The sequence below is a fragment of the Triturus cristatus genome, chromosome 5_2, assembly GCF_964204655.1.
Source record: "Triturus cristatus chromosome 5_2, aTriCri1.1, whole genome shotgun sequence".
NCBI classification, from domain to species: domain Eukaryota; kingdom Metazoa; phylum Chordata; class Amphibia; order Caudata; family Salamandridae; genus Triturus; species Triturus cristatus.
Window position 1 is genome coordinate 1,117,746,055 of NC_140588.1, and position 72,089 is coordinate 1,117,818,143.

The 72,089-nt window shown below is 46.8% G+C and overlaps 1 protein-coding gene across 1 annotated transcript; it reads right to left on the reverse strand.

Moving 5' to 3' along the window:
- Positions 1–21,073: 21,073 nt before the first annotated feature.
- Positions 21,074–37,576, reverse strand: LOC146829848 (indolethylamine N-methyltransferase-like). Its single transcript, XM_085608518.1, has 3 exons — positions 37,408–37,576; positions 31,547–31,754; positions 21,074–21,764 (listed from the first exon to the last, which is right to left on the reverse strand). Exons 1-3 carry the CDS (start codon positions 37,553–37,555, stop codon positions 21,338–21,340), a joined length of 783 nt encoding a protein of 260 aa, XP_085464644.1. The 5' UTR covers positions 37,556–37,576; the 3' UTR covers positions 21,074–21,337.
- Between the last annotated feature and the right edge of the window lie 34,513 nt (positions 37,577–72,089).

A 72,089-nucleotide genomic window follows, 5' to 3' on the forward strand; every position in this document is an offset into this window, starting at 1 on the left:
GTCACTTGCCAGTGACCAGGGGCACGATAGACGAATGCCCACCAATGTTGGGTGTTTCAGGTGAAAGAGGTGAAACTTGACTCTTCGAGGACCAGGAGGTGTTGAGGACAACCAGGAGCTGGATTCTTGCTGTTCCACAAAGGATGTCGAGTGCTGAAGTGTCAGTGCCCGGATTGGACACAACAAGCCTTGGCAACAACAACCCACGCAGAAAGAAGAAAGATACTTTGGTATGGACCACAAAGGGCCTGGGGACTCCCCAAGCAATGGAGAGTCAGGGCACATGTGGAGCAACCAGGGAAGCCCAATAAAAGTAAAGTTTCCCTTCTCAGGGACCCACAAGTTGACAGACAAGGGATCGTGAAGGGACCTCAAGTGGAATCACAAAATGGTGGCCCACGGGTCACTTGGAGTGGGCAGGGCAGCAATCTTCAGTGGATTTACTGCTCAGGGTCTGGGCTATAAGTAACCCAATGCACAACCTCAAGGGACGTTGAGAAGCTATTGCACTAGCAAATGTGAACGGTGTCCAGCGGTTACTTTTCCAACATACCCACGAGGGCTACGATTCTCAGCCTTGCTGGGGACTCAGCTCGGCCTCTGGAAAGTCTGGAAATCCATCTCTGGTATTGCAAAGTCTTCGGCGTCTGGCGGGAGCTTCAGAGATGCAGACCGGACAGATGTGTCTTTGGTGTCTGCCAAGCAGTGGAGTAACTCCTTTACCCCAAGGGAGATTCTTCAGTCATCTGGCATTGAACAGACCATCGAAGATCCAGGATTCAGTTTCAGAGTTCCGTCCAGGAATATCTAAAGTTCTGGTTACTGAGGTTCCTTCTTTAATACCAAGGAAGGGGTTTGACTAACTCAGGTGACCTACCTATGGGAGGGTTGGAAAGAGGGGTGGCTATACCCATTTCCTTTGTCTAGTTTCACACCAGAGCAGTGGCTGGTAGCCCCTGCAACCGGTTTGAGCTGGACTATGCACAGGGACTCCAAATGTGCCCTCAGTGCAGGACTTCAAAGCACTCCTGGACTGCTCCCACCCAGCCCTAATCCACTAAGGCCTGTCTGGAAGGTGGTAACATCTCCCTGTAACAGGAAACCTATTGTCCAGGCCTCCCCAGCTGGAGTTTCGGTTAGCAGCAGGAGGCCAGACCAGTGTCTGTGGCTGCAGCATCCATTTTGTGATGCCAGGGCTCTTTTAAGCTGGTACAGGGTATACCGGTGCTGTCATGTCTTTCCGTCTAGAAGTGTGGGATCATACTCCCACACCAGTTACTGGTGTGGGGGTATGTTTCCAAGGTGTTTGACACCAAACACAACATGTTTCCATGCAGCCAGTCCAAAATTAGCATTTACCGTTTCATTATAATGCACTTAAGAGTATATGGTCAGGCTGCATCACAGACAACCCCGGAAAAGAGATTTGAAAGGCTGCAAAGGGGCTCTGCTCATGCAAGGGCCCCCGCTCACAAAAAACCAAGCACCCTGCCTTCAGGATTGGTAAGGCCTGCAATAGGGGTGACTAATAGGTTTATATATGCAGTGATATGGAGAGATACAGTGAACCTATATCTCAGTAAGGGGTGCATGCACCACCTTACCCAGGCTGCTGTAGTAGTCCTGTGGTGTCATTTTGGAAGGCTTCCCAGGGGTGGCATGATACATGCTGCAGCCCCTGGAAGGCCTCAGGGGTACCTATGCCCGGGGTACATAGTGTACCATATACTAGGGCCTTATAAGGGCACCTCAGAATCCAATCTGTTGTGTACCTAAGGTACTAGGAATCAATTTAGAGAGGAAGCAGCTAGGCTCATGTCCTGAATAGCAGGGCCCCAGCCAGACCAAAGTTAAAAAACAGGGAAACATCAGCAAAAAGTGGGGGTAACCATAAGAAGCAGATCCTACTCTCCTAGACAACCCCCCTTAAATGCAGGGACATTAAACTAACCTTGACCAGTTGAGTCTTCATGTTCTAAGTGGAAATATCTGGAGAGATCATCTGCATTGGCATAGTTACTCCCAGGTATATGTTCCACTCTATAGTTCATCCCCTGTAGGGAAATGGACCACCTTAAACATTTGGGGTTTTCACCCTTCATCTGTTTTAGCCACAAGAGGGGTGTATTGTCTGTATGAACAATGAATTGAGTCTAAACTGGGGTGGCATGGTGAGCAAAAAAACGATGGATTTAGGCCCAGATCTCTATACTGGGGTGAATGTATGACATTGTTCTGCATTCTGTCCATCAACTGTTGTTTTTGTCTTTGGCTTTGCATCATCAGCTAGTCTGATCTGCCAGTAGCCAGCTGTCAAGTCAAATGTGCTTAGAAACTTGGCTGAGGCCAAAGTATCTATCAGCTCATCTGCCCTTGGGATGGGATGGGCATCAGTCCTAGTGACTGCATTGAGACCCCTGTAATCCACACAAAACCTCATCTCTCTCTTGCCATCTTTGGTGTGAGGTTTAGGCACAAGTACTACTGGACTAGCCCAAGGGCTATCTGAGGGTTCAATGACTCCCAAATCGAACATCTTTTGGACTTCTGTCCTGATACAGTCCCTGACATGATCAGGTTGCCTTTAAATCTTGTTTTTAACAGGCAGACTGTCCCCAGTGTCCACTTCATGAGTGCACCATGTAGTTTGACTCGGAGTCAGTGAAAACATATGTCTGAACTGGCTGAGAATTTTTCTGCAGTCAGTTTGCTGCTGGACATTGAGGCTGCCTGCCAAGGCTACACCATCTACTGATCCATCATCAGGGTTCTGAGAAAGAAGGTCAGGGAGTGGGTCACTCTCTTCCTCCTGTCCCTGATCAGTAGCTTGGAGCAAGCCCATGTCTGCCATGTCAACATATGGTTTTAGTCTGTTGACATGGAGTACCCTATGGGGACTCCTGGGGGTTCCAAGGTCTGCCAAGTAAGTAACCTCCCCTTTCTGTTCAACAATTGTATGGGGGCCACTCCACTTATCCTGGAGGGCTGCTGGGGCCACAGGCTCCAACACCCACACTTTCTTCCCTGGCTGGTAAACAGTCAGCATAGCCTTTTGGTCATGCCATGCCTTTTGCAATTCCTGGCTATCCTCAAGGTTTATAGGGGCAGATTTACAAGCCCCATATGCCACTTTTGTGCCGCCGTTGCGTTACTTCTGTGACGCAGCGGCGGCATAAAGGCAGCGCCATGCTGCAGGGTATTTACAACGTGACGCATCTTGGGAGATGCGTCACGTTGCAATGCCCTGCGCCACATTAAACCTGGCGCAGGTTTCATGTGGGCATTTTGGCACAGGGGGGGGGCGTTCCGGCACAGTAACACCTCGCAAAAGTGACTGAGTGAAATCTACAAGATTTCACTCAGTCACTTTTCCGACCCCCCTGAGTCGAAATCTTGCGCCTGCTTGAAGCAGGCATAAGGCTTGATGCACCATGTTAGACATAGGCAGGGTTGGTACAGTGCTGGAGTTGCGTCGCGCCCGCGACACAACTCCAGCACTGCGCCAACCTCACGGCAGAAGATGCAACACACATCTGCATTTCCTTGTGCCATGATGCGCCACATTGTAAATGCAGCTCATCCGTGGTGGCGCATGGATTGAGATGTGTGTCGCAAGTTTCCTGGCGCATCCATGCTGATTTGCAGGGATGCGCCAGGAAACATAAATCTGCCCCTTAGTTGCCTTTTTCATGTACTCTGCCATCCTGGAGCGGAGTCCAATTACATAGTCCACTATGTCCTGTTTAGGGGGTTTGAGAGGTAACTGCCATCCCTCCTTCACCAGACACAAAAGACCTCTAACAGGATGGCCAAACAAAAGTTCAAAAGGGCTGTAACCAACCCCCTTTTGAGGCACCTCCCTGTAGGCAAACAAAAGGCAGGGCAAAATGATGTCCCATCTGCGCCTACGCTTATCTGGGAGTCCTTAAGGTTTTGTTGAATCTTTCAACTAAACCATTGTATTGTGGGTGATAGGGTGTGGTGAATTTGTAATTCACTCCACACCCCTTTCACATTGCAGTCAGGTAACTAGACATGAAGTTTGCATCCCTGTCAGATACTGCCTCCTTAGGAAAACCCACTCTTGAGAATATACCCAAGAGGGCCCTTGTCACCACAGGTGCTGTAGTGGTCCTAAGTGGAAAGTCTTCTGGGTACCTAGTGGCATGGTCAACCACCAGCAGGATACATCTGAGCCCAGATGCTGTTTGAGGATCCATGGGACCAACTATATCAATCCCAACCCTCTCAAAGGGAACCCCCACCACAGGTAATGGTATCAGGGGGGCTTTGTCATTCCACCTGCCTTGCCACTGGCTTGCCAGGTGACACAGGAGCGACAAAACTCCTTGGTGTCCTCAGACATGTGGGGCCAATGAAAATGAGGAACAATTCTGACCCAAGTCTTTTTTTGGCCCAGGTGTCCTGCTAGGGCAATATCATGGGCTAGTGTCAGTAGGAAGCCCTTACACTTCAAAGGTAGTACCATCCTCCTGGAAGCACCAGACTTGGGGTCTCTACTCTCTGAATATAGGAGTCCATCATCCCAATATATTTTATGGGTGCAATTAGCATTCCAAGCAGCCTCATCAGCTGCTTGCTTTCTGAGTGGCTCAAGAGAGGGACAGTTATGCTGCTCTGGCTCAGATATGCCCAGGAAGGGCCCCCTGTCCCCAAGAACTCAACCTGGTCAGGTTCAAGCTCCTCTGGGACAGTTCCTTCTCCAGGTCCAAGATCCTCTCCCTCAGGAGGCTGATCTGTATTCTGAGTCAGGGGGGAAGGCACTGCCTTAATCTTACTGCTCCTCCTCTTGAGAGGCACCTGGTCCATTCTTCCAGAATCCAGGGCATGTTCACTTTTAGAAATGTTGGCCTTTGACCTGGTCACAGCAAATACATGTGCAGGGATCTCTAGCATTTCTGCATGTGTCCTGAGCTCTACTACAGCCCAAGCTGAAGATTCTAGATCATTGCCAAGCAAGCATTCAACAGGGAGGTCTGCACTTACCACAACCATTTTGAGGCCAGTTACCCCTCCCCATGAGAAATTAACAACTGTAAAGGAATGGTCTGTCCTAACTTTGCTAGCATTGGTCACATGGTACAGTTCACCAAGTATAATCTGCCCACGATCCACAAGATCTTTTGTCACCATTGTGACATGTGCTCCTGTGTCCCTGAATGCCAACACCCCTTTTCCATTAATCAAAGGCTGCTGTCTGTATTTGCCCAAGTTACTGGGACTCACAAAGGAGGACATGTCCATGCCTCCAACACAGATCAAGACAGCCTGAGTTGGAACTCTGACTAGACCAGAGTCCATTTCAGAACCCAGGGTTAACCCTACTACACCTTTATTCTGAGTATTACCACCACCAATTGTAGCTGTACTAGGAGGGCCAGTTGCCTTAGGGGCAATGGTGGCTGGAGTTGAGTGTTTGGACTTGGTGCAATCACTAGTCCAATGTGTCTTCTGCTTACATATCTTGCGCCATGGTTTCCTTTGGCATTTTCCTTTGTTAGATTGGGACTCCCCCCCAGATGCAGATTTTTGGAGACCTTGTGGAGACTTCTGGTCTTTACCCTTCTCCCCACCCCTGTCAGAGTTCTTAGAATCTTGCTTCTTTGGGTCACCACCTTGGTTCTAAACCTTCTGCTTCACCCTGGTTCTGACCCATTTGTCTGCCTTCTTTCCCAATTCTTGGGGAGAGGTCAGATCAGAGTCCACCAGGTGCTGATGCAACAGCTGATTTTGACAATTATTAAGGAGCTGCTCCCTCACAATTAAGTTGCACAATCCTTTGAAATCACACTCCTTGCTGCCAAGCATCCAGCCCTCCAGAGCCTTAGTAGCACACTCTACAAAGTCCACCCAGTCTTGATTCTGTGCCTTTTGGGTATCGCTGAACTTTAACCTGTATTTTTCAGCGGTTAGGCCAAACCCATCAATCAGTGCACTCTTCAAGCTTTGGTAATCATCAGCATCCTCTTCTCTTACAGTGAGGAGCTTATCTCTACCTTTGTCTGCAAAGGAGAGCCACAAGATTGCTGCCACTGCTCCCGGGGGACCCTCTGTACTTTACAGGCCCTTTCCAGAGCAGCAATCCATTTGTGGATGTCATCCCCACTCTGGTAGGAAGGGACAATCTTGTATAGGTTTCTATGGTCATGAGACCTCTCCCTAACAATTGGGAAGTTGCTGCCACCATGGGACTCTAGTCCCATCATTTTTCTAGCTTTATGGAGCTCTAGGGACTCCTTTTCTAGGGCTATCTGCTCTCTTCTGATTCTAAGCTGAGCTTCCTCATATTGGAGCAGTCTCCCCCTCCTCTCCTGAGAGGGTTCCCTCCTATGAGAGGAAACAGAGGTCCCTATGGAGGTGTCAGAATGGTTAGACTCCTGAGAAGGAGATCTGGACCTTCTAGGCACACTCCCAACTCTTTCTGGTGCAGTAAAGAGAGGGCCATCATGGCCAACTTCCTCATCTTCAGAAGGAGTTGAATTATCCAGGTCAAGATCATTTTCAACTTCCTGGCCAGCTCCAGAGGGGATAATGGACGGAGCGTTTCAACAAATCAAACACTCACCCCCAGTCAACTGATCTGGGTTTAATCCATCATCATTCTTTAGCTCACTCCACCACCACAGTTCAGACATGGCCATATGCAAATCAGTCTGACCCTGTGCCTCATGGGAACAGTCCAGCCCAAACTGCCAAACCGGGTCTTCCCTGGACCGGAAACAAGAATCCTGGGACTGGTTTCAGGTTCATAACCCTCATCAGCTAGGCTATCTTGAATCCAGTGGCAAAGTGAGCAACGGACCCACGTCTGGGCATACCCTGCCAACTTAGGGCGAACAAAGCGATACCAAAGGGGATAATGAACGGAGCGTTTGAGCAAATAAAACACTCACCCCCAGTCACCTGATCTGGGTTTAATCCATCATCATTCTTTAGCTCACTCCACCACCCCAGTTCAGACATGGCCATATGCAAATCAGTCTGACCCTGTGCCTCATGGGAACAGTCCAGCCCAAACTGCCAAACCGGGTCTTCCCGGGACAGAAAACAAGCATCCTGGGACCGGTTTCGGGTTCATAACCCTCATCAGCCAGGCTATCTTGAATCCAGTGGCAAAGTGAGCAAGGGACCCACGTCTGGGCATACCCTGCCAACTTAGGGCGAACAAAGTGATACCAAAGGGGATAATGGACGGAGCGTTTGAGCAAATCAAACACTCACCCCCAAAATAACGATGGATTAAACCCAGACCTGTGACTGGGGGTGAATGTGTTGCCAATGTGCAACTTTCCATCCATCATCTTGTGTGTTTTGCTGTTCGCCCTATGTGGGAAGGGTATGCCCAGACGTGGGTCCCGTGCTCACTACGCCACAGGAGTCAAGCTATCATGGCTGAAGAGGGTTGAAACCCCGAAACCCGTCCTAGGATGCTTGATTCCGGTCCATGAAAGACATGGCTTGGCAGTTCGGGCTGGACTGTTCTTATGAGGCACAGGGTCAAGACTGATTTACATATGGCCATGTCTGAACTGGGGTGGCGTGGTGAGCAAAATAACAATGGATTAAACCCAGATCTGTGACATATACGCATTGTATACCAGAATTAATCACTCAAATGCAGTACAATTCTTTCAAAAGAACAGAGATATAGGACAGTACCAACATGGGAAAATTATTTTGGATATGATATCTTTCTGTTTACATAACAACTATTTTATGTTTAATAAAGATATATACCAAAAGATTATAGGAATTGAAATGGGAGCCTGCTTCTCCGCCAGGTATGCATGCTTACACGTAGATTGGTGGGAGGAGCAAGTTCTCAAAGTGAAGTTCAGGGACATTTAAATGAACGTATCATTTGTTGGATGTGTTTCATCGATGATATCTTTTTTGTTTGGAATGGTACTAAGGAAACGGCTAACATATTCATTGAGTCCCTGAATACCAAGAATCTGAAGCCCCCTGTTGAGGTCCAGGTAGCTAGCAATGTATGGCCAGAGTTGTGCTTTGCCCCAGTGAGATTGGCATTGGAAGATATTGAGGCTCTAAGGCCTGAGGTCTGGGCTGGTCAGCACCAGGTCCAGGGAGCGGAAGATCGGGGAGCAGTCCGAAAGCATGCCCTTGCGGATCCAGACATTCTGGGAGAGCGCAACAATTGGCTGAGAGACCAAAAGTATTATAAGCTGGAACACATGCCATGAAGGTTTCTCCAAGTCCGTAGGCAGAGACAGGTGAGAAAGGTGCCAGATATCCATGAGACCATGGTCCACTGTGATCTCCTCCATGACAGTCCAGTCCACACATGTCATATGGGATGATCTTGGGCCAGGTTGCAGTCCCCTCCCACAATCCAATGGGTAGCGTCAATTTTGTGCAGAGACAGAGTATCTGGAAGAAAAACTGCAATTTGGGCCCGGTTGGAACATAGACAGATCGTACGGAAAGTGATGAGGGGCGATGATGAGGGGCGATGATGAGGGGCGGTGATGAGGGGCGGTGCTGAGGGGCGGTGATGAGGGGCGGTGGGAGTTTCTTCCACCATCGAGGGAGCCACAGGTCTTTCTTTAAGGTCACAAGAACAGCTGCCCCGCGTGTCGCGATATTTCTTCTAAATCTGCTGAGAACTTCACCTGGGATTGTTTTTAATAATAATAATAATAATAATAATCCACATTTGTAAAGCGCAAACAATCACCCCTAAGGGTCTCTAGGCGCTGGGGGCCGTCGGGAAGATTAAGCGAGTTATTGCCCAGAGTCACTTGGTGCTGGGCTAATCTGCCGCCAGGGATCGAACCGTGATCCCCAGATTCCGGAGTCAGTCGCCCTGGCCGCGGCGCCACACCTCTTACCCAGACTTGGCAGCGCAGCCTGAGGCGTGTCACAGATGTAGGTCATGAAGACTGTGTGCGGGGCTCACACTAATGTAACCCCAGTTCCCAATGCTTTTCTTCCAAAGTCACATCTCCGAGATCATCTCTGAAAAATCTGTGTATCTAGTTAGAGACACCATTAAATGCTTGAATAAACCTATCGCACAGTAGGAGCGCGCTTTGTGTGCTCACTAGTCCGTCCTTCTCCTGGCGCCATGTATTTATTTGAGCTCTTCTGCTGGTACACCTCAGGGGATAGAAAACAATTTTAAATGTATACACGTCTGCACCAGGCCAAGCAGGAGCTGATATCCAGCCACAGTGAGATCCTGGGCTGATCCAAGGACTTATGAAAGCCACTTGTGCACTGCTGTACATGGGATATGACCGGGTTCTGGAGGTCCCAGAGGAATAAGGGCTTGTGTTTATTTATTTTTTATTGCAGATTTCTATAGCACGAACTCGACCAGAAGGTATCGGAGCGCTTTACATGAGCACCGGTGACATTACACATTCAGGTGCTGGGAGATCAAGTGATTTGCCCAGGATCACAGGGTGTGGACGGGACCCGGAGTAATATTTCCTTACCATGGACTCTTTCTGATGAAGTACTCATGTTTCCGCATGTTTGAAGATATTCTAATGCATAAACATTTGATGAGGACATGTGGTGATCATCTTTCCCATGGGTTTCATTTGTCAGTAGTGCTTTGGAAAGTGTCATGTAGAATGAGCTGATGTGGAGTAGAGAATATAGTGATGCAGTAGGAGAGGAACTTGGAGCTGATCACCTGGGCCCTTCAGATCTATTACTTGAAGTCTCTGCTTCCTTCAATAAAATCATGTATTTTGGGAACTAAATCAATGGCTGGATTATATGTCTCTACAAATATGGCAGCAAGCATGACTTTGTGCTGGCAAACTGTTTTTGGCGGGATTTATACTTTTGAATGAAATTGTACTGTGCTTTGTTGAGGTTTTCTTTTCATGTTATTACCGGGCCTAGGGAGGGGAACAACCTTTACAACGCAACTTTTACAACGCACTACCATTACAACGCATTTTTTACAACGCATAATCCATTACAACGCATGACATTACAACGCATGACACTACAACGCATTTTTAAAAACTACCTTTACAACGCATTCCATTACAACGCATACTACCATTACAACGCATACCATTACAACGCATAATATTACACTATACTATCCAACACTTACCCTACTGATGCACCCCCTGGAGTTAGAATAGTAATTTTTACCCCTACACTATCCAACACTTACCCTACTGTTGCACCCCCTGGAGTTAGAATAGTAATTTTTACCCCTACACTATCCAACACTTACCCTACTGTTGCACCCCCTGGAGTTAGAATAGTAATTTTTACCCCTACACTATCCAACACTTACCCTACTGTTGCACCCCCTGGAGTTAGAATAGTAATTTTTACCCCTACACTATCCAACACTTACCCTACTGTTGCACCCCCTGGAGTTAGAATAGTAATTTTTACCCCTATACTATCCAACACTTACCCTACTGATGCACCCCCTGGAGTTAGAATAGTAATTTTTACCCCTATACTATCCAACACTTACCCTACTGATGCACCCCCTGGAGTTAGAATAGTAATTTTTACCCCTATACTATCCAACACTTACCCTACTGATGCACCCCCTGGAGTTAGAATAGTAATTTTTACCCCTATACTATCCAACACTTACCCTACTGATGCACCCCCTGGAGTTAGAATAGTAATTTTTACCCCTATACTATCCAACACTTACCCTACTGATGCACCCCCTGGAGTTAGAATAGTAATTTTTACCCCTATACTATCCAACACTTACCCTACTGATGCACCCCCTGGAGTTAGAATAGTAATTTTTACCCCTACACTATCCAACACTTACCCTACTGTTGCACCCCCTGGAGTTAGAATAGTAATTTGTACCCCTACACTATCCAACACTTACCCTACTGTTGCACCCCCTGGAGTTAGAATAGTAATTTTTACCCCTACACTATCCAACACTTACCCTACTGTTGCACCCCCTGGAGTTAGAATAGTAATTTTTACCCCTATACTATCTAATACTTACCTTAAATGTAATTTAATATTATGCGTTGTAATGGTATGCGTTGTAAAGGTAGTATGCGTTGTAATGGTAATGCGTTGTAAAGGTATTTTTTAAAAATGCGTTGTAGTGTCCTGCGTTGTAATGTCATGCGTTGTAATGGATTATGCGTTGTAAAAAATGCGTTGTAAGTGCATGCGTTGTAAAAGTGTGCGTTGTAACGTCATACATCCGCCTAGGGATTGTGCATAAAGAGAGAGGCTGTCTGGCTGTGTTTTGCATTTATTTTTTCTTGCTCGGCATGTGGTGTTAAGGGATTAACCACTTTCTGGCCCATGCATCAAGCAAAATTGTCCTCGCTAAATTACCGAATCGGTAAAATAGGCCTTTAGCGAACGCCAAACAACATATTCCAATGCATCAACCCCAATAGCGAAAAAACGACATAATCGCAAAAATAACTCCTGGCAAATTACCGAATCGCAAATAAGATAATCGGAAATAGCGAAAACCACAATTGCGCTTGCCAATAGTGATTAGCAAATAAAGAATCGCAAAGGAATGCATCAAAAGTCGCAAATACCGAAAATCATAAAAATCGCTATTTAGCATGAGCAGAATAACGGGAATCTCAACCAGGAGGTAAAGTTCACGAAACACAAAAAATAATTAAATGAATAATTTCCTCACAGATGTAAACAATCTGAAACCCTTCAAAAATGGCACGGGAGACCCCGTAATTTTTTTTTAAATGGCAGCCCTCTACGTGCTTGCTAGGAGGAAGAGAATAAATGCAGCAGCACAGCGCAGGAGGAGGATCCAGGAGAGGGTATTCAGAGTGCGCATTACATTGCTGGGCCAAAATGAGGATGAAGTATATGACAAGTACCGTCTGAATCGTGCCATGATAATGCGCCTGATTGCTGACCTAGAACCACTACTGCAGCACCAGACCCGTAGGACCAATGCCATTCCTGCGCATGTCCAGGTCCTATGCAGCCTGCACCAACTGGCGTCTGGAAGTTTTCAGGGTGTTGTAGCGGTAGCAGGAGGCGTCTCACAAAGCGCACTTTCACGCTTCTTCCGTAAATTCATAGATGCCATGCTGACAATGATACATACCCACATCACCTTTCCCACAACCCCACAGCAGTTGAACCAGACCAAACAGGACTTTTACCAGGTGGCCCAATTCCCCCATGTCATAGGATGCATTGACTGCACGCATGTCCCCATCTGTCCCCCCTCAGCCAATGAGTATATCTTCCGTAACAGGAAGTCCTATCACTCGATCAACGTGCAGGTCATGTGCAATGCCAAGCACATAATTACGGACATAGTGCACAATTTCCAGGGAGCTCACACGACTCATATATATTCCGACAGTGGCATCCACAGGCGTCTGCTCAACGGTGAATTTGGAGAGGGACACCTACTTGGTACATACATATACCAATTCATTACATCGTTAGCACATACGTAATTGCATTACTGCCGCTAAGCCTTTGCTTTCCACCGTGTAGGTGACAGCGCATACGCCTTGCGGGAATATATCCTTACACCCTACCTCAACCCAGCAACACCACAGGAGCAGTGCTACAACGCAACACATATTAGCACCAGAAATGTGGTTGAGAGAACATTCGGGATCCTGAAGAGTTGCTTCAGGATCTTACATAAGACTGGTGGTGCTTTGCAATATAACCCCGAGACCTGCTGAAGGATTGTAGCAGTATGTGCCATGGTGCACAACATTGCAACCAGAAGGGGGATACCAATTGTGATGGACAGAAATGACAAAGATCAGGATGAACAACCACCCGCACAACATCGACAGTCACACGTGCCAAACACAGCTGAGGGTCAGAGCAGGCGGACATACATCACACAACATCACTTCAGAGCCAGGTAAGAATGAGCCATCACAAAATATTGTTGAGTGCAAAAGTTTAATTCACATGAGCACATGTCAAAGTGAATATTCACATTTAGGAAACATGACGGGGATTGAATACTGTGTAAGAACAAATATAACCGTTAACAGCACGGGATTGCAATAAAAATATTCAAGTGGACCATGCTTACACCACCATGGATAAATAGGCGGAACTGCATGTCTAGCACCTCTTGCCACGTACCCCCAGCCTCCTCCGCATAGCTCCTCTACATCACCACGATGTGTGCCTGTGGCTGTTGAGCTGCGCGAACTTCGCATACTGCTACTGGTCTCCGGCACTGACATGCTACTCATGCTCGGTTCCTCCTCACTACCCTTCTCCCCTTCCAAGTTGCTGACACTCAATGTCCCAGACTGTAGATGTTCCGCAGCAGTGGTCACTTGGCCTAAGGACTTTGCAACATCCCAACAGAAATGTCCTAGGTCTATCTGCAGTGACACGGAGCGGTGTGACAAGACAGCAGTGGTGTTGCAGAGCTTGGTGATGGTCCTAGTCTTCGCAGAAGAATGAAGCAAGCTCTGACGATGCCTCCTGTGCTCACTATGTTGTCCTGCTAGGATGGCACGGGTGAGCTCCTGTAGGCACTTCTTACTTTCCAGACTCCCCTCTGCTACAACTGTGGTTAGGTCACGCACACAGTCTGTCATCGTGCTCATGTTTTTGGCCAGTTTTGAGATCTGAAGGTTCTTTGTGCCCATATGTCTCCCCTGCAGGCGCTGAACACGCAGCATCTAGGACTCTACCCTACCATAGACATTTGGAGCCTGTCCTGATCCCACCACAATACTGCTCATGGACCTGTGCCGCTGTCTGACTTGGCCACATGCTGGTGTTTTAGCTGGCAGAGGAACACGTTTCTGGCTGGGAACTCTTGTGGGTGCTGGGCTCGGCTCTGTTTCCATGACCTGCAGTGCGGGTACATGTGCCATGCATTTTGGTGGTGGTGGTGTTGGTGGTGCTGGTGGTGTTGGTGGTGTGGATTGAGGGTCCAGCGGAGTCTCTCCATCTGTCTCTGCCGGTGTCTCCGAAATGATGAGGCGCTTGCTGTCACCTGAGTCCACCGGAGATGCATCTGTGTGTGAAACAGTGCATTGTTATTTTATTTTGTTACTCTAGCTGTTCCTCATTTTGCCTACTTTTCACATAAAAATAACATATTGAAACACACTGTTGGACATGTACTGCTGGTGTCATATCTTGCGCATTGGTGAATATCCATGCACACTTGGCTGATATGACTGCAACTCCCATGATGCAATTCGTATGTGAGGGTATATGTGTAATGAACTCCTTCCTGCACACTGTGATTAGCCTGGGGGGATGTGCATGGGTTTACAATTTGCAGCGTATTAGCGCATGCATGCATTTTACCTTGTTGTGTGGTTGCTGCGCCGGAGGTGTCCATTTGGGTGACTCCCACGACTGCCTCAGGCTCAATAGTCCCCTCAACGAGGTCCTCCAGGGCTGTGTTTGCGGATACTTTGGATGCCCGCCCTCCTGTGCCAGCTGCTTCCTTCACCCTTTCTGCAATGTGCTCCTTTGCACGTTTCCTGAGGTCGTACCACCTCTTCTTCAGCTCGTCAGTGCTGCGGTGCGTGACTCCCACAGCATTTACCTTCTCCTTGATGCGCAGATATATTTTGCATTTCTCAGCTTCTGGCATCAAGGACTGACTCTTAGAGTGCCAGAGCACAAGAGTGAGCCTATATATCTCTTCCGCTCAGCAAACGCCAGCAACACCAGCAACGCCAGCACTGGTTCGGCAATGCAGAGTAGCCCAAAAGCTCGGGCTGACCCCACAGACCCCAGGAGCAAGTAAGGACAACAAAGGACAATAATAAATAAAATAAAAATTACTACTAAGCGCAAGGGATAAAGACCAAGCATGGTCAAAAAGAAAGGCCAGGGCAAAAGAGTCCCCAAATAAAAGACAAATAGATTACATCTGTGAATGATCTGGATGCAGCTGTAAGGCTGACAGATGGGGGGCAGGACAGTCCACAACCAGAATTTTTAGACAATAGCCATGCCCAGCTACAATGCCATCCCATAATGGAACAGACAACATAAAGTATCAGAGCCCACCGAATACTTCATATTTACCCTCATGCTCCCTCCCACAGGGGAAAATCCATAGCTACTTCCAAACAATCATACCCCGATGACCCCTAACCCTAGCACCAATCCCAAACCTACTGAACCCGGAACCCATGTGAAGGGCAAAGTTTTAATGTCCAGGCGCCCCCAATCTTTAAGTGGGTCAGTTTCTCTGAGCCCAAAGCAGTTCCAACTCAAGGAGGGAGCCCTTAGGTGATCAAAATTACACCAAACTCTCAATCGAAACCATGACCTACACAGATCTTTGGGTGAAACTAACTGCATTATAACAACAGCGCAAATCTACACAAACCACCAAGTACAGGGTGCTGATAGTCAAGTAAGCCAGGCAGAGTCCCCCGGGGCACATTCCCCAAAAGAGGAGCAACATTTTTGGAACACACTAGATCTTGCCCAGCGGCCCCTATCACAGGGACGCTTAAGCATCCTAGGAGCCCAAATAGACACACAAATGAAAGCGTCCCTAGCTCAAATGCCATTGTCAGCGAGCACACGCGCCGCAAATAGCAAGCTTCACCAGATACCCTAACTGCATGACGACAGCTACGTACAAGCCACTTCGTCTAGTCAGGGGGTTCTCTCCTCCTTTCATAAAAAAGACATAATAGCCAAAGCCCTATTGAGGCAGTCACAAAAAACGGAGCTCCAGATTGACCTCATACAATCAATAGCAACAAGCTTAGTGGTTTTAGGGAACAGGCTAACCTCAATAGAACTCAAACTTGACCTGAAAGAAGCAGGCCAATATTTCTTGTGCACCCATTTAATGGACAAACTGACCCACTACCTGGAGGTCCCAAAAACTATTGGCAAAAAAACAGGGCAGAAAATAACTAGGCTGGCCTAATATTTATCCCTCACTACCCTTCCAGTGGCACCTGGACATTCTGAGCAGAGGGATCCTGCTAAAACTACTTCATAACATCCTGTCACACCCAAACACAGCAGAACTACACTCGTTGAAATTTGTCGCCGTCACTTGTACAAGGGCCCTCAAATCTACCATCACACAATGGGACTCAACAGCAACAACCGATGCCATACTGATAGAAGCCTCAACATTTGATGAATTGGCCATAGAACAAGCACCCACCCACCCACGGAAATATCCACATGTCTTAATTGAGGACCATAGATCTCTCCAGATGATGCACACTGAAGGGAGCTTGGGGCACAGCCCACGACTGGTTACTAATCCCATCGCTGACTACAAACCTCTTAACAGTCCTCTGTGGTGAAAAGGAGTGGATCATCAGATGGCAAGCAGTAGCCGAGTACCATGGGCACCCCCAGCCAGGCTGATCACCTTACCCACCCAGACCGGGAATTTGGCTTTGAAAGATCGTCTCTCCATCCTATTCTGGAACATAGCCGGTCTGGCCTCAACACTTCACTCCAATCAGGGGCGTGAATTTTTAAACAGGTATGACATTATTTGCTTGCAGGAGACATGGGCACTAACCCAAACGGTAATCTAAGGGTTCCAACCGGCAACGCAAACAAGTCTATTTGGGCGGCTCACGGGCCGGTTTCCTTCCGAAACAAACAGTTAAAGCAACGATCTCTTTACCCACATAGGTTCAGAAGAACGTACACACATAATCCATTGAAGGCCTCAAAAGCAGCCAGAAGTTCTTCTCCTTGATTCTTCTAAACTGCTATTTAAATCCACGTAAAATATCAAAAGCACACCATATGGGGGCCCTGTCAATTATTGAAACCTATCCCACACACGAAATTGTGCTGGTAGGGCACTTCAACACCAAACACTTGGGCCTTTGTCACAACCCCGCCCAAAGGAATAATGAACAAATGCAATTCAACAACTTACTTACCACAACTGATCCAAAATCAGCAGACCGTGCAGAAATACAAGTGCGTGGGGGTCTGGTTCACAGAAACTGCACGTCCCATCGGCCACAAAAAATATCTGACCAAAAAATCAGCGTCTATCACGTATGGTTTAATAAAACTGAAGAACAAGCTCAAAAGTCCCTCAGCAGAGAGCATCAGGAAAGTTACACATGCTGCGATTCTTCCATCACTTGCGTATGGGCATCAAGCATTTCGAGGCACCTGCTCCGGAACCCTGGAGTGGCCCAATGCATGGCCTACAAAAAAAATCTTCCAACTGCCACAACACCTCTCAAGGGCAAGACACAGGTTGGAGCTTGGGCTAGTCAAACCTTTACTTACCCTTGAGGCCAAAGAGCCACCTCAGAGATACACTCGAAAAAATTCGGCTCACCATGAAACACTCAACTTAGGAAAGCCCTTGCTTCCATAGATATATATGAACCAGCACTCATATCTCATACACCGAATCCGAATAAACAAATAAGTCCACTTAGTCTCATTCCAGCAAGACTGAGCAACACTAAAAGCTCCAGCTTTCCTTATACCACTGAATGACTCTTACAAGGTAAACAAATCACAGTCTTACCTTACCACCACTCTGAACCACAAAGTCGGAAGAGAGATCATGTACATGCGGCTGCTGGCATTGCCAATCATGGTCTTTAGCCAAGCTTGGGCATAGCAAAGCACAGGAGGGGCATGCCGGCTGTGCAACCACAAATGAGAGTCTTGGCTACACCCATTGCTGCCCAGCCCTAAAAACCGAAAGGAGGATCCTAAGTGAAAAAAAACAGCTGATGGACAGAATGCCGAACAATGTCATACATTCACCCCAGTATGGAGGTCTGTGCCTAAATCCATCATTTTTTTTTGCTCACCATGCCATTCCAGTTTGGACCCAGCCATATGCAAAGCAGTCTGACCCTGTGCCTTATGGGAACAGTCCAGCCCGAAGTGCCAGGCCAGGTCCTCCCTGGACTGGAAACAAGCATCCTAGGACCGGTTTCGGGGTTTCACCCCTCTTCAGCCAGGATAGCTTGATTCCAGTGTCATGTAGAGCACGGGACTCATGTCTGAACATACCCGTCCCACTCGGGGTGACAAATGCAAAAAGAACTATTGATGGGCAGAATGCAGAACAACGTCATACATTCACCCCAGTGCAGAGATCTGGGCCTAAATCCATAGTTTTTTTGCTAACCATGCCATTCCAGTTTAAGTAGAAAAGCAAACACCTTCCCCGAAGCCTCTGCTATATGCATCACACAAAGAGAACCCAACATTTTGGCCCGCTGTGGAAGATTTGCACAAACAATCAGGCAAGCCATATACCCCTGCCTTACAACTGCACCTTGCCCTAGAATAGTCCAAACGCTGATCCCAGATTACTTTAAACAAAGCTCCTCGAAAGGGAACAGACCAAGCCTTGGAAGCAGAAATCGAGTCTAAAACTCCCTCTCACCTCACTGGTCGCAGCCACCGGAGCTGTGTCCCTAGATGGCTCAGAAGAAGTACGTGATCATACACAAATCTGGGTTACAAGGTCATGAATCAGCCATGTAATAGAACCTTACAATAAGAAATATCTCAAAATGAGAGATGCGGCAATAAAAGCAGCCCTGGAGCCCCAAACATTCTGGGGTGCGATAATCTCCCATTGGAAGGGGCCACAGTGCTAGGATCCAACCCAAACTTGAAAACAAGACCTGAGACAATTGCTGGCACTTAAGAACCGTATTTTATCAACTTATTTTACTCTACAAGAAAATGTTTTTCTTTTTTAATTTGTATTGCAACTTTTTTAGTTAACTTTGCAAATAAACATATTCATTCATTCATAGTGCCTGACTCACTGTCAATTCAAATACCGTTTGGAAAACTGGCTCTGGCCTCAATAATGTACCACGTATCCCTGCGGCCGCACATGACTGACCCTGGTGGTTTGTGGGTTACAGCCCATCAGAGTCCCTAGCTTGGAGCCTGCTCTCTTGCCAAGTTGTAGAAACATATCAAAGAGGAAAGGGTAACAAGGTGGGTGCAGAGGAAGGACATGAGCTTGGTGCAGGCAATAAAGAGGGCGGGTGAGGAGTAGTGGTGGTATGTTATATTCTGGAGAAGGGAGCATGAGAGGATGGAATTCTGGACAGAGGGAGGGTGGACATGGATACACGATTCCACAGGGGGGTGGGCTTTAGGATGGCTGAAGGGATTTTAGGTGTCAAGATAGCATTTTTGGGCTGAGGCAGCAGTCTGAGAAGTGATTCAATTATTACAGCAAAGAAGCCAGGACAGCCTGCAGCAGCAAAGGACCCTGGCTGGATGAGAGAGTAGTGTCTGCTACATCTAGCCTGGAAGCATTGTGGACATTGGTGAGTCTGTTGAGGGCTGGGCTAGTATGGTCACTATGATGGAAGGCAGTTGAGGGAATGCAGAGTGTGGTTTGTAGGGAGGACTGCGAGAAAGGATGCCACCTTCTTTGAATGGTTTGAGGGAGAACAAGACTGAAAGGAATCATGAGACAATACTGAATTATGAGTAAGATGAAGATTTGGAGGAATTGGATATTGTTGGGACCCAGGTGATAGTGCAAGTGGCCACAGGGGCTGAGCGGCATAGGTGGGGAGAGAGCCGGGCACACACTGCAGCTCAGGATTACATCCCAGGGTGTTTATGAGTGTCCTATCTTTGCCAGGTCCTACCTGCGGGCGGTGAGAAGGTGAACACATGGGATGTTTGCAGATCCCAAAAGGGAGAAAAGGGGTGTTATTATTGTGCAATGGAGCATTCTCATCATGTGCACAATATGTACCCATGAGAGTGTTATTGGCGCCATGTGCTGCCTGAGACTGGCATGGCACCCCCTGCCGCTTCAAGCAGGCTCAACCATGGGATGCAGTGGCAGGTTGAGACTCCAGAAGGCCTTTAATGTGAGTGATTATAGCACATTGGGAAAGGTTTCTTGATGAATCTCGACTCGTTTTTAAAACATGGAATATAAAAATGAATGAGACAGCAGTATCATGAGAAATGTGCAGATATTCCCCATCATTCAGATTAGGCTGAGAGTTTCTGGATGTTTTATTTTCTGGTGCAGTGATACCAGGTGGCCAGAAATGATACATGTGCACATCATTTCATTCATTGTTAAAAGAAATACAAAAAATTGGGAGTAATTGTGCCGATTGGATTCACCTGGAAGAGTTTAGCACAGTGTTTTAGAACCTAGTATGAGCAAGTGACAAATGTTTAATGGGGGTATAAGTGTGGGGGTTAACATGAAGGTAACATAAAGTGAGGATGTGACCTGACTGGAAGGCGAATTCCACGCTCCCTGCCTTCAAAGAGGGTCAGACAGTACAGCTGACTCTCACGACCATCTTACTACTTAGATGTTCTGGCAGGTAACATAAGGTGCTGCGCTCGTGTACACCATCCATCTGGGATCAGCAGCACGAGGGGGCATATTTACAAGCAGGCGATAAAAAAGTATCGCCGTTTTTGCAGCCGTTTTCAGCCGAAAAGCGGCGATAATTTTATTGCCGAATTAGCAAGGCCACGCTAACGCGTGAAACCTTGCTTTAGCATCAGGTTTCCTAACGCCCAGCTTTGCATCTCTAATGAGATGCAAAGGGGCGTTTCTGACCTAACATGACAGGAGAAATGTCGCTAAGCGACATTTCTCCCATCATCAAGCCCCACGCTATGAAGCATAGCAGCAAGAAAAGTAGCGATAACCCCTGTTATCGCTACTTTCCTTACGCCTGCTTCAGGACTGACTTAGCCATGATATCCTATGGAAGGAGGATATCATGGCTAAGTTTGTGAGCCCCTATAATCAAGCTAACACCACATAGCAGAACATCTCCCCTGGAGAGACCTCTCCGCCTAACTAGTAATCGGGCACTAACTGGGCTATGATGGTGCAGACATCTAAACTAGTCTGTGCTATAAAGGACCACCTAGAACTTTCATTTCCATATATTGACCAACATGGAACCAGTGTTATCATAGCTCACTTTGTAAGTGTTTTAAAATGTGGGCGAGCCCATCCTTAAGATCCGTGGGGGGGGCCGCAGCCTCTTTATGAAGAAGGATCCTTGTGCTTCTAGGTGGACAATAATAATGAATGTGTGATTGTACAATGAAGCACACAACTCAACAATGGCACAACTTCTCAGTTTATTGAAAAGTGAAGGACTCAACGCCCTGGTCACTGGGCCACCAGCCGACAATCACGTGACCCTCCGGCGGACGAGAAAGAGAACTTGACTGAATTATAACCTGGCTGTGACGAGACAGTTTAATAACTGAAACATTAAATGACCTAGTAGTAAGAGAAGAGGGAGACAGTAAAGAACAATGAGTGTGAGCGAAAATGAGTTGAAACAGAAGAATGTGCTGACTGATTGGTCAGTGTATCGATGAGCTATTTCTTTCGGGCCTTGAGGTACATAATCCCTTTGTAATCTGCCACGTCCTGCAAACCATGCACTGTCCTGCGCAGCACCTCTGACTCCTCAATGACGTATCCTGCGTCAAGAACAGCTTTCTTCACAAAATCTTCCTCGAGGGCTAGATTTGGGAACTTGAAGCCCTCAACCACGTAATACGTTTGCCCCAGGCACGTTATGAGTATGAGACGCCCTCCACTTTTCAGCAGTGATGTGACATTGGTCAGGGCGCTGCGGAATTCCTTGGTGTCGGTCACTTGGCACTCCAAGCAATGCTTCAAGAAGAGGCAGTCCGCCGGCGGCAGGGTCGTCGGAGAGAAGGGGTTTCTTTTCATGACGTCATATTTAACAACTTTTGAGATTTTTCCTCGCATGCCATTTTGCATCTCCTCCCATGTTTCCCTAAAAAGAAAGATATATGTCCAGTGAGTACCTGGTATCATGTATTGGTGATATTTAATCATGTTTTTTTTCTCTAACTGCGCCTCCCTCTCGTTCTAAAGCCCAATCAGGCACTTACCTCAGGCCCCGCCCCCTTCCCTGTGCGAATGCCCAACCCGCATTCCAGCCCCTTTGTTGTCTTAGTTATACTTTGTTATAACTTATGTAAAATAACCAGAGCATGGTGAAAACATTGTGTTTTGCTGACTTTTTACTAGGACAGTTCAGTGTTTTGTTTATTTTTTACATTACCTCATGACTCATTCCAAAACTTCAATATAACATCTCTTTCACCTTTGTTATTTTTAATTTCAGGATTTTTTTTTTTAGCTCTGCATGCTTAAGAATCTAATCTAACTATAATATCACTTTAAACCTTGTTTTTTTCATTGAATTTCCGGGGTTATTTGATCATTTTTTTAATTGGTCCATTGTCTAATGTCCATCCTTGTAGCTCAACTGGTCTTTGCCTTCCTCCTGTATTTTTCCTGACCTGGTGTTGGCTGTTTTATGACTCTGGGCACCTTACCACTGCTGATCAGTGCTAAGGTGCATATGCTCTCCCTATGGTAGAATGTTGATGTTCATTGGATTCCATGTTTGGCTTATTTGCTTTACTATCAGCCCCTAGTAAAGTGCACCAGGAGTGCCATGGCATGTAAATACAAATGCTGCTGGTGGGTTTGCAGCACTGGTTGTGCCACCCACAGAAGCGGCCTGGTAAAATGTGTCTAGGGTCTGCCATTGCAGAACCTGCGTGCAGTCTGGTACTGGCGTGCTGACTGCGCAAGTGCACCTACTTGCCAGTCCCTAAACCTTCCCTTAACTACATATTAGTCACCCCTCTGGTAGGCCCAAGGGCAGGGTGCATTGTAGGCACAAGGTAGGACATGCCCTGATGTGTGTGGCATGTCCTAATAGTGAATTACAGCCATTTTCGTTTTTCACTATTGAAGGCTATCTGCTCTCCATAGGCCAGAATGGGCTGCTGGAATTACTACACGCTGTAATCCCAGTGGGCTCATAGAGCATGGTAGAAAGTCATGTTTAGTACGCCTGAACTCAGAATAATAAAATACTTCTTTTAGTAAAGTTTATTTTAATATCCTGTGTTTGTAAATACTACTTTTAGAAAGTTAGTATTTACTTGCCTAACCATGTCAGTCCCCCTCTGCTGTGTGTGTGTGTGCTGTCTAGTTTCAGTGAGGAGCAGGGCTGGGGAATTCCAGGAGACAGGCTGGCTGCCAGGTGGTGTGTAGAGAGATTACACCAGGATGGGTGGGAGGAGTACACCTTGACTCTTGAATAGACCTGTGCTCTGCCACCACAATGCCGGCTCCACCCCCTGTGGAGCGGCTGATGTCTCTGCCCTGCTGCTGAAAGGAAAGAGCAGAGTCACCACAACAAAGTGCTCCAGAACTGGACTGAGCCAGGCCCAGGCCCCCTGGCGACAAAGAACAAAAGAATTGTGCTATAAAAGAAGGAGCCCTGCTCCTAAGAAATCAGATCCTGTTTGCGCCAAGAAGAAACACTGCCTGAAGAGAAGGACCTGGGAAAGCTGCATGGAGGACTACTTTCTCAGACCTGTGAGACTGGCCTGTGGTGGGTGCCTTGCTGCAAGAAGGAGAGGAGGAAAAGACTTGAGAAGAAAAGACTTTTGAATCAACTTGTGCTTTGAACAATCTCCAAGGGCTTGCTGGTGAACTTGTCCCCTGATCTGCGCCCCAGGAACAGTGGGCGCTACCTTTCCCCAAGAAGAGGAGAAGCTGCTGGAGGCGATTCTGTGACGCTGACCCCTGAGGACCTGTGTGCCCCTCATCTGAGCACCGCAACATCTGCCACCGGGGCTACTGCGAGCACCGCAAAGACCTGTCTACCTGGTCCAAGCACCGCAAGCATCTGCCCCCCGAGCTGTAGCTCGCACCGCAAAGAAGAGACTGGTTAGGCTCTGAGCTCCGAGCCTCTGCGACCCCCCCTGGCCGTGGAAGCCCCTGCAAGGACCTACAACGCACTGTGTGTCCTCCCCGTGAAGCCGGCAGCGCGACGCGCTGAAGAAATTGCCCCCGAGCTGCCCCTCCTGCTTCTGACCTCTGGTGCGTGTCCGGAAGCCTAGACGTGCCCCACGAAGCATCGCCATCCTCTGACCTCCAGAGACAGCACCGCGACATGGGACACCCCTCACCGACTTCTGGAGCCGCCAGGACCTTTGACCAACAAGAATTTGAAGGTACTGTGTGCAGCGCGCGTTTGTACGACCCGTCCGTTGATTGGTTTAGGCCGTACTGACGCTTGAGACCCGCTACGCTGCTCACGCGTAAAGCGGGCGCTTTGGCAACCTTGGGAGCGACTGTACGAAGCGGTCCGGAAAGGTACGAATCGTCCCCCATTGAAAGTACAGTGCGTTGCTCACACGAGAAGCGTGAGGTTTGGGAAGAGGCGTACCGAACGTGTACGACACGTACCTACGAGGGTACGGTCTGTACGGTTCACGTCCCGAGTACGCGTGCTCACGCGGGAAGCGTGAGAAACGGCAAGAGACGTCCAACACTTAGTACGAAGCGTACCGAAGGCGCTACGAAGCGCACAGAACCCCAAAAAAGCTTATGTTGAATAGAAAAGTGCCATTTTAAGAACTGTGGACTGCCTAAAAGCAATACAAGTAACTGGAACCTTATTTAAGTGAAAGAACTGTATTTTGACATCCTGCTTGAAGAAATCTTTTATATAAAGAACTTTATTTTGATATAAATACAGCCTTGTTTCTTTGTGTGGTGGGGTGGTGATTATTGTGTGAGATATCTTGAATGCTTAACCTAATGCCCTCTGGAAATCTAGCCTGACTGCTCGCGCCACGTTACCTAGAGGGTGAGCAGGGGTTATTTTTAAAGAGGTAATCCTACGCCCTGACTTAGAGGAAAGGGTCCCTGCTTGTCGCAAGTGCATACCTGCGCCAACCAGAGACCCTGGTTTCTAACAGTCTTTCTTTGACTTTCAGCTCATTTATTCAACGACGCCTTTTCAAGTTAGCAGAACAGGCCCTGGTGTGCACAGTGAGAGCTGCTTTACCAGTCTTCCCTGCAATGATTTGCAGAACCACGAAAAGTTCAAAATATCATTGAAGTCAATGGAAAGGAGTTTAGTACTTACACAAATCCACACTTCCAACTCACTGTGTCTTCCCAATGTCGCTGTCTTAGCAATGGCACCAACAAGGTTGTAAACACGCATTTGCAATGCAAATAGGTCTCGCATTTGTTATTAATGTTTTAAAAACCAAAACATAAATGAAAGGCATTGCCATTTACAATGTCAATAGCTCAAAGTCGCGTAATTGCGAGACCTATTGCATTGCAAATGCTTGTTTCCTTTCCTACTCCAACGCTTTGCTGTTTGTGCAGTGATCTACGGATGGTTGCCTTACACATGTGTACAGGCATGTGTTGCAGCCACTGTGTACCTGTGCGATTACCCATAGTCTGACATGTACTAACAGGGCTTTTGATTATTGCAGATAAGGGGCCTCCATCGCGTTGAGTTAATCTCTCCCTTTGGAGACCTAATACAGCTGGGTTTGCAGAGACCGAACAGGTTTTTTTTTGTTTTACTTAATTGAGTTTTCTTAAATGTTAAACAGTTCCATTAGCGGAGTGGTACGTGGTGTTACAAATATAGCTCACAAACATGTCTAGCAGGTAGTCCCATATTAACATTTGTATATGGTCTGGTTAAGTATAGGGTAACATGGTGTTCATTACGCTTGCACTGTGATAGAGAATGTAAAGAGATCAGAAAGGAGATCAGAAAGATAGTGAAAGAAGAAAGTGAATGGAGGGACAGTAAGGGAAGGGAAGAACATAGCAAGGAGTAGTCACTTTGGATAGCCTTGCTTACTGTTGTAGTTAGTATTGTGTCAGTTTATGGATCTGCTGTAGAATGATGAGCATTGGTGAAAGGGGTTTGACCAAGCCGCATTGTTTGTGTGATGTTTATGGGGGCTTGTGGGGATGACATGTAATCGACACCTCCCTGTGTTCTGCCAGCCAAGATATTCCCCGTGTAGGGCATCAGGCTATACCAGCCCTCCTATACGTGGATGGCGCAACAGTGCACGCACGCACAGCAGGAGGGCTCCAGAGGCTTTTGGATTCTTTTGGGGCCTTTATGGGATCCTTGGGCCTAATGGTTAACAGAGCCAAATCGCATATGATGATCATGGGCCAGAGAAGAAAGAGGCCTAAAACATTCTATGGTGAAGGTGCAGACCTGTCCAGAGTGACCTCTTTTACTTGTCCGGGGGGTATTGTTGGACAACAGAGGTTTCGGGGTACCTCAACAGAAAGCAAAAAACCATTCCAAGGAAGGATCAATAGCTACTGTTCATGGTCTTGCACAGCAACTTGTGGCCAAGCCAATCGAAGCCATGCTTAATATCTACAGATCCAAATGTATTGCCATTGCAAAGTATGGGTCTGCAATCTGGGGTTACAAGACAGTAGAGGGTTGACAAATAATCGAAAATAGGTTTCTAAGGGTCCTGCTGTCAGTCCCTTAATCTTCCTCTACGTGCATTGTACATTAAGAATTAGGCACTGGCTTTGTTTCGGACTTGATAGGTCGGGCGCTAGTGGTATGTTGGCTAATGATCTGGATTAAGCCAGAATTAGTATTGAATTGAGAGATTGCCCGGGAATGTTTTTCTATGGAGAGAGTAAGCTATATTTTGTGGGTACGATATGTGAAAACAAATGTAAGTAATCTAGGATTAAAAAAACACTTTTTAAACATGATGTTTTAAGAGATAGAGGAGAGTGAGATAGCGAAAACCACAGTGAGAGCATACCTCTTGCTAAAGACCTCACCATTAGTTGAACAGTATCTGAAAATGATCACTAAGCCTTACCCCCGCTTCCTTTTAATCAGATTTTGATTTAACCTTATGCATTGTCTCTTAGCAGAACCGCAGGGTTGGAGAAGGGTGAAGGACTTACGGCCATGCACATGTGATAATTTCTCTTCTCAGGACACCATGCACTTTATAATGTTTTGTGATCCCTTTAGCGATATGCGTAGAAAGTTTCTAATACATATTTTGAAGGGAAAAGGCTTTACTCAGGTCAGACCTGTGCTAGCATATTTGCAGATGCTGTATGACCCCTGGGAGACTTAATGGCCGCAGCTAGTTTCTGCCTGACTAAATGAATTAGTTTTAATGTCTGTATTCCCTTCCGAGACGTTTCACTGGACAATATGTAATCTGGATCGTTCACCTTCTCCTGAGATCTTATCGAGGATTATTATTTTTTATTCAGCCTTTTCTATCCTTTTCTTATTTAGCGGTAGCCTGTTTTATCTGTTTTATTTATGCTTTTGGCGATTAAATGTTTTATAGTACCCAAGTTTATTTATAACATTTTTAATCTTATTGTTGTGGTTTATGTTGTACGCTGTGTACTTTTATGTTTTTTATAAACCAACTAGAGTGGTTTTGACTAACTGACATATAATCATCTAGCTTCCTCCAAAGGTAAGAATTTGAAGGAGTCTTTAGGTAGAGAACGGTGCTGAGGGAATTGCTGGTACTTCTGGTGAATTGTGGCGAAGGCCGCCAGTGTGTGCTGATAATTCATGAGATTCTTTCCATTTTGATAGAATGAATCAGAAATGGTGTGAAATAGCCCCTTTCTCTTGTAAATGGGTTACCAGTCTCAAAATTATGGGTGTGAGCAACAAGTTAAAGTTTTAAAAGCTGCATGTCTGCTGTATTTCAGATTATGTAGAATAGGTGATGTGTCCATTTCTTGATGGGGGTTGAGTTTAGATATTAGGACTTTGATCTGTAAACAATTGTAAAAGTCCAGGTCAGATTTAATGGTTGAGAATCAAAGGGATCAGAAGGAGGGCTAAGGCCCTTTCTCACTGATGTTCATTTTTCTGCAGTCATTAAAAGAGATTTTTTTCCCTTCAATCTTGCATTTGATAATATGCCAAAGGTAAGCAAATGACGTTTGTTCTCTAGTTTACAGATAACATGGGCTGTGCTTAAAAGTATTGCAGTGGAGCAATCAGTAATTACAATATTTGAATAATCTTGGAGATAAGGGTGGGGAAGAGATGTTGGACCAATACATGCCTTGTCTATTTGGTATCTGTGATCATCTGGTAAGTCAAGGCCATCAAGGTGTTTTGGTAGTCTGACTTTCTTAACTGCTTTCCTCAATGTTTGGAGGACAATAAGAATTGTTTTATAATGATATCCAGCCTTTTAAAGAAATCATCAATAGAAGAGTAGGAGACATGCTCATTAGGGACGTGATCAACAGAGGATCATTGTTTTTATGGTTTCTATGTGACCCCACCATGTGATGGGCTTGGGTTACCAGTTGTCTAATCAATCTTGAAAGTGTAGGACTGTTTTATTTTCATTTGTTTGCTTATGTTTGAATCCTGTATTGCTAGATGTCGAGGTAATGCAATGGTAACTAGGTCGTAGAATTCCCGTCTTGTCTTAATTGAGGTTATATACACAAACCTGTGCATATCCTTGTATTGTGTCAAGGATAGCTGGTATGGCCAATGTGGCTTGTTCTGGAAGTATCAGTACATCTTCTCCATATGCTGTCAGTTTTTGAGGGCCCACTGAAAACATTATACCTGGAATATTGATGTTCGTTCTTAAGCTAGTGAGGAGGGTTCTAAAGTCAATAAAAAGAGTGAGAGGGGGAGAGGGCAGCCCTACTTGGTGCCTTCTTGAAGGTTAGAGCTGCCTGTTAAGTTACCATTGATATTTATTTTGGCTGTAGGATGGTCAAATAGAGATAAAATAATTTTGTTAAGTTGTGCCCTAAGTTGAAATCATCTAAAGTGGTTTGTACAAAAACTCCAGGAGACTTTTCTGATCACTCTTCAGCGTCTAGTGCTGTGAGATTAGAAGGGTTTCCCAGGGTACTTGCTTTTTCAATAGGATGACTGAAGAGACTTATGTCTGCAATGAATCTGCCTTAAAACAGCCTGTTTCTGAAGGCTGTATAATCAATCTAAGAACTGGTTCCAGTCTAAGAGCTATTTTTACAATAATGTTGCAGTCAGTATTTAGAAGAGATATCAGATAATAGCTTGTCAGTAATTTGTGATCTTTGCCTTACTTTGGGATAAGTATCGTAGTTGCATCTGGCGGTGTACCGATGACAGCGCCAGTGTGAGTGACCAAGAAGAATTTTAAGAGGATGCAACAAAGATGGCCCACCAGTGCATTAAATGTAGAAGGGAAGCCGCCAGGTCCTGAGCTCTCCGTGGGTTTAATGAAAAGGTGAATTTAACAATCTCTTGAAGGGATATTAGCTTGTTTAAAATTTCTCTTTAGTGATCATCAAGTTGAGGGATACATATTATATATGTTGCATGATTGCTTCTGGAGCAGAGATTGAAATTCAATTTGCAGAAAGATCAATGAATATCTGAATCTTCGGAGGACAGCTATATTGTGGCCACAGAAATGAAGGCCTTTGTTTTTCTTGGATGAGAAGGTAGGCTCTGTTACTTAATATTTTGTTAAAGTTGCATTTAAGTTTTACTAGAGTGTCATGTATCTTTTCAGAGGGCTTACAATGCTATTCTTTTCAGTATTATTTAGGTTGTCCTCTTTGTTTTTGTGGCTATAATCTGGGTCGCCGTTCAGAAAATTGTAGCTTTTAGGGTATCCCACATAATGTGTGGTTTATAACTGGAGTCGGAATGGTTAGACAGGTGTGCCATACTCTCTTGTTTAATTATTTCTATCAGTTTGGGGTCTTGTGAAAGGATATTGTTCATGCTCCAGGTTTTGGATGGGGGCAGATTGCGAGGTTGAGTATGAGATATTTATGCAGGCCTGATCGGATATCAATATCAGTTCAGTAGTAGGGTTAGAGGTGTTGCCTACGATCTCCTCAACTACTAGTAAGTAGCCTATTCTTGAGAATGAGTTATGAGTAACCCTGGGCGTAGTTCGCGTAGTCACGCTACGCTTTGCGAAGTGCACTTTGCACTACGTCGCGCTACGCGTAGCTACGCGAACTGCGTAGTGCGGTAGGGAAATGCTGGTCGCAATGATTGCACAGTGCTGGATGCTTGTCCGCACTGTGCAATCATTGCTAACGGCATCATGCGCAGTGCAAGCGGTCGTATTCTGCCGCTCGAGTAGATTTGTACTCAAGCAGCAGCTTTCTCAACACGGACTGGTAGTTTCTCATTGTGAGCGGTCGCGAGCATACGGGACCACTCACAATGAGAAACCTGACCTTCCCGCGTTGAGAATCTCGCCGGGAGGTTTATTTTTCACGCTCGCGATCGGCAACTTGATGCTGCCGATCGCGAACGAGGAAAATGTCTCGTCGGGATGTTGATTTTCCTTGCTCTCGGTCACCAACTTGACGTTGAGGACAACAAGCGAGCAAAAAATGCCTGCTACGCTACTCGTTTTTGCACCGTGCTACGTGCGATTTGCATAGCGCGTAGTTGCGCTCGCTACGCACACTCTGCGAGCGTAGCGTAGTTTTCCACCCAGGGTTAGTTATGAGGGTAGAAGAAGAATGTACAGTCTTCTCCAGTAGGATTAGTTAGGCGGCATAAATCCTTAAGTCAACATGTGTTTAAAAGGTTTGGTACTTGTTTATGTGACCCATTATTTCTGAATTTACATTTGGACATTCTATCAGTAGTCCCATTCCAAAGGAGATTACATTCCCCTCTCACATTAGCTTGGATGTATGGGAAATCATACATAGCTTTTTGCTTATTTGTAACCAAACTTAGGGTTGTCAGATGGAGGAGCGTGTATATTCATCATGCAAATCTCAGTGTCATTCTTGTGTAGTCTAGAAGGCAGCCATTCCCCATTATCATTCCATTCTATGGATATGATTTGGAGGTTTGAGTATTTGGATATGAGTGTTGCTAGCCCATTCCTTTTCATGATAGATGGAGCACAAGCAACTTCATTGACCCAACCTCTCTGTAATAAGATAGACTTCTCAATAAGATTGTTTCCCTCATTCCTATGTTCTTTTCTTGAAGCTGCACAATAGTTCCTTTCAGTTTGTGGCAGTAGTCTGGGGTTTGAGGTACATCTTTCACCTATATAAACTCCTGTAGGGTCAATAGAGGTCACACCTGCAATCCCTGGCTTGTCCCGCTCAACCCTAGAACCACCTTTGCAAACTCTAGCTTTTAAGTCCCTGCACCACAGGGGCAGTTCCTTGGTTTCTGCTAATCTTTTATTACACTAAGCATGAATAATAGTAGTTGAAATAGGACCTTCATGGGCACCTGAGCTCAGTCAATCACAAGGCTGCTTTTAATGTATATAGTGTGGGTGCAGGTGAAATAACAACGCTAATACCAATCGGCATTGGTTTGTTCATTCTCAAATAGGTTTAGCTTTGGGTTAGCAGTACAAAAGTAACACTAACATGACGTTGGACCTTTGTGAATCTTGGCCTCAGTGCACTAAAGCAGGAAGACAGCATGAAGGCTTTATATCTCAGTGGATGTGGTACATTCTTACTCTCTTCCTGTCATGCAACGCAGCACAAGAGAGTCTTTTCTATGTTGCATTGCATGACTTTTTCTAAAATCTTACCATGAATTGTGTAGCTTTTCAAGAGTTCTAATACACACGTTTTTAAATGGCAGAAATGTTGAAAGTGCATGAGTCTGTCCAAACCATTACACGTGTAGGCATTTATTGGGCCTACAAGTGTACATACCTGTTGCCTTGAAGCTCACAAGTCAACTTGGCAGCATGGCTGCAGTCAATTGCCCCAGGAGCATTTTTCCACCATTTCTCCACCTCTGCAATGCCTTTATCAGTCGAGCCACCAATAATGATCTCTTTGAAATAGTCACAGGCTGGAAGAAGGTATGGGAAGTAAGGACCAATGGACATCTGGACCAGAGTTTCTCCTTTCACATCACCTTGTTGGAAAACAGTTCATAAATAGAAATATTATTAAAATCATTAGAAATGCCCTAGGGCACTCATATTCAATTACTTTTTAAATTATACATTAGAGTAAGTTAATTCAGTGCCTCCATACTTTTAGCAAGTGAGATAATCTACAATTTGTGAAAAGAGCTGGATTAAAATAACCCCCAAAATGCAGGAGAGCTTGAGTTGGACAGCAATATGGAAATGGCAACAACATTTTTTCGTGATTATTATAGTGTTTTTCCTTATAATTGGTCAGCACGAGAGAGCAGCGAGGCCAGCGTTCATCTACAGCCCGGATTGTTTTGCCAATCAGCCTGGGAAGGCTTCCCTTATTGAACCCAGCCATATCTACTTAGGAGAGTGCTTTGAGGCATGCACCATTTTAGTATAAGAGCCATTGCACGGTGCTACTGGGGGCTGATTAGGGAGGGAAGAGGACCTTGAGGTAGAGATGCTGGCTGGTAAGGTGAGTGTTCTGTGCTGCTGTGTTGCCGCTGTGTGAGGGACTCATGGTCACAGATTGCTCTTGGAGAGGAGAAGGGCCTCCTTAAAGTTACTTGTGCTATTAAAGTGCCTGCTACCTCCTGCAGCATGGTACATGCACAGGCTGTACCCAGGCCAAGCATGTGCCCTTCCAGTGCCAGGAAGCGGCAGGGTCGGTGGCTGGGTGTCATCAAGCTCCTTCTAGATCGTCATCCTCACCATCTTCATGCCCAGGTACCACTATCATTCCTAGTTTTGGCCATGACTGTACTTTTCTTTTAAACTTGTACCAGGATATGACTTTGTTTTCTGTGTTCTTCTTGGCCTTGGAACCAGGTGTAAGCTTAGTGGGGTTTTCCTTGGGAGATTCTTTGATGAGCTGCACAAGACTTGGGGGACTAATTCATTTCATAACCTCACTTTTAATTATAGCTAGGGATCCCTTTGTCAGGCTTTTAAGCCCATTTCACTGTGGCTGCACCTCTTGTGGGGGGTGGGGGGGGCAAGTTCCTGCCATATATTGCTACTTAGTATGTTAGTCTTCCTGGTTTGGCATGTTGTCCTGTGCATATATCATTTTATACCCTCAGCAGAGCATGGGGAACAGACTGGAGGCCCCTTAAAGCCAAGATCCCCACAAATGGTCCCACCTATCACCAGCATTGATGGCTTACTGGCATGGGTGGCGGAGATGGTCCCCCTTCTTCTCTTTCATGTGTCCCCCTGGTTATTCCACTGTGCATCACTAATCTCATAACTCAAATGAGGGCAGTCCATTCGAGGGAAACCAGGACACAACTCTAGTACCAATAACCACACCTTTGAGGTAGGCGCGTCCATTGACCTCACCTATGATCCCACCCAGCCGAGCTTAAGCCCTAAGAACAAGCGCAGGAAACAGGTGGCAGCCCCCAAACAGGGGTCCAGTCACTTATGTGTGAGCCTGCAGACAGAGACAATGCAACGCTCATCCAACCCAGGGGCTATTTGTTTGATGCTTACTCAGAAGCATTAAGCAATGTTTTCAATGATCTGTTAAATGCCAAAATGGAACCCATCTTCTCAAGGCTAACACCGATTGAATCTAAACTGTTACAGATTCCGGACTGTTCGAGATATCGCTCACCAGGACCTTCTGCTCTATTGTGTGGTGCATTGAATAAGGCCTTTCCTGCTCAGACATTACGTTTGCAATAAAATATGGTTAGGCCAGAACTTTCTCAGCCTTGTAGGGTGATATACAATGTCCTCTTGGATACCTCTGTCCCATTAGGCCCATCAGTCTCTACCTCAGGATCGGGTTCACCATCAGTCTTTCTGCCTGTGCCTCCCAAGTCAGGGGTGGCAATCAACTTATCACCTGCAGATAACCTGCATGTAGCAGTCTTGTGGAATGTTCCCTCCTTGATGTCGACAACAGAATCCTTTAAGAAACTGAAAATCAAAGTGGTGAATTGGTTGGACTTGCACTCTAGTTTCAGCTATCAGATATATGGTTTTATCAATATGGTTCGAAGGGTGAACTGGCTGGGGTCTGATTTTAAGAGGTGGGCCGGGGATTGCTGTTTTGTGATAAACGTTAGTAGACCCAACATAGCCCCACATGTTTTAACGTGTGTATGTTGCTATGAACATATTAAGAAACTATGTTCTTTCATGGTTTTAAACTTAACCGAATAAAGATTTACTTCAACTAGTAAGGCGTGTTTAATATTTTTTAGCTGTTAGAATTGATGTAAGGACTTAATAAAGTTGCTAAGACACTTGCTTTGCATCTTGGCTATTTGAAAAACTGAAAATTCAAACAAAAAAATATGTCTGCATGATTGTGTAGACACTAGGAATGGGCGGTAAATTGTGTTCTGCTCGCAAAATTTGCGGAATTTGGGTAATTTCGTGTTCCGTGGAGAGCGCGGAATTTCCAAAAATTTCGCGATCCGCGGCTTCATGGAATTTTTTGCTTGTTCGCGCTTTCAAAATGAGATATTTCTCCCCGAGCACACGAACAGCTGTCGCGAACAGGAAAAAAGCATCGCGAACGGGCGGAACAAGCAAATGTGCAAGTTTACTATGTTTGTGTTATTCACAAAATGCGACTTTCACTTTACTAATAACAAGTTTATGACTGCGGAGACTCCACACATAACAACGCAGACTGGTGTTATGGGTTTATGTGTGGAGTTCTCCGCCCCAACTGCGGAGTCTTCATAGTTGTACATTTATTTTTAGTGAAAAAGTCTTTTTGGACTGGTACCTTTCACTAATGGTCCAGGGAAAGTGGAGCTCTATCATTCAGTGAGGGTGACTAAATATGGGTAGTAAAGGTGTCAAACTTGTCCTGTACATAAGTAATTCGTACGAGGCTCTCTTATGCTATACTATACTCATAGGGGGCAGATTTACAAACCCCGTGAGCCACTTTTGCTCCGCCATTGCTTCACTTTTGTGACGCAGCGGCAGCGCAAATCTAGCGCCATGCTGCAACAGATTTACAATGTGACGCATCAAGTTGTAAAGCGCTGCGCCAGATTAAACCCGCGTCAGGTTTAATGTATGCAGGGTGGGCGTTACGTCGGAAAAAGCCTCGGAAAAGTGATGCTGTGAAATCTACAAGATTTCACTCAGTCACTTTTCCGACACTGGTGCGTTAAATCCTTACGCCTGCTTCGAGCACGCGTAAGGTGTGATGCACCTTGTTAGGGATAGGGCGGGTTGGAACAGTGCTGGAGTTGCATCAACCTTACGCCGGCAGATGCATCATGCATCTACTTGTCCTTGTGCCACGATGCACTGCATTGTAAATGCTGATCTGCAGAGATGCGCCAGGTAGCGTAAATCTGCCCCATAGTGTGTTGGTTTATCGAGAGTGCTTCGATGGTGCAGGGCACATGTCTTTGCCACTGTGAGGCGTGTGGCCTGAAGACATCTCATATGGTTCATCAGTGACAGGAGTATCATGGCCGAAAGGTCCTTTTAGGGTAATGGGGTCTTCAGGGCCTCACTGAGGGCATCTCCAGCAGCTCTTGTGATGCAGCAGTCCTTCCTGCTTCATTTTTAGGGGTAACAGAACCACTCTTGGAAAGTCTCGAAGAGGAAGAATTTCCTCATAGATTCCTGGACACCTCATCAAGGTTTTCAGTCATTTCGGACAGGTCTGCCATGGAATATTTAGTGTTAGGCAGCTTTTTCCAAGAGGCTTGTGTCTGGCACAGGAGGGGATGAAAGTGAAGGTGTCACACTGCGAGGTCACAGGAGGGGATGAAAGTGAAGGTGTCACACTACGAGGTCACAGGAGGGGATGAAAGTGAAGGTGTCACACTACGAGGTCACAGGAGGGGATGAATGTGAAGGTGTCACACTGCGAGGTCACAGGAGGGGATGAATGTGAAGGTGTCACACTGCGAGGTCACAGGAGGGGATGAATGTGAAGGTGTCACACTGCGAGGTCACAGGAGGAGATGAAAGTGAAGGTGTCACACTGCGAGGTCATAGAGGCCTGAGACAACCCCCATGAACCGGTCCCATAATATGAGGTTTTGTAATATCAGGTTATTGTTCAATCATCCAGTGTGATGGGCCGAAGCAGCGAAATAGAGAGACATAAGCCATTTTCAATGGCAGTTACTGCCAGGAAAAAACACAACGGTAAGGGGCACTGAAAGGTGCTTAATGCATCCCATCACAGTGGGAGCAAACTCCATAGGTGTGGAGCATTATTCGTTTTTTATGTGCACAGCAAAAATCCAGCTTTTGAATTTACTTTTAAAAATTAAGAAAAAATTGTAATTTTGCTGTACGGTGCCGCTTTTACTTACCGAGCCATACGGTGAAGCTAGAATACACTCGCACAAACCCCCTTGACTGTGATTCCTGTCACTGCTTGAAATGTTCACCAGCCTGAGGGATATTTGCCCATCATGACCTTCATAATGGTGACTGAGTAATTTACTCAATGTTATGTTATGTTATTTGCACTTATAGAGCGCACGGTTACCCTAGGGTGTCCTGGCAGTCATCCTGGTGAAGCACTGTGCCACCGCCACCTTAGACATCAGAGCCCAAGTCACTGTTCTCATTTCACAAACGTGGCTGAGGCCTTTGCAGGACTTCCATAGACTGCTAGAGCTAAGTATCGGAGTCAGCGCTGCAAGGATCGCAGAAGCACCTTCAAGTCGGGTTTGACGCTGGAGGTGGATGTCTTGCCCTGGATGTAATGAGATGCAAAGTGGGCGTTTCCTTCAAACACAACACGGGAATCATGGCTAACAGCACTTCTCCCTCTCAACAAGCTGGCCCAGGACACCAATACCGACGCTAAAATCCGCGCTAACTGCAGATATCGCCAAAAGCTAACGTCTGCAAAAAAGCAGACTTAGCTATACATATGATGGGAGGTGGATTCTGTGGCTGAATCCACATCTCCCTATTTGCAAGGAATACCGTATGGCTTTCGTTGTTGCGCTGGATTTCCAGCGATGTTCGCGGATTTCGCCGCTATCGCCGGATTTAATATCGCCGTGGAGATATGTGTTGTAAATAACACGATATCTCGGCGATCGAAACCGGCGGTAGCCGGCGTTAAGCAAATCCGTGCTAAGGCCACTCAGCGATATTTAACGCTGTTCTTTGGTGATATGCCCCTTGGTTTGCTTGTTTCTGTGGACTTAGATGTGATTATAGGTGATCTCTCCTCATGAGGAGTACAGAGCTTTATTTATTGTTTAAGGGATTCTTCGCCATATTCATGAACTAAAGTCAGAAAGAGGAAACTGATGAAACTCGCGCTGTCACCTTCATTTTCCCGCTTTTTATTACATACACATCATACTCATCTCACAACTGCTTTTTCTGATGACAAGATGAAGTGACAAGTAATTAATATACATACATACATACATACATACATACATACATACATACATACATACATACATACATACATACATAAATCCATAAATACATCTTTTTTATCAGGAAACCAGAATTGGAAAAATCTGTGATTTCCAAATTAAATCTATTTTCAGCAGCACGTTGAAGGTGTCAATGAATACCAGCATGGTATCTGAAGAGAAGGGCGTCTCTAGTCCCCAAGTACGCGCTTACATTGAACCTAAAACACACATGAGGGTGTGCCGGACTGGAAGGGCCACTTACCCGAGCAGAAGGTTTTGTGCAGTCGAGTGAATATCCACTTCACAGAATCTTCCTTGAAGCCAGACTTCTCTCCTGCGTATGTGTCGAGCAGCGCCCGGGGGTCCAGGCGCTGGTCATGGAGCGCTTTCAGGGCGGAACAAGACGCCATGCCTGATGATGCAGAATGACAAGCTGTACTTCTATGGCCTGGGCACTGACATTTATACTAAATAATTTAAATTGTAGATTAGCAAAGAACAGACATAAATCAGTTTATTAGTCACATGCCCCAAGGTTCACAGATAATTCATTCCAGACTTGTTGACAGGTAGCAGCTGACTGAAGCTTGTAAGTCGCTCATCTTGTTCGCAAACATAATTATTCGAATCATAACACAGACAGAACAAGACAAACAGAAAAAAAAACTCTATAAACTTAGAGGGAACCGGTAAAGCAGTGACGTTTCACGGTCCTGCTGCTACAGTATTGTTATTTTTGTTACTTTTTTTATCTTCATTGAATAATGAAAATAGGGCAGAATTCAATTAGTGACATAAGTAAGTCCCCAAACTTTGCCTGTAAGAATGCACCCCCTTCTGAATCCCACATGTCCAGTCCCAAGCTTTGGTATATGAAATAGTTCCATTGTAGCACTTTCCATAGATACAGGGTGGGGGCCGGGGACAAGTGAAATGGGGCAGGAAAAAGATTGAAAAATGCTAATTTATCACATGCTAAAATAATACACTCACACCCACCGTCCATCCCAAGATGGCCATACTTTATCTCCTCAACATTGCATTGCCACAGGCTCGTAAAAAAGAACACAGCACAGAAAACGAGTTCCCCTTTCTGGCCACTGCCAACACTAAATGGAGCAAGCCTACTCCTCTGAAAGTGAACCCTCACAGCTTTCGATTCACCTCACAAATCACGCATTTACATGCGTGACTCTGCAAGATTCTTGAGTCTGTGTGGCTTTTCTTTACCTGCTCAGCTTCCCCCTCTGTTGTACCCTCTTTTCATGAGCAGCCCCCAATGCAAGCATCTCTACAAGACTGACCCTATAAGGTTCCTTTACTCTGTGCAGCTTCTCTTCCTCCTCAGTTGTTCCCTCTTTTCATGAGCAGCCCCCAATGCAAGCATCTGTACAAGACTGACCCTATAAGGGTTCTTTAGTCTGTGCAGCTTCTCTTCCTCTTCAGCTGTTCCCTCTTTTCATGAGCTGCCCCCAATGCAAGCATCTGTACAAGACTGACCCTATAAGGTGCCTTTAGTCTGTGCAGCTTCTCTTCCTCCTCAGTTGCTCCCACTTTTCCTGAGCTGCCCCCCAATGTAAGCTTCTGTACAAGTCTGACTAAGGAAGGTTCTTTGAGTCTGCATGGCTTTTCTTTACCTGCTCAGCTTCCTCCTCTGTTGTACCCTCTTTTCATGAGCTGCCCCCAATGCAAGCATCTGTACAAGACTGACCCTATAAGGGTTCTTTAGTCTGTGCAGCTTCTCTTCCTCTTCAGCTGTTCCCTCTTTTCATGAGCAGCCCCCAATGCAAGCATCTCTATAAGACTGACCCTATAAGGTTCCTTTAGTCTGTGCAGCTTCTCTTCCTCCTCAGTTGCTCCCACTTTTCCTGAGCTGCCCCCCAATGTAAGCTTCTGTACAAGTCTGACTAAGGAAGGTTCTTTGAGTCTGCATGGCTTTTCTTTACCTGCTCAGCTTCCCCCTCTGTTGTACCCTCTTTTCATGAGCAGCCCCCAATGCAAGCATCTCTACAAGACTGACCCTATAAGGTTTCTTTAGTCTGTGCAGCTTCTCTTCCTCCTCAGTTGTTCCCTCTTTTCCTGAGCTGCCCCCAATGCAAGCATCTGTACAAGACTGACCCTATAAGGTTCCTTTAGTCTGTGCAGCTTCTCTTCCTCCTCAGTTGCTCCCACTTTTCCTGAGCTGCCCCCCAATGTAAGCTTCTGTACAAGTCTGACTAAGGAAGGTTCTTTGAGTCTGCATGGCTTTTCTTTACCTGCTCATCTTCCCCCTCTGTTGTACCCTCTTTTCATGAGCAGCCCCCAATGCAAGCATCTCTACAAGACTGACCCTATAAGGTTCCTTTACTCTGTGCAGCTTCTCTTCCTCCTCAGTTGTTCCCTCTTTTCATGAGCAGCCCCCAATGCAAGCATCTCTATAAGACTGACCCTATAAGGTTCCTTTAGTCTGTGCAGCTTCTCTTCCTCCTCAGTTGTTCCCTCTTTTCATGAGCAGCCCCCAATGCAAGCATCTGTACAAGACTGACCCTATAAGGGTTCTTTAGTCTGTGCAGCTTCTCTTCCTCTTCAGCTGTACCCTCTTTTCATGAGCAGCCCCCAATGCAAGCATCTGTACAAGACTGACCCTATAAGGGTTCTTTAGTCTGTGCAGCTTCTCTTCCTCTTCAGCTGTTCCCTCTTTTCATGAGCTGCCCCCAATGCAAGCATCTCTATAAGACTGACCCTATAAGGTTCCTTTAGTCTGTGCAGCTTCTCTTCCTCCTCAGTTGTTCCCTCTTTTCATGAGCAGCCCCCAATGCAAGCATCTGTACAAGACTGACCCTATAAGGGTTCTTTAGTCTGTGCAGCTTCTCTTCCTACTCAGTTGTTCCCTCTTTTCCTGAGCTGCCCCCAATGCAAGCATCTGTACAAGATTGACCCTATAAGGTTCCTTTACTCTGTGCAGCTTCTCTTCCTCCTCAGTTGCTCCCACTTTTCCTGAGCTGCCCCCCAATGTAAGCTTCTGTACAAGTCTGACTAAGGAAGGTTCTTTGAGTCTGCATGGCTTTTCTTTACCTGCTCAGCTTCCCCCTCTGTTGTACCCTCTTTTCATGAGCAGCCCCCAATGCAAGCATCTCTACAAGACTGACCCTATAAGGTTCCTTTACTTTGTTCAGCTTCTCTTCCTCCTCAGTTGTTCCCTCTTTTCCTGAGCAGCCCCCAATGCAAGCATCTGTACAAGATTGACCCTATAAGGTTTCTTTAGTCTGTGCAGCTTCTCTTCCTCTTCAGCTGTTCCCTCTTTTCATGAGCAGCCCCCAATGCAAGCATCTCTACAAGACTGACCCTATAAGGTTTCTTTAGTCTGTGCAGCTTCTCTTCCTACTCAGTTGTTCCCTCTTTTCATGAGCAGCCCCCAATGCAAGCATCTGTACAAGACTGACCCTATAAGGTTCCTTTAGTCTGTGCAGCTTCTCTTCCTCCTCAGTTGCTCCCACTTTTCCTGAGCTGCCCCCCAATGTAAGCTTCTGTACAAGTCTGACTAAGGAAGGTTCTTTGAGTCTGCATGGCTTTTCTTTACATGCTCAGCTTCCTCCTCTGTTGTACCCTCTTTTCATGAGCAGCCCCCAATGCAAGCATCTGTACAAGACTGACCCTATAAGGTTTCTTTAGTCTGTGCAGCTTCTCTTCCTCTTCAGCTGTTCCCTCTTTTCATGAGCAGCCCCCAATGCAAGCATCTGTACAAGATTGACCCTATAAGGTTCCTTTACTCTGTGCAGCTTCTCTTCCTCTTCAGCTGTTCCCTCTTTTCCTGAGCTGCCCCCAATTCAAGCATCTGTACAAGACTGACCCTATAAGGTTCCTTTAGTCTGTGCAGCTTCTCTTCCTCCTCAGTTGTTCCCTCTTTTCCTGAGCAGCCCCCAATGTAAGCTTCTGTACAAGACTGACCCTATAAGGTTCCTTTACTCTGTGCAGCTTCTCTTCCTCCTCAGTTGTTCCCTCTTTTCATGAGCTGCCCCCAATGTAAGCTTCTGTACAAGTCTGACTAAGGAAGGTTCTTTGAGCCTCATGGCTTTTGCTCACTTGGTCAGCTGCCTTCAAAGTTGCGCTCTCTTTTCAAGAGTTCCCTTTCATTGAGGACCAGGCACGCTAGAGTACGTCAGGATTTATTCACAGCGGTCTCTTCTTGTCCTTATATTTAAACCACCCTGAGATGTGAGGTGCCATCACACTTCCCTTCCTTCATTTTGAAGAAGTTCTCAAGATTTGTATGACAATCAATTGCCCCAAATGTCTGCTAAGTTTCATATGCATCATAAGTAAGAACAGTACTTTGACCCCTTGATCTTTATGGGACAGCACAGTTTACTCCTCTGACTGTAGGTGGCTCTTTTTATACTCTCTGCTCTCTTCTCTAGAACAGACTTTCATAGAAATGGAGTATAAACATCAAATGCCACCACTCGGGGCTTGATGTGAGCTGCTGGTTGACGGTAAAGCTCGCCAGCACTTATTTTTGGGGACTGGTACTTTTTTCCTCATCAGATATTGACCACAAGTAAGACAAAGAAAGAGAAAGACCAAAAACAAAAACTAACTAAGAAAACAGCAACCAACCCATGTGAGATACAGGAGAAGAAAGTATCTGGTGGTGAATTAAAAAGGACTGTTGGGAATTCAATGCTATACAGTCTTGGTATTCCATGCACCAATCTTTAATATTACCACAGGAGCCGAGCTTTGGGCAACAACCCCCATTCTTTTACAATTTAAATACTGACACCACTTACTCGCCCCTCCTCTCTCTTGTATTCTGCTTCTCTCTCCTGTCTCCCAGTGCCTCACTTAAGCCTCTTCCTCCAGGCTCCTAATCAGAGAAGGACCGGAGTGGGTGGCAGTTTCACCAGCCCTCACAGTGAGGGTGTCTGGCTCACACTGACCAGAGGAAGCCACCATAGTCTGTCATGTACCTAACTCCTGGGAGGGGCACTCTCTTTGCTGGCTCTCGGCTCTGGAATGCTGATGAGCTTGTGTTACATGATGGACTCCCCTTTCTTTCTGGGGATGCCACTCACCTTCCTACCACAGCAACAGCCCTGCCAGTCATTTAATTTAAGGCCTAGTTTTGATCTTGGCAGCACATCCATCATTCCTCCCGGGTAGAGTTTACAAGCACTCAGCCAAGCTAACATTATCCCACCCAGCCTAGTTAGATGTGTGCTGTCTGAACTGCTGTCCACATCAACAAAATGTTTCCCTTCGCCTAATCGATCGCCTAAACAATCCACTGCTTTCGACGCTGTGGACTTCTCTGCTGGCTCACATTACTCTGTCACCATCAGGGTGGCAGGATTGGAAAATCCTTTTTAGATTTACAGGTGTGCTGATGGTGTTATAGTGGTGGGTTGCTGACTGAGTGATTCCATCAATGGACTCTGTCAACATTGTAATATTCCTCTGGATATATGAAGGATGCTAGCATCACACACCTGATATGTTGTGGCTAATTGTGTTTACCTGCATACCACACTATAAAACACACTCCATTTCAGACCATGATCCTTTGCCATTCCACCACACCTCAACATTTACAAGCAGAACTCTTGCCAGTGAAGCAGAACTCTTGCCAGTTAAGCAGAACTCTTGCCAGCCAAGCAGAACTCTAGCCAGCCAAGCAGAACTCTAGCCAGCCAAGCAGAACTCTTGCCAGCCAAGCAGAACTCTTGCCAGTTAAGCAGAACTCTTGCCAGCCAAGCAGAACTCTTGCCAGCCAAGCAGAACTCTTGCCAGTTAAGCAGAACTCTTGCCAGCCAATAAGAACTCTTGCCAGCCAAGCAGAACTCTTCCCAGCCAAGCAGAACTCTTGCCAGTTAAGCAGAACTCTTGCCAGTTAAGCAGAACTCTTGCCAGCCAAGCAGAACTCTTGCCAGCCAAGCAGAACTCTTGCCAGTTAAGCAGAACTCTTGCCAGCCAAGCAGAACTCTTGCCAGCCAAGCAGAACTTTTGCCAGCCAAGCAGAACTCTTGCCAGTTAAGCAGAACTCTTGCCAGCCAAGCAGAACTCTTGCCAGTTAAGTTAGGACTGTTTTGAAACTTTCACTGTTTCTTGTCCCTTATTTCTTCTCTAATGTATTTTCTTGTTGGGTCATAACATTTATTTAATTTTGTTTGTACAATAATGGCAGAGAGGAAAAATCCCTGTTTTACAGAGGGAGAATCAGCAGCCATAGTGGATGAAATAATGAGAGGAGAGCCACAATTGTTTAGGGCCCAAGTCTAAAATGCAATAACTTTGGCGCGGTTGACAAATCTTCGTGAAATTTTGAAAAATAGTGGCCCGCTACGGCCAGCTCTTGTCTTGAAAGTTTCAGGGCGATTCGACAACCAGAGGCTGAGGAAAAAGGAGGGTCCCAAAACGCGTTTTCCCCATGTAAATTTCCATAGGAAACTTTAGACAAAGCTACAGCCCGAACTGCTGAACGGAATGACACCAAGTTTGCCATATAGGTAGCCCTTGGTTCAGAAAAAGTCCTTTTATTAAAATCATGTAAATCTGTTCGCTAACCACATAAGCACGAACTTGCCTCTGATTGGCTGCCAACATTGTAAACTATGAGGTGTTGGCGGCCATCTTGTGCCTCAGACGAGGGAGAAAGAAAAAGGTGAGACAAAGATAATAAAACAAGAAAAGTGGGCAGGGTAATAACACCATGGCCCCCCACGCCTGCTCAGGGGGTTCCACCGGGTCCCCCAGGCCCCAAAAAATCATTTTTCAAATTGTTTGGGCAGGGTCGCGCTAGGTGTGTGAATCCGTCCGCAAATTGAAAAAAACGAAGCACAGTCTCCTGCGCTTCGTTTTCAAAGCCCCCGGGAGGGCCAAGTCCCGCGGGAAATTTATTAATGTAGCGGGGTCCACGGGGGCCCCCGCTGCCCCAGGGACCGCCACCTCCCTGGGGCTTGTTTTTTAAGTTGTGGGGGGCCTTCAAGGCCCCCCAAGCCCCGGGAACCGCCACACCCCAGGGCTTTTGTTAAATATTTGCAGGGGGCACACAACCCCACCGCCGCCCAGGGGAACGCCACCTCCCCAGGGCTTAATTTTTCTAATAATAAAACCTGTGTGGGGGGCTTGAGTGCCCCCACATGCCCCAGGGACCGCCACCTCCCCGGGACACTAAAAATGTAAATGCGAGGGGCCATTACGGACCCCTGAGCCCTGGGGACCACCACCTCTCCAGGGCTTCAAACACATTAGGAGGGGGGCCGCGCGACCCCCATCCTGGAGCCCTGGATGGCCCTGGGGACCACCACCCCCAAGGGCTGACTCCTGCAGTGTCCCAGGGTGCCCACTCATGGACACTGCTTTTTGCTATGGCAGGGCGGGAGCACGGCTCCCACCCTGTCATAGCAAACACTGCTTTGGATTTTGGAAGCGAGAGCTTCCAAAATCCAAAGCAGATTGCTTTTCCACAAAGGGAGCTGCATTTCAACAGCTACCCGTGTGTAAAAGCAATGCCGGCTCCCGCAGGAGGCGGGGAGCCGGCAGGACCATGGGAGAAATGGGGCTCCCCCGACGGTCCCCAACGGAGTGGCCAGGCCCCCGGGGATGTGGTCCCTGGAGCCAGAAGCAGCCTGCGAGGGGGGCCACGTGGCCCCCCTCCCCAATATTTTTTTTAATATAAAATGAGGCACAGCCCCGGGGGATGGGCTCCCCGGGGGCTAATAGAGGCCTCAGGAGGGGGGCTACGCAGATCCCCTCCATAAAAAAAATAGTAAAAATAAATAAATAAATATGTGGCCATGCCCCGGGTGATGGGGTCCCGCCCCCTCCATGCAGCACTCTGCAAATGTGCCCCTGGCGCGTTCTAAGTTGGGGAATTAATTCCCCTTGAATACTGAGTGTCCCTGGGGGCCAACTAACCCACCAGGTACCTCCAGTAAGCAACAGGGAGCGGTGTTGCATAGAGGTGTTCCAAGGCCATGCCCCTTTTTTACACCACTCTGCAACGCAGTTCTGTGGTGCTTACTGGAGGTAGCTGTCCCCCAGGGACCTTCAGGACTCAAGGAGATTTAATCCCCCAATTTACAACGCACCAGGGGGTGCGTTTGCACAGTGGTGGAGGGAGGGGTGTGGCCTGATGTGACAAGTGTGCAAACACGCCCTGTGGCGCGTTTTAAGTTGGGGGATTAAGTCCCCTTGAATCCTGAGGGTCCCCGGGGGCCAACTAGCCCACCAGGTACATCCAGTAAGCGCCACAAGTTTGCGTCGCAGAGAGGTGTAAAAAGGGGAGTGGCCTCAGATCACCTCTCTGCAACTCAGCTCTGTAGCGCTTACTGGAGGTACCTGGTGGGCTAGTTGGCCCCCAGGGACCCTCAGGAGTCAAGGGAATTAATCCCCCAACTTAAAACCTACTAGGGGGGCATGGCCTGATGGGACATGTGTGTACTAATCCAATCACTCGGCCAAACCACAAGCACTTATAAATTCACCATGCACTCTCCTTGCAGCACTCTAATCATCCAGTCACTACCCATGCACTCATGCAATGACCCATTCACTATCTCATACTCTGCTACAATATCCTGAGCACTACCCATGCACTCCTCTAATCACCCATCCAGCATCATGTACTTATCCAATCACTCTGCCAAAACCCAAGCAGTTATAAAATCGCCATACACGGTCCTTGTAGCACTCTAATCATCCAGTCACTACCCATGTACTCATGCAATGACTAAGGCACTAACACATGCACTACTATAATCCCCTGAGCACTACCCATGCAATCCAGCCATCGTCCTGTCACAACCCATGCACTCCTCCAATCACCCAAACAGCACCATGTACCTATCCAATCACTCCGACAAAACCCAATCCCTTATACCTTCATCATGAACTCTCCTTGCAGTACTCTAATCATCCAGTCAGTACCCATGTAGGCATGCAATGGCCCAGACACTAACAAATGCACTGCTACAATCCCCTGAGCATTACCCAAGCAGTCCAGCCATTGCCCTGTCAATACCCATGCACTCCTCTAACCACCCATCCAGCACCATGTACTTATCCAATCATTCTGCAAAAACCCAAGGAGTTATAACATCACCATGCACTGTCCTTGCAGCAATCTAATCATGCAGTCAGTAACCATGTACTCATGCAATGACCCATGCACTAACACATGCACTGCTACAATCCCCTGTGCACTACACATGCAGACCTCTAACCACCTACACACTACTGATTCACTCCTCCAGTTACCCAGGTAGTACCCATGTGTGAGAAGTTGGCCTGGTATATTCTGTCCACTAGTTATATTGGGCACCTTGCATCAGATCAAACAACCCCTTATTGATGATAGGTTAAAGACAACCTTTATTGGACGCTATCCTAGTGGTAGCTATGGAGAGCAGCCTTCAGGCGAAGTATTGAAGGAATGTAAAGCAGCTTTCTTTACCAGTCTATAATCTCTCAAATGGGTAAATGAAGGGAAACCACACCAGGTATATATGTAAAATATATGTATGTATTCCTAAACACACCCCTCTAGTCTCTTTATGAGGCTAGAGGAAAAAGCACATAAGTTATACTTCAAATAAACAGTAAAGTTGCACGAAATTCACGTTAGGCCCTAGGGGCGAGCCAAACCATATACTAAAATACGGGTTTAAGAACCACAACTTAACTAGACACAAGGCCTAGAGCCTTTAAAATCACTAGGACCCCAAGGAACCACACAAGGTAGTGACACAGGGGACCCACGGTGGCCGTGTGCAGTGTGAGAACACAGCTGTGAGGTCCCGTTACCTTCTATAGGGAAAGTCGCTGATAGATTTTTAAAGATAAAGGACAGTTAGAGATGGACTAGGACCAAACCCTCTTGGATTTAGACAGTTCTAGGGTCAACACACACGAGAGCACCGGAATATTCGAGTTACCTCACCCAGGGAAGCCGGGTGCATAGGTGTCGAATGGTGTCTGGTCGAGTTGTTGTTTTCAATGGAACCTGGCGAAGAAGTGCTGCTGCCGGGAAGAAGCGAAGTGTCTGAAGAGATCCAAGCCTGGATCAAAGATGTGAAGAACCTGAAAGCAGAGGGGACAGAGTCTGGGTCACTTGCCAGTGACCAGGGGCACGATAAACGAATGCCCACTGATGTTGGGTGTTTCAGGTGAAAAAGGTAAAACTTGATTCTTCAGTCACAAGGACCAGGAGGTGTCGAGGATGACCAGGATCTTGATTGGAGCTGTCCCACAAAGGATGTTGAGTGCTGCAGCGTCGGTGCCCGGATTTGACATAACAAGCCTTGGCAACAGCAACCCACTTAGAAAAGAGAAAGATGCTTTGGTGCAGACCAGCAAGGTCCGAGGGACTCCCCCAGTGAGGAGGAGTGAGGGCACATCTGGAGCAACCAGGGAAGTCCAAAGAAAGTCAAAGTTACTTTCACAGTGACCCACCAGTCGATGGACCAGTGATCACGAAGGGACCTCGAGAGGAATCACAAAATGGTGGCCCACGGGTCACTCAGAGTGACTAGGCTGACAATCTTCAGTGGATTCTCTGCCCGACGTCTGGTCTACAAGTGATTCAATGCACAGCCATAAGAGACGTTAAAAAGCTGATGCACTTGCAAATGTGCACGGTTTGCAGGTGTTCTGGTACCATGGTACCCACGAGAGCTACGGTTCTCAGCTTTGCTGGGGACTCGGTTCGGCCTCTGGCAATTCTGGAATTCCACCTCTGGTGTTGCAAAGTTTTCGACGTCCAGCAGGAGCTTCGGAGATACAGACTGGACAGATGTGTCTTTGGTGCCTGCCAAGCAGGGGAGTAACTCCTTTACTCCAAGGAAGATTCTTCAGTCATCTGGCGTTGAAAAGATCGTCGAAGGTCCAGGATTCAGTTGTAAAGTTTTGTCCAGGAATATCTAAAGTCTTGTTGCCAGGGGTTCCTATCTTATACACAAGGAAGGGGTTGTACTAACTCAGGGGACCCACCTATGGGAGGGTTTGGAAAGAGAGGTGGCTAGACCCATTTCCTTTGTCCAGTTTTGTGCCTGAGCAGGGACTGGTAGCCCCTGTGACTGGTTTGAACTGGACTATGCACAGGGACACCAAATGTGCCCCCAGTGCAGGACTTCAAAAAACTCTCAGAGTGCACCCACCCAGCCCCAATACTCGAAAGCCTGTCTGGGAGGTGGTGACACCTTCCTGTGACAGTAAACCTATTGCCCAGGCCTCCCCTGCTGGAGTTTCGGTCAGCAGCAGGAGGCTAGACTTGTGTCTGTGGCTGGTAGCATCCATTTTGTGATGCCAGCGCTCTGTTAGCTAGTACCGGGTATGATGGTGCTGTCATGTCTCTCCCTCTAGAAAGGTGGGATCATACTCCCACACAAGTTACTGGTGTGGGGGTATGATTCCAAGGTGTTTGACACCAAACACAACATGTTTCCGGCCAGCCAATCCATAGTTAGCATTTACTGTTTGGTTATAATGCACTTAAGAGTATATGGTCAGGCTGCATCACAGACAACCCCAGAGAATAGATTCCAAAGGCTGCAGAGAGGCTCTGCTCATGCATGGGCACTCTTTCACATAAAACCAAGCACCCTGCCTTCAGGATTGATAAGGCCTGCCATTTGGGTGACTGATATGTTTATATGTGCAGTGAGAGGGTGAGATATAGTGAACCAATATCTCAGTAATTTCTGTGCCCCCTGCTCACAGTTGTCTGCCTTCGTTTTTCTGTGCCCGTGTGCCCCCTCTCCCCCGTTTTTGCATTTCTGTGCCCCCTGCTCACAGTTGTCTGCCTTTGTTTTTCTGTGCCCTTGTACCCCCTCTCTCCCCTTTTTTGCATTTCTGTGCCCCCTGTTTCCGCTTTGTCTCCATTGGTGTGCCTCTCTGCCCCCCTCCCCCGGTTTCCCTCCGTGCCACCTTTTCCGCCGCTGCGTCCCTGCGGCCCCGCCCCCCGCTGTCCTATTCGCCACCCCGCTCCCGCCTCCCAGCTGCTCCTCCCTCCCACAGCACCTCATATGGAGGCCGCGCAGCGACCGTGCAGCGAACGCGCGCAGCGGACGCGCGCAGCGGACGCGCCGCTGGCGTGCCGCTGGCGCGCCTAAGGCAAGCCAGTCTGCACCCGTCTGCGCCCGTCTGGGCCTGGACCACGCCCAGCTCCAGAACCCCTGGCCCCCACCACACCCAGAGTACCTGACTGAGATACGACTCCGCCGCCCTCAACGCACTCAACACCGGCTTGCTACCAAGCCACCCCGAAGCGAACCCACGGACCCTTCACCTGCCAAGCCTGCAAATTCACCTGCCTTCGAACCTGCCCCCCACCTACCAAACACAGCAGCAATAACAACAACAACCACCTCAAGTGTATCCTCCTCAACACCCGCTCTGTCCACAAACACGCCGTCGAACTCTGGGACCTCCTCGACACAACAGCTCCAGACGTCGCCTTCCTCATGGAAACCTGGATGAACGCTACCTCGGCCCCCGTCTACAGGAACACCATCAACATCATGACCTACATCGAAGACACACTCTCCGCCGCCTAACACCTACACTTCGAGATTCACACCGACCCCAAGACCACCCTTAGAGGAACGCTCATCTACAGACCCCCGGTCCCGCGCACACAATTCAGCGAAACCATCGTTGACTTCATCAGCCCGCATGCCCTAGCCTCACCAGAATACATCCTCCTAGGGGACCTGAACTTCCACCTGGAGAAAAACAGCGACAACAACACCTTCACCCTGCTCGACAACCTCGACAACTTCGGACTCAAACAACTGGTGAACACCCCCACCCACCTCGCCGGCCACACGCTCGACCCCATCTTCTCCGCCAGCAACCACGTCTCCTTCAGCCACTCCACCGAACTACACTGGACCGATCACAGATGCATCTACTTCACCTTCAATAAGAATACATCCCACCACCGCACGCAACAGATCTCCCGCAGATGCTGGAGCAAAATCACCACAGACCAGCTCCTCTCATCTCTAAGAGCCAGAACCCGCAAGCCGACACCGCTGACACCAACGAAGCAGCCCACAACCTCGCACAGTGGATCACCAACTGCACAGACGACCTTGCCCCACTGAAGAACCCCCCAAGCAAGACCGGCTACAGGAAAACCTCATGGTTCACAGACGCCCTCTAAGATTCAGAGAAATCCTGCCGAACCCTCAAAAAAACCTGGTGCCACGAACGGACAACAGAAAACATGACAGCCCTCAAGAACACCACACGCAAACACCACCAGCTGATCTGCACCAACAAAAGGTCATCTTTCAAAAAACGGCTAGACAGCAACACCCACAACAGCAAGGAACTCTTCAGCATCGTCAAAGAGCTTTCCAACCCCAGCGCCAGCAACAACGACATCATACCGACACAAGACCCCTGCAACTCCCTCGCCACGTTCTTCCACCACAAGATCGCAGATATACACAACAGCTTCGGACCCAGACTCCGCCTCCAGTCACCAAACCAACGACCCCGACCACCACTCTCTGCGCCTGGACCCCCATCAGCACTGAAGACACCACTCATGTCATGAACACTATCCACTCCGGCTCCCCCTCGGATCCATGCCCCCATCATATCAACAAAGCCGACATCATCATCGCACCCCACCTCCGGAACGTCTTTAACAACTCCTTCACATCAGCCACCTTCCCTGAGAGCTGGAAACACGCAGAAATCAACGCCCTTCTGAAGAAACCCACAGCGGACCCCAAAGACCTCAAAAACTTCCGCCCCATCTGTCTTCTTCCCTTCCCGGCGAAAGTCATCGAGAAGACCGTCAATAAACAGCTGACTGCATTCCTCGAGACAAACAACTTGCTCGACCCGTCCCAGTCCGGATTTCGAGCCAACCACAGCACAGAGACTGCCCTCATCGCAGCCACCTACGACATCAGGACCATGATGGACAACGGAGAAACAAAAGCTCTCATCCTCCTGGACCTCTTGGCAGCCTTTGATACCGTATGCCATCGCACCCTAATAACCCGCCTCTTCAACACTGGGATCCAAGGAAAGGCTCTGGACAGGATCACCCCGTTCCTCTCAGACAGAAACCAGAGAGTCCGCCTCCCTCCCTTCCGCGCAGCGGACACCGAGATCATCTGCGGTGTACCCCAAGGCTCCTCGCTCAGCTCAACCCTCTTCAATATCTACATGAGCACCCTCGCCGCCATCGCACGCAAACACAACATCAACGTCATCTCCTACGCCAACGACACCCAGCTGATACTCTCTCTCACCAAAGACCCAGCCTCCGCCAAAACCAACCTCCAAGAAGGAATGAAAGACGTCGCAGAATGGATGAAGCTCAGCCGCCTGAAGCTGAACTCAGACAAGATGGAGGTCCTCATCCTCGGACAATCCCATTCCGCCTGGGACGACTCCTGGTGACCCGCAGCGCTGGGCTCCGCGCCGACACCCTCGGACCACGCCCGCAACCGGGGATTCATCCTGGATTCTTCCCTCATGATGACCAAGCAAGTCAACGCCGTCCCTTCCACTTGCTTCAACACCCTGCGCATTCTCCGAAAGATCTTCAGGTGGATCCCCACCAAAACCAGAAAGACCATCACCCAGGCCCTCGTCGCCAGCCGACTGGACTACGGAAACGCCCTATACGCTGGAACTGCTGCCAAACTCCAGAAACGAATACAACGCATACAGAACGCCTCTGCACGACTCATCCTCAACATCCCTCGCCACAACCACATATCCGCCCACCTGAGAAACCTGCACTGGCTCCCCGTCAGCAAGAGGATCACGTTCAGGCTCCTCACCCACGCACACAAGGCACTCCACAACATGGGCCCCGAATACCTCAACACCCGCCTCTCATTCTACACTCCCACCCGCCAGCTCCGCTCTGCCAGCCTCGCCCTCGCCACCGTCCCACGGATTCGCAGAACCACCACCGGGGGAAGATTGTTCTCCTACCTGGCAGCCAAAACATGGAACTCCCTCCCTGCACACCTACGACTGACCGAGGACCATCTCACCTTCAGGAAACACCTCAAGACCTGGCTATTCGAGCAGTAGCAGCACCCCCCCACAGCACCTTGAGACCCTCACGGGTGAGTAGCGCGCTCTATAAATGGATTGATTGATTGAGTAAGGGGTGCATACACCACCTTACTCAGGCTGCAGTAGCAGACCTGTGGTGTCATTTTGGAGTGCTTCCCAGGGGTGGCATAATACATGCTGCAACCCCTGGTAGGCCTCTGGGATACCTATGCCCTGGGTACATAGTGTACCATATACTAGGGACTTACAAGGGCTCCCCAGAATCCAATGTGTGGTATACCTAAGGTACTAGGAATCAATTTAGAGAGGACGCAGCTAGGCTGGGGTCTTGAATAGCAAGGCCCCAGCCAGACTAAAGTTGAAAAACAGTGTTATAGCAGCAAAAAGTGGGGTTACCCATAAGAAGCATATCTTACCTCCTGCACAACCCCCCCGCCCCCCTGGGGACATTAAACTAACCTTGGTCATGTTCTAAGTGGAAATATCTAGAGAGTCCATCTGCATTGGCATGGTTACTCCCATTTCTATGTTCCACTGTATAGTCAATCCCTTGTAGGGAAATGGACCACCTTCAAAGTTTGGGGCTTTCACCCTTCATCTGTTTTAGCCATAAGAGGGGCTTATGGTCTGTCTGAACAATGAAGTGAGTACCAAACAAGTATGGCCTCAACTTCTTCAGAGCCCAAACCACAGCAAAGGCCTCCCTCTCAATGGCTGACCAACTTTTCTCTCTGGGGGTCAGCCTTCTGCTTATGAAAGCTACTGGCTAATTCTGACCTTCATCATTCAACTGTGACAGTACAGCCCCTACCCCCAACTCAGATACATCTGTTTGCACAAGGTCATCAAATGCGTTTTGACAGCTAGCTGTCCAATGAACCTTTTTAGGCATTTTCTTGGAAGTAAGGTCATTCAATGGGGTCACAATGGATCCATAACCTTTCACAAATCTTCTGTCATACTGTCAAGGCTCACCTTCAGCTTCCCGCTGGTTGCCGTTGTCTTGCACAGGAACAGAAGCTGCTAGTTTCCCGACTCCCACTACCAATCACTCAGTCCCAAGGAATGTCTTGGGCTCTAACTGATCAGCAAGGGGGAAGGGGGAATTGGATAAAATAACAAACGAGAGAAGAGACTGGTTCTGGACCTTCTGGTTTTCCTATCTGGAATTCTTCTTCAGCTATCTCTCTGCTACTGAAGATTCCTGAGGTAACTAAGCACACAACATTATATTATTATTATTCCTCCTCTACTCTACTCTGTCTCTTTTCTTCTTTCCTCTAATGTTGTTTCCTACCTACCCAGGTATCCTGAACTCTGTGCCTCTCTTCTTGTTCAACTCTGCCATTTTTCTTCTTTCTTGTTATTGATGTCACTAATTATCTGTAAAACATATATTCGTTATTATCCCTATTTAACTTGTAGTCTTAATATCTTTTAACCCTCTCTCTTTTGACCTACCATCAATCTTTCTTCTCGTGATTTCTCTTCTTTCTTTTCTGCTTCTAGTTGTACTAGTGACTGTAGACTTCTAGAGGATTCTTTATGCTTGAACTTCTCCAGTTGCTTCCTCTCCTATGGTTACTGCGGATTTTTATGGCTCTGGTAAGTCTTACTCCTTACTTTCTTAGTTGGCTGTTCTATAGTCTTTAATATGTTTTTCCCCTTAGTAACCTTTACTGTAAAACTGTAATATACTTCTTTTCTTTTCAGGACTCGGTAAACTAATCTCAGGTGTTCCTGGTAAGTCTTTATTTATTGCGTCACCCAACACTACTTATCATTTAATGTGACCTTTGATAATCTCTCAATAATTCACTTAGCTTTCTTCTGTCTCCTCTTCAGGTGCTGTAGAAGTCGTGTCTCGTTTCCTGAAGCGACGATGAAAAAACTCCGAACTCTACTCTCAGTAAGTTGCCTCTACGGACCCTGCGACTTTTTCTGTTCTCTTTGGTAAGTATCGACACAACTCTCTTGCGTCACTCTGGAAAACTTCTTCGACAAAGTATTCTCTTCAGAACTGGGAACTCTCTCTAACACGTCTTCTCTGAGCAAAAATCTTGGTGAAGTGCGCACTACCTCAGGCGCGCGCGCGTCACGCCGTCTCCCTCTAGATCTGTTAGCAACTAGACCGCCGACCCCAACGTCTGCGCGGCCATCTTGGAAATGCGGGCATGCCACAAACTCGACCATTGAAAACCATTCAAAACTGAAGCGCCCATAGAACTTAATTCCTTGCGCTTCGTTTTGGAACTCACATTAGGGATCCTGACAGTACCCCCCACCACGGATGGTCCTTCCACTCTGGGCTTGGTTGGATTGCGCTGATAAAAAAGTCTTATTAGCCTAGGAGCATGAACATCTGAATCTGATTTCCAAGACCGCTCCTCTGGACCATAGCCTTTCCAATCTACCAAATAGTACAGTTTTCCTCTGACTAATTTTGAGTCCAGAATTTCTTTCACCTCAAACTCTAGTCCTGTATCTAGCTGGATTGGTTTTGGAATTGGTTCTTTTCTCAAATCAGAAACTGCCTTCTTCAAAAGGGAAATATGAAATACCGGGTGAATTTTGAATTGGGAGGGTAAGGTCAATTTATAGGTCACTGGACCGATCTGCTCTGCAATTGGGTAAGGGCCGATAAATCGTGGCTGAAATTTTCGGTTCCCTTTTAATCTTACATTTTTTGTATTCAACCAGACTTTATCTCCAATTCCTAGTGGAGGGGGTTTCTTTCTTTTCTTATCTGCGTATTTCTTATACTTTTCCTTAGCCTGTACTAGATTCTTTGACGCTTCTTCATGCACTGACTTTAAATGAGCTACCAAATCCTTGGCTGCTGGGACTGTGAGCTCCACATCTTGTACTGCGGAATTTGGATGTCTACCATAGTTTAAGTAGAACGGGGAATATCCAGTGGACACATTCTTCGCGTTATTATGAGCGAATTCTGCTGTCCACAAGTAGTCCGGCCATTCTCCCTCCTGTTTCAGCAAGAACAATCGTAAATATTGCTCGAATTCCTGGTTCACCCTTTCCGTTTGTCAATCCGTCTCCGGATGGAAACTGGTGGAAAAACGAGTTTCTACTCCTAACCCTTTCATAAAAGCCTTCCAGAAATGTGAAACAAATTGGGTTCCCCGGTCTGATATTACGATCTTGGGTAGCCCATGTAATCTGACAATCTGTGTACTAAAGTGCCTTGCTAACTGTTTTGCTGTAGGGATTCCCTTTAAGGCCAAGAAGTGTGTCATTTTCGTGTATGCATCTACTATTACTAGTATTGTATTTGTCCCTTGACAAGATGGTAAGTCTGTAATTAAGTCTAGGGTGATTGTATGCCAAGGATGAGGAGGAATGGGAAGGGGTTGCAACAGCCCATGTGGTGCGTGCCGTTCTGATTTTCCCTGAGCGCATATCTCACAAGTCTTTACATATTGTTCAATGTCTTTACTCATCTGTGGCCACCAATACTTTCTTTTAATTAGGTCGGTTGTCTTGGACTCTCCCTTGTGGCCAGCCAACAGATGATCATGGCATTCCTGCAAGACTTGCTTCTGCAATGCTATAGTCGGCAAATACAATGCACCTTCTTTAAATGGTAATTCATCGCGAACTTCTCTTCCAGGTTCTAGTTGCGCCCATCTCTGCATTACTTCTGGGGTTAGAGCTTGGGTTACCTTTTCCTTAAAGTTCAAGATATCAGTGGCACCTATAATCTTGGTATCTGGTATGATCACTTGAGCGCTTAGTGGGCTTCTTTCTTCTCCGGTTCCCAACCTAGACAAAGCATCCGCCTTTCCATTCTGTGCTCCCGGCCGATAGGTTATCACAAAATCGTAATTGGCAAAGTACAGAGACCAACGGAGTTGGCGAGGTGTCAATTTTCTGGCTGACTTCAGGAATTTTAAGTACCGATGGTCCGTGTAGACTGTTACCACGTGGTGGGCCCCCATTAGATAATGTCTCCACTCCTTGAAGGCGTCTTTTATCGCCAGCAACTCTTGTTCCGTAATCGTATAATTGATTTCTGCTGGTGTCAACTTCCTGGACCGATAAGCCACCGAGTGTAACTGGCCCGTTTCCTTATTCCTTTGAGATAGAACCCCACCAATCGCAAGGTCCGAAGCATCTGTCTCGACATAAAAGGGCTCCATCGGATCGGCATGAAGGAGGATTGGCGCAGTGGTGAACTCTATCTTCAAATCTTTAAAAGCTTGCTCTGCTTCCTCCGACCATTCAAATCGTGTTCCCTTCTTCAGGAGTCGCGTCAAAGGTAGCATTCGTCAGGAAAATTCTCCAATAAATCTCCGATAGAAATTGGCGAACCCAATAAACGCTTGGACTTCTTTCACACAAGTGGGCGACTTCCATTCTTGTACGGCCTGAATCTTTCGTTTGTCCATATGAATGCCTGCTGGCGAGATTACAAAGCCCAAGAACTCTACCTGTGGAACTCCAAAAGCACATTTCTCCAACTTGACAAATAGTTTGTTCTCTCGCAATTTCTGCAGAACTCCTCGAACTTGTGTTTGATGCTCCTGCGTATTCGTTGAGTAGATTAGTATATCGTCAATATACACAATTACACATTGATCAATGAATTCACTGAGCACATCATTTATGAAGTGTTGGAACGCTGCAGGCGCATTACACAACCCAGAGGGCATCACCTGGTATTCAAATAGCCCCAAGCGTGTTCTGAAGGCCGTCTTCCACTCGTCTCCCTCTCTAACTCGAATAAGGTGATAAGCTCCCCTTAAATCCAACTTCGTGAATATCTGTGCTCCTTTGATCTGGTCCAACAAGACGGAGATAAGGGGAAGAGGATACCTGTTCTTCTTTGTTATTCGATTTATGGCTCTATAATCAATAAACATTCTCAACTCGCCCTGCTCCTTCTTAGGCACAAAAAATAGTGGCGAGGACACCGGCGATTGGGAAGGACGTATAAATCCATTGGCCAGATACTTGTCGATATACTCCTTTAGGTGATGATTCTCTTGTTCCGTCAAGGCGTATACTCGGCTGCAAGGCAAGTTTGCCCCTGGCTCCAAGTCTATTTTGCAGTCGTAAACACGATGAGGGGGCAGTTGCTCTGCTTCCTGCTCGTTGAAAACGTCCTCGAAATCTTGATATTCTTGTGGAATTGTTTGAGTATTTATTACGCACACAGAGACTTCCGCTGAACATAAGGCATGAGCCGGATTCTGTTTACTCGTTGTCTCGTAGGCCCCAAAACAGTTCTCTCTACAATATGCCGAGTTCATTTCAATTGTTCTGTTGCTCCAGTTGATCGAAGGATTGGGCTCTGTGAGCCAAGGAAGCCCCAATATTAGTTGAAATTGGGGGGCATCAATTAAATTAAAGTGCATAGCTTCTCTATGCCCATCTTCTTGAATCAGCTCTATCAACTCAGTGTGACTCGTGATTGGCCCTGAGGACAGATTGGTACCATCGATTGCCCGAACTGGTTCACTTTTAGCCTTGGCAATTGCTTGTAGCCCAATCTTAGTCGCGAATTTCTGATCGCAGAAATTACCTGTGGCTCCTGAGTCCACCATCACAGTCACTCCTTTCATTATTTTTTCTCGAAAACGGATCGTCAAAGATAAAATCAAATGAGGCGAAGACGACTGTAATGTATTCGCCAGCCGATGTTCCTGAGGAGTTGATTTCTGATTCGCATCCACCTGCACAACTCCTTCTACAGGTGGTGCTGCGAGTTTTCCTTCGGCTTAAATGAACCCTTTGGCTTTTTTGGACAATTTCGCACAAAATGCCCACTAGATCCACAATACATGCATAAGTTGTTGGCTCGCCTCTTCTCCTTCTCCTCCTTTGTGAGTGGTCCTCGAATCGTTCCTATTTACATAGGTTTAAATCGTGTGGTTCCTTCTGAACTCCTTCCTGTTTCAGCCTTAGCTCGATCGAATCGCGGAACCGTACTTCTGTACTCCCGTCTTCTAACTCCTCTTCTCTCTCCCTGCCGGAAATCCAGTTCTAGCACTAGGTCAATCAGGGCGGAAATTTCAGTTGGACGATTCGGTATTTGAGCCAAGCCATCCTTTAATTCATCTCGCAACCCTCGATAAAATATTGCTGTCCTCTTGTTCTCCGGCCAATCAGTCTCCATTACAAGTTTGTTGAATTGAGCTAGATAAGCCACTAAGTCTCTATTTCCCTGCTTCAATTCCAAGAGCTCGTTATCTACTGCTTGAGAGATCCGTCCTTGGTCAAAGATTCTCAAAAATTCTTTCTTGAACTCATCAAAATTCTGCAATAATGGATCATCTCGTGTGACTATCGGCATCGACCATGCTGCTGCATCGCCGCTTAAATATGACAAAATGAAGGCTACTTTCGACTGCGCATCAGGAAAGATAGAAGGGCGACACATGAAATGTAGTGAACATTGTGTAATAAACACCTGCGCTTTTTGTGGGTCCCCACTAAACCTCTCTGGCGCTGCCAACGGTATTACTGGCGACAAGGAATGTATCACTTGCGTTGTTAGCTTATTTGTCTCTCCCATTGAAGTGGTGGGACCCTCCCTTCCAGTTGAATACGGTTGTCTTATCCTCTGTGCTAATTCTGCCGTCTCTTTCCTAGAATTCATGACCTCCTGCCTTAGACTTTGATTCTCTTCCTTAACTCCTACCAATTCCTTTTGTATCGCCTCTAGGACTGACCCTAAAGTCTGTAAATTTATTCCCTCAACCATTTCTTTTCTGTTCGGGTGCAAGATTAATACGTGGGCACTTCACTCTGTCAAGGCTCACCTTCAGCTTCCCGCTGGTTGCCGTTGTCTTGCACAGGAACAGAAGCTGCTAGTTTCCCGACTCCCACTACCAATCACTCAGCCCCAAGGAATGTCTTGGGCTCTAACTGATTAGCAAGGGGGAAGGGGGAATTGGATAAAATAACAAACGAGAGAAGAGACTGGTTCTGGACCTTCTGGTTTTCCTATCTGGAATTCTTCTTCAGCTATCTCTCTGCTACTGAAGATTCCTGAGGTAACTAAGCACACAACATTATATTATTATTATTCCTCCTCTACTCTACTCTGTCTCTTTTCTTCTTTCCTCTAATGTTGTTTACTACCTACCCAGGTATCCTGAACTCTGTGCCTCTCTTCTTGTTCAACTCTGCCTTTTTTCTTCTTTCTTGTTATTGATGTCACTAATTATCTGTAAAACATATATTCGTTATTATCCCTATTTATCTTGTAGTCTTAATATCTTTTAACCCTCTCTCTTTTGACCTACCATCAATCTTTCTTCTCGTGATTTCTCTTCTTTCTTTTCTGCTTCTAGTTGTACTAGTGACTGTAGACTTCTAGAGGATTCTTTATGCTTGAACTTCTCCAGTTGCTTCCTCTCCTATGGTAACTGCGGATTGTTATGGCTCTGGTAAGTCTTACTCCTTACTTTCTTAGTTGGCTGTTCTATAGTCTTTAATATGTTTTTCCCCTTAGTAACCTTTACTGTAAAACTGTAATATACTTCTTTTCTTTTCAGGACTCGGTAAACTAATCTCAGGTGTTCCTGGTAAGTCTTAATTTATTGCGTCACCCAACACTACTTATCGTTTAATGTGACCTTTGATAATCTATCAATAATTCACTTAGCTTTCTTCTGTCTCCTCTTCAGGTGCTGTAGAAGTCGTGTCTTGTTTCCTGAAGCGACGATGAAAAAACTCCGAACTCTACTCTCAGTAAGTTGCCTCTACGGACCCTGCGACTTTTTCTGTTCTCTTCGGTAAGTATCGACACAACTCTCTTGCGTCACTCTGGAAAACTTCTTCGACAAAGTATTCTCTTCAGAACTGGGAACTCTCTCTAACACGTCTTCTCTGAGGAAAAATCTTGGTGAAGTGCGCACTACCTCAGGCGCGCGCGCGTCACGTCGTCTCCCTCTAGATCTATTAGCAACTAGACCGCCGACCCCAACGTCTGCGCGGCCATCTTGGAAATGCGGGCATGCCACAAACTCGACCATTGAAAACCATTCAAAACTGAAGCGCCCATAGAACTTAATTCCTTGCGCTTCATTTTGGAACTCACATTAGGGATCCTGACACATACTCAGTCAAGCCTAAGAAGGCTCTCACTTGAGTCTGGGTAGTGGGAGCAACCCAGTCCATTATGCTCTGGATTTTGCTCTGTAGTGGTTGAACCTGGCCTCCACCTACAAGGTGGCCCAGGTACACAACCTGACTCTGCCCTATCTGGCACTTAGTAGCCTTGATAGTTAGGCCTGCTTTATGCAGGTCCTTCAAAACATTCCTCAAATGGACCAGGTGATCCTCCCAGGTGGAGCTAAAGACAGCAATATCATCTAGATATGCTGTACTATAGTCTTTCAGACCTGTAAGGACTTGATTCATCAACCTTTGGAAAGTGGCAGGTGCATTCTTCTAACCATTGGGCATTACCACAAATTGATAGTGACCACTAGGGGTAGAAAATGCTGTCTTTGGCTTTGCATCATCAGCTAGTCTGATCTTCCAGTAGCCAGCTGTCAAGTTAAATGTGCTTAGCAATTTGGCTGAGGCCAAATTATCTATCAGCTCATCTGCCCTTGGGATGGAATGGGCATCAGTCCTAGTGATTGGATTGAGACCTCTGCAGTCCACACAAAACCTCATCTCTCTCTTGCCATCTTTGGTGTGAGGTTTACGCACAAGGACTACTGGACTAGCCCAAGGGCTATCTGAGGGTTCAATGACTCCCAAATCCAACATCTTTTGGACTTCTGCCCTTATACAGTCCCTGACATGATTAGGTTGCCTTTAGATCTTATTCTTCACAGGCAGACTGTCCCCAGTGTCCACTTCATGAGTGCACCAGGTAGTCTGATTTGGAGTCAGAGAACACATATGTCTAAACTGGCTGAGAACTTTTCTGCAGTCATTTTGTTGCTGGACAGTGAGGCTGCCTGCCAAGACTACACCATGCACTGATCCATCATCAGGGTTCTGAGAGAGCAGGTCAGGGAGTGTGTCACTCTCCTCCTCCTGTCCCTCATCATAGCCATGATCAAGTCCATGTCTGCCATGTCAACATATGGTTTTAGTCTGTTGACATAAAGTACCCTATTGGGACTCCTGGGGGTTCCAAGGTCTACAAAGTAGGGAACCTCCCCTTTCTGTTCAACAATTGTATGGGGGCCACTCCATTTGTCCTGGAGGGCTGCTGGGGCCACAGACTCCAACACCCACACTTTCTGCCCGGGCTGGTCAGCACAGCCTTTTGGTCATGCCAGACCTTTTGTAATTCCTGGCTAGCCTCAAGGTTTTTAGTTGCCTTTTTCATATACTCAGCCATCCTGGAGCGGAGACCTAGTACATAGTTCACTATGTCCTGTTTATGGGATTTGAGAGGTAGCTCTCATCCCTCTTTTACCAGACACAAAGGACCCCTAACAGGACGGGCAAACAAAAATTCAAAAGGGATGTAATCAGCCCCCTTTTGAGACACCTCCCTGTAGGCAAATAAAAGGCAGGACAAAAGGATGTCCCATCTACGCCTAAGCTTTTCTGGGAGACCTTTGATCATGCTCTTTAAGGTTTTGTTGAATCTTTCAACTAAACTATTGCATTGTGGGTGGTAGTGTGTGGCGAATTTGCAATTCACTCCACACTCCTTCCACATTGCAGTCAAGTAACTTGACATGAAGTTTACATCCCTGTCAGATACTACCTCCTTAGGAAAACCCACTCTTGAGACTATACCCAAGAGGGCCCTTGCCACCACAGGTGCTGCAGTGGTCCTAAGTGGAATGGCTTCTGGGTACCTAGTGGCATGGTCCACCACCACTAGGAAAAATCTGTCCCGGATGCTGTTTGAGGATCCATGGGACCATCAATGTCAATCCAAACCATCTCAATGGGAACCCCCACCACAGGTAATGATATTAGGGTGGCCTTTGTGGTTCCACCTGCCTTGCCACTGGCTTGACAGGTTAAACAGGAGCGACAAAACTCCTTAGTGTCTTCAGACACATGGGGCCAATGAAAGTGAGGAACAATTCTGTCCCAAGTCTTGTTTTGGCCCAAGTGTCCTGCTAAGGGAACATCATGGGCTAGTGTCAGCAGGAAGCCACTAAACTTCAAAGGTATTACCAACCTCCTGGAAGCGCCACGCTTGGGGTCTCTACACTCAGAATAAAGGAGTCCATCATCCCAATAGCTTTTATGGGTGCCACTAGCATTCCCAGCACCCTCATCAGCAGCTTGCTTTCTGAGGGGTTCAAGAGAGGGGCAGGTTTTCTGCTCCAGGCTCAGATCTGCCCTGGAAGGGCCCCTGTCCCCAAGAACTCAAACTGGTCCGGTTCAAGCTCCTCTGGGACAGTTCCTTCTTCAGGTCCAAGATCATCTCGCTCAGGAGGCTGATCTGCATTGTTAGTCAGGGGGGAAGGCACGGCCTTAACCCTACTGCTCCTCCTCTTGGGAGGCACCTGGTCCATTCTGCCAGAATCCAGGGCCTGTCCAGTGTAAGACATTTTTGCCTGTGACCTAACCACAGCAAATATATGTGCAGGGATCATTAGCATTTCTGCATGTGTCCTGAGCTCCACTTCAGCCCAAGCTGAAGTTTCTAGATCATTGCCAAGCAAGCATTCACAGGTAGGTCTGCACTTACCACAACCTTTTTAAGGCCAGTTACCTCTCCCCAGGAGAAGTTAACAACTGTCAGAGAATGGTCTGTTCTGACATTGCTAGCATTGGTCACTTGGTACATTTCTCCAAGTATAATTTGCCCAGGATCCACAAGATCTTTTGTCACCATTGTGACACTTGCTCCTGTGTCCCTGAATGCCAAAGCCTCTTTTCCATTAATCAAAGGCTGCTGTCTGTATTTGCCCAAGTTACTGGGACTCACAGAGGGGGACATATCCATGCCCCCATCACAGATCAGGACAGCCTGATTTGGAAATCTGACAAGGCCAGAGTCCATCTCAGAACCCAGGGTTAAACCTACTACACCCTCATTCTGAGTATTACCACTACCAATTGTAGCTGCACTGGGGGAACAATCGCCTTAGGGGCAATGGTGGCTGGAGTTGAGTCTTTGGATGTGGTGCAATCACTAGTCTAGTGAGTTTTCTGCTTACAGATCTTGCACCAGGGTTTCATTTGGCCTTTTCCATTATTAGATTGGGATTCACCCCTGAAGAAGATTTTAGGGGACCTTGTGAAGACTTCTGGTCTTTACCCTTCTCCCCACCTTTGTCAAGGTTTTTAGAATCTTGCTTCTTCTGGTCACCACCTTGGTTCTGAACCTTCTGCCTCACCCTGGTCCTGACCCACTTGTCTGCCTTCTTTCCCACTTCTTGGGGAGAGGTCAGATCAGAGTCCACCAGTTACTGATGCAACAGCTGATTTTGACAATTATTAAGGATCTGCTCCCTCATAATTAAATTGTACAATCCTTGAAAGTCATGCACCTTGCTGCCAAGTAACCAACCCTCCAGAGCCTTAGTAGCACAAGCTACAAAGTCCACCCAGTCTTGATTTTCTGCTTTTGGGTATCTCTGAACTTCCAACTATACTGTTCAGTGGTTAGGCCAAACCCTTCAATAAATGCACTTTTTAGACTGGAATAATCATCAGCATCCTCCTCTCTAACAGTGATGAGCTTTTCTCTACCTTTGTCTGCAAAGGAGAGCCACAAGATTGCTGCCCACTGCTCCTGGGGGCCCCTTTGAACTTTACAGGCCCTTTCCAGTGCAGTTATCCATTTGTGGATGTCATCCACACTCTGGTAGGGAGGGATAATCTTGTTTAGGTTTCTATGGTCATGATACCTTTCTCTATCACTATGGATGTTGCTGCCACCATGGTACTCTAGTTCCATCTTTTTTTCTAGCTCTGTAGAGCTCTATGGACTCCCTTTCTAGGACTATCTGCTGTTTTTTTATCTTAAGCTGGGCTTCATCATAGTTCAGCAGTCTCTCTCTCATCTCCTGGGAGGTTTCCATCCTAGGAGCAGAGATAGAGGTCCCTATGGATGAACCAGAATGGTTAGACTACACTGAGGGAGATCGAGGCCTTCTAGGCCCACCACCAACTCTTCCAGGAAGGACAAAGAGTGGACCATTGTGGCCCACCCCCTCATCTTCCAGGGGAGCTGGGTTTTCCAGGTCAAGATCATTGTCATCTTCCTGGTCAACATCAAAGGTCTTGTCAAGTGGAATTTCACCCCTAGGTCCTTCCTCATCTGCTGCCCCACCCACTCTGCATGCCCCTTCAGACCCTATAGGTCTTCTGAGATCATCCAACAGAAGTACCTCTATGAGGCGTTTTGTGTTTGCAGTTTTGCCTGCCTTCAGTCTCCTAGTACTGCATAATGCTCTCAATCTCAAGAATGGGAGATTATCAAACTTGGTTGGAAGAAGCCCAGTGGCTTCTAGCAGGGACCCACTGGCTCCTGGCCTTAAATACATCACTAATGAAGTGTGGTGTATTGCATTACCTACTCTAGTGTGGCCTACTAAACTCTCTTGAGTTGTCGAAAGGGTGTGCTAAGCCCTTAACACACAACCCTAAGTTCAGTATAACTTACTGTATTCTTAAGCTTGTATTATATGTACCTTGGGTACCTTTAGTGGTTTTCAGTTAGTCACCAATTTGAGATTATTTGGTAAAAGAATAGCAAGCTGGAATCCCACACGCTGCACACCAATGTGAGAAGTTGACCTGGTATATGTTGTCCACTAGTTATAGTGGGCACCTTGCACCAGTCCAAACAACCCCTTATTGATGATAGGTTAAAGACAACCTTTATTGGAAGCTATCCTTGTAGTAGTTACGGAGAACAGCATTCAGGCTAAGTTTTGAAGGAATGTAAAGCAGCTTGTTTTACCAGTCTATAATTTCTTGAATGGCTAAATGAAAGGCAACCACACCAGGTATATATATAAAATATATGTATTTATTACTAAACACACCCTACTAGTCTCTTTATGAGGCTAGAGGTCAAAACACATAAGTTACACTTAAAATATTACAGTAAAATAGCACAAATACAGCTAAGGCCATAGGGGCGAGGCAAACCTTATATTAAAATAGTGGTATAAGAACCATGACTTAACTAGACAAAAAGGCCTAGAGCCTGTAGAATCGCTGGGACCCCAAGGAACCACCCAAGGTAGTGACACAGGGGACCCACGGGGGCCGTTTGCAGTGTGAGAACACTCCCGTTAGCTTCTATGGGGAAAGTCGCGGTTATATTTTCAAAGATTGGGGACACTTAGAGATGAACTAGGACCAAACCCTTTTGGACTTAGGAAGTTCTAGGGTCAACACCCAAGGGAGCACCGGAGTACTCGAGTTACCTCACCCAGGGAAGCCGGTTGCATAGGTGTTAAATGGTGTCGGGTCGCGGCATCGTTCTCTATGGGAGCTGGCGAAGAAGTGCTGCTGCTGGGAAGATGCGAAGTGTCCAAAGAGATCCAAGCCTGCATCGAAGTTGAGAAAAACCTGAAAGCAGATGGGACAGAGTCTGGGTCACTAGCCAATGACCAGGGGCACTATAGACGAATGCCCACCGATGTCGGGTGATTCCAGGTGAAGAAGGTGAAGCTTGACTCTTCAGCCACGAGGACCAGGAGGCATTGAGGACAACCAGGAGCTAGATTCGAGCTGTCCCAAGTAGGATGTCGAGTGCTACAGCATCGGTGCCTGGATTGGACACAACAAGCCTTGGCAACAGCAACCCACATAGAAAGGAGCAAGATGCTTCAGTGCAGACCAGCAAGGTCTGGGGGACTCACCACATGGTGGGGAGTCAGAGCACATCTGGAGCAACCAGGGAAGCCCGAGGAAAATCAAAGTTGCCTTTACAGGGACCCGCCAGTCGACAGACCAGGGATCGCAAAGGGGCCTCACGCTGAAATGCCAGAAGTGGGCTCATGGAATGCTTGTGGAGTGTAGGCCCACAATCTTCAGTGCAAAAGGTGCTCAGGGCTAGGGCTACACGTAACCCAATGCACAACTTCAAGAGACATCGAGAAGTCAATGCACTTGCCAATATGCATGGTGACCAGGAGTTCCAGTTCCACATTACTCACGAGGGCTGCGGGTCTCAGCTTTGCTGGGGACTCGGGTCGGCCTCTGCGAAGTCTGCAAATCCTCTTCCTGGGCTGCACGTACTGCGGAGTCCATCAGGAGCTTCAAAGATACAGACCAGCAAATGTTTCATTGGTGCCTGCCAAGCAGGGGAGTCACTCCTTAACCCCAAGGGTGATTTCTTCAGTCCTCTAATCTTGAGTAGAGCATTGAAGTTCCATGATTCAGTTGCAGAGTTTCATCCAGGGATATCTAAAGTTCTGGTTAAAGAGGTTCCTTCTTTATACCCAAGAAAGGGGTTGGAATAACTCTGGGGACCCACCTATGGGAGGGTTTGGAAAGAGGGGTGGCTATACCCATTTCTTTTGTCCACTTTCATGCCAGATCAGGGGCTGGTAGCCCCTGAACAGGTTTGATCTGGACTATTCACAGGGACACCAAATGTGCCCCCAGTGCAGGAATTCAAAGCACTCTCAGAGTGCACCCACGCAGCCCCAATACACATCAGCCTCTCTGGGAGGTGGTTACACCTCCCTGTGACAGGAAACCTATTGTCCAGGCCTCCCCTGTCAGAGTTTCGGTCAGCAGCAGGAAGCCAGACTCGTGTCTGTGGCTGCAGCATCCATTTTGTGATGCCAGGTCTCAGTTAAGTTGGTACCGGGTATACCGGTGCTGTCATGTCTTTCCCTCAAGAAGGTTGGGATCATTCTCCCACACCAGTTACTGGTGTGAGGGTATGACTCCAAGGTGTTTGACACCACACACAACATGTTTCCATGCAGTCAGTGCAAAGATAGCATTAACCATTTAAGACATAATGCACTTAAGAGTCTATGGTCAGGCGGCACCACTGTCAACCCTGGAGAAGAATTCCGAAGGCTGCAGAGGGGCTCAACTCATGCCTGGGTGCCCTCTCAAATATAACCAAGCACCCTGCCTTCAGGATTGATAAGGCCTGCCATAGGGGTGACCTATATCTCTGTAAAGGGTGCATGCACCACCTTACCCATGCTGCAGTAGCAGACCTGTGGTGTCTTTTTGGAGGGCTTCCCAGGGGTGGCATAATACATGCATCAGCCCTTGGTACATAGTATACCATATACTAGGGACTCAAAAGGGTACCCCAGAATTCAATCTGGAGTGTACCTAAAGTACATGGAATCAATTTAGAGAGGAAGCAGCTAGGCTGAGGTCCTGAATAGCAGGGCCCCAGCCAGACTAAAGTCGAAAAACAGTGTTACAGCAGCAAAAAAGTTGGGGTAACCATAAGAGGCAGATCCTACTCTCCTACAATCAGGTGACAGGGAAACAAATAGATGACTAATGCACCTCGGGGCCAAGTTAATAACCAAGTGTGAACTTTCGACTGAATGTCAGCCAGCGAGCATCCGCACAGAATACAACAGGACTACCAATGCCATAAGGCCCCTTGACTGGCATGTAAAAGCTGATGTTCACCGAAAAGATTCTTTTTCTGATGTAGGAGTCAGCACCGAAGGTGAAAATAAACAGGGCAGAGGCTGTGGTCTCAATGTCTTAAACAGTTAAGCAGCAAAATTGGGTTCTAACCAGGAACATAAAACGAGGTTGAAGGGGACCGATGTATAAAGTTGAGTACGCCAAGACTAACCTCACTGTTTCAGTGTAGGCATCCTCAGTGCCCAGTCACCAGTCCCGGGTAAGGCATATCTTGCTGAAGAAAGCTTGGACCCCGTGCTGGCAGTCGCGAAAACCGCCCCGCTATGGGACCCTGGCCTCCCACCGCTGTCATCATTAATCCTCTTCCTGGCTGCCAAGATGGGGCCTCACCCTCTAGCACTCCTATACTCCTCCAAAAACAAGCAGTCAACAGGGAGAGCCACTAATGACTGGTGTTATGTGTGCAGAGTTTATACCTCCAACGTTGAATTTAAATGAACAAAATATCCAGCTCCCACAGAGACATCCATGGAAGAAGGCACGGACTCGAGGCAGTCAAGATACGGCAAAAAATTATTTTCACAGGTCCTCCCTCACCCCCTGAGATAAGAGACACGTTTTGGCTTGCTAGAAGCCTTTAGAAATCATATCAATATATATATATTCATTGAAAAAACATAGGTTTCAGGCACGTTGTAGTTAGAAATTAGCATTTAAAAAACCTTAGAAATTCACTGAAAAAAACATTGGTTTCAGGGACGTTATAGTTAGTTGGACATTTCACTCCTACAAAACCAGAGAAATTCAGCCGTTATAGTTAGTTGAGCTAACTATAACTGGCACCCCCACAATACACTGCTGATTATGTCACATATTACATCATTCATGACACGGTCAGTGACAGCACTGATGACATCACTGATAACATCTCAAATTACATCACTGATGACATCATCCAGTGAGTGTGTGTTTCTGTATAGTTTAAATATGTGTTTTTAAATATATATGTGAATGTGTATTGAAGTATCAGTGGGTGTTTGAGTGTCTGAATAGATGATTTAGTAGGTGTGTGACTGTATAAGTGAGTGATTAAACGTGTCTGACTGAATGCATGGGTTTATGACTAAACTGTGTAAATGTCTGTATCAGTCTTTCAATGGGTGTGTAAGCAGCTGCATGGATTGCTGAGTAGGTACATGAGTGTCTATATGGGTTACTGATTGGTTGCCTGACTATCTGTATGGGTGCCTGAGTATCTGTTTGCGTGGGTGGGGGTGTGTGCCTCTGTGCCTAGGTATGTGAGTGGGTGATTCACTGGGTGTATGGGTTCAAGATTGCATCTGTGAAAACCTGTATGGGTTTAGTGAGTGTGTGTATGGCTCAATTGGTGAGTCAATGGATGTCTCAGTTGTACATGTGTGAGTAATTGCATATGTGAAAGGCAGTATATGTGAATGTTGGAGTATATAAATGACTATATGTGAGAGTGAGTGGTTGAGAGAGTAGCTGTATGGATGAGTGTATGCTTGTATCAGTGTTTGTATGAGACAGTAAGTATATGTTAATATCTGTTTGAATAAGTGAGGCAGTGTGTGTATAATTGAATAGGTGAGTAAATGGGAGTGTGATTGATTCTTTGCATGAGTGACTAGGTGTGTGAGTAACTCTATGGATGAGTGGCAGTGTGTGAGTGTCTGTATAGGAGTATGAGTGCAAATGATAGTGCTGTATTGATGAGTGACTACATGTGTGAGTGACTGTATGGGTGAATGAGGGGATGTATGTGTAGACATAGGAATCACTAATTGCATATGTAGTAACTAGTATTGGTGTGTCTATGGTTTCAAAAATAGTAGTCGATATTTCAGAGCAGGTGTATCAAAGTTTTTTTAGAGTTTGAGGAGGTGCATGAGATTATCACGTGGATGATTTTCATGTTTATTGCTTTGGTGATTGCATGAGTACATGGGTAGTGTCTGTATCACTGGATGAGTGCATCAGTAGTATGTGCATGCTTCCATGAGTGCATGGGTAGTGACTGGGTGATTGCTGGACTGCATGGGTACTATCTGGGTAATTGAAGAAGTGAATGAGCAGTGTCTAATTGCTTAGAGAACTGCATGGGTACTGCACAGGTGATTGTAGTAGTGCATGGTTAGTGCCTGGGTCATTCATGAATATATAGGTACTGACTGGATGATTCTAGGCATGCAAGGAGAGTGTGTGGTGAATTTATAAGTGCTTGGGTATTGGCGGAGTGATGAGATATGTGCATGTTACTGGCTGGGTGATTGGAGGAGTGCATGGGTTGTGACAGGGTGAGTGGATGAGTGCATGGGGAGTGACAGGAGTCTTGCGGCACTGTTTCAGTACTACCTGGGTGATTGAAGGTATGGATGAGCAGTATCTAGGCGGTTAGAGAATTGTATGGGTAGTACACAGGTGATTGTAGTAGTACATGGTTACTGCCTGGGTCATTGAATGAGTACATGGGCACTGACTGGATGATTACAGTCATGCAAGGAGAGTGCATGGTGAATTTATAGGTTCTTGAGTATTGGCGCAGTAATTTGATAAGTACCTGTTACTGGCTGCGTGATTGAAGGAGTGCATTGGTAGTTATAGGGCGATAACTGGACTGCATGGGTTGTACCTGGGTAATTGAAGAAGTGAATAAGCAGTGTCTAATTGCTTAGGGAACTGCATGGGTAGTGCACAGGTGATTGTAGTAGTGCATGGTTAGTGCCTGGGTCATTGCATGAGTATATAGGTAGTGACTGAATGATTAGAGTACTACAAGGGGAGTGCATGGTGAATTTACAAGTGCTTAGGAATTGGCGGACTGATTGGAAAAGTACATGGTACTGGCTGAGTGATTGGAGGACTGAATGGGGATTGACAGGGTGATGGCTGGACTGCATGGGTAGTACCTTTGTAAAGGAACTCTCAGGAATTAATACCCCAAAATACGTTGCACTTTTCAATCCACCCTACACACCTTAGTGGTGTACTGTATGCCAGCTTTTATGCTTTTTGTAATTTTATGGAGTCACTGCAACTTTTAAATGCATTTAACTAATCCTAGTATTATAAATGATGTTGTTTCTTATACATATGTTTTAACTGATTGCACAGGTTTTAATTAATCATGCAATAAAGAGATTACTTACTTACTCAAAGTTCTTAGGTAGCGATGGAGTGATTGTTTAAGTACATTGTATTGGCTTGGTGATTGGAGTATTGTATGGGGAGTGACGGGGCAATGCTGGACTGCATGGCTACTACCTGGGGAACTGAAGGAGTGAATGAGCAGTGTCTAAGTGCTTAGAGGTCTGCATGGAAAGTACACAGGGGATTGTAGCAGTGCATGAGTTAGTGCCTGGGTTATTGCATGAGTACCTGGGTACCGACTGAATGATTTGATTTCTGCAAGGAGAGTGCATGGTGAATTTACAAATGCTTAGGCAGTGATGGAGTGATTGTTTAAGTACAGGGTACTGGCTGGGTGATTGGATGAGTGCTTGGGGAGTGACAAGAGGATTGCTGCACTGTATCGGTATTACCTGGGTAATTGAAGGTCTGAATGTGCAGATGCTAGGCAGTTAGAGGTTTGTATGGGTAGTAAACAGGTGATTGTAGCAGTGCGTGGTTAGTGCCTGGGTCATTGTATGAATACATGGGTACTGAGTGGATGATTACAATCATGCAACAAGAGTACATGGTGAATTTACTGGTGCTTAGGTATTGGCGGACTGATTGGAAAAGTACATGGTACTGGCTGAGTAATTGGAGGACTGTATGGGGAGCAACAGGGCGATGGCTGGACTGCATGGGTAGTACCTGGGTAATTGAAGGAGTGAATAATCAGTGTCTAGGTGCTTAGAGGACTGCATGGGTGGTACCTGGGTATTTGAAGGAGTGAATGAGCAGTGTGTAATTGCTTAGAGAATTGCATGGGTAGTGCACAGGTGATTGTAGCAGTACATGTTTACTGCCTGGGTCTTTGCATGAGTACATGGGTACCGACTGAATGATTAGAGTCATGGAAAGAGAATACATGGTTAAATTACTGGTGCTTAGTTATTGGCGGACTGATTGGAAAAGTACATGGTACTGGCTGAGTGATTGGAGGACTGAATGGGAAGTGACAGAGCGATGGCTGGACTGCATGGGTACTACCTGGGTAACTGAATGAGTGAATAAGCAGTGTCTAGGTGCTTAGAGGACCACATGGGTAGTGCACATGTGATTGTAGTAGTGCATGTTTAGTGCCTGGGTCATTGCATGTGTACATGGGTACCGACTGAATGATTAGAGTACTGCAATAAGAGTGCATGGTGAATTTAACGGTGCTCAGGTAGTGATGGAGTGATTGTTTAAGTACATGGTACAGGCTGGGTGATTGGAGGAGTGGGAGAG

Coding starts and splice junctions, on each gene's coding strand:
- LOC146829848 (XM_085608518.1), bottom strand. CDS start 37,555: ATGGCGTCTTGTTCCGCCCTGAAAGCGCTCCATGACCAGCGCCTGGAC. Junction 31,755..37,407: donor GCACAAAACCTTCTGCTCGG/GTAAGTGGCCCT, acceptor TTTTCCAACAAG/GTGATGTGAAAGGAGAAACT. Junction 21,765..31,546: donor TGTGAGCTTCAAGGCAACAG/GTATGTACACTT, acceptor CTTTCTTTTTAG/GGAAACATGGGAGGAGATGC.